Source organism: Setaria italica, chromosome III (genome assembly GCF_000263155.2).
Source record: "Setaria italica strain Yugu1 chromosome III, Setaria_italica_v2.0, whole genome shotgun sequence".
Lineage (NCBI taxonomy): Eukaryota > Viridiplantae > Streptophyta > Magnoliopsida > Poales > Poaceae > Setaria > Setaria italica.
Window position 1 is genome coordinate 44,874,323 of NC_028452.1, and position 70,823 is coordinate 44,945,145.

The 70,823-nt window shown below is 47.9% G+C and overlaps 4 protein-coding genes across 7 annotated transcripts; 2 read left to right on the forward strand and 2 right to left on the reverse strand.

Moving 5' to 3' along the window:
• Nucleotides 1-18,366: 18,366 nt before the first annotated feature.
• Nucleotides 18,367-21,114, reverse strand: LOC101781990. The gene has a single exon (XM_004962820.3). It carries the CDS (start codon nt 21,047-21,049, stop codon nt 18,542-18,544), a length of 2,508 nt encoding a protein of 835 aa, XP_004962877.1. The 5' UTR covers nt 21,050-21,114; the 3' UTR covers nt 18,367-18,541.
• Nucleotides 21,115-24,114: 3,000 nt separating this feature from the next.
• LOC101783488 lies at nt 24,115-28,021 on the forward strand. 3 transcript variants are annotated; one of them, XM_004962825.4, is made up of 5 exons: nt 24,115-24,549; nt 25,151-25,890; nt 25,963-26,006; nt 26,791-26,939; nt 27,545-28,021. In XM_004962825.4, exons 1-5 carry the CDS (start codon nt 24,293-24,295, stop codon nt 27,639-27,641), a joined length of 1,287 nt encoding a protein of 428 aa, XP_004962882.1. In that variant the 5' UTR covers nt 24,115-24,292; the 3' UTR covers nt 27,642-28,021. The 3 variants fall into 3 exon arrangements, with proteins under 3 accessions (XP_004962882.1, XP_022681287.1, XP_004962881.1); XM_022825552.1 differs by having other exon boundaries at nt 25,151-26,006; nt 26,791-27,024; XM_004962824.4 differs by having other exon boundaries at nt 24,116-24,549; nt 25,151-26,006.
• Nucleotides 28,022-28,166: 145 nt separating this feature from the next.
• On the reverse strand, nt 28,167-30,135 carry LOC101783086 (pentatricopeptide repeat-containing protein At4g02820, mitochondrial). Its single transcript, XM_004962823.3, has 2 exons — nt 29,834-30,135; nt 28,167-29,685 (listed from the first exon to the last, which is right to left on the reverse strand). Exons 1-2 carry the CDS (start codon nt 30,107-30,109, stop codon nt 28,429-28,431), a joined length of 1,533 nt encoding a protein of 510 aa, XP_004962880.1. The 5' UTR covers nt 30,110-30,135; the 3' UTR covers nt 28,167-28,428.
• Nucleotides 30,136-30,493: 358 nt separating this feature from the next.
• LOC101782396 lies at nt 30,494-37,494 on the forward strand. 2 transcript variants are annotated; one of them, XM_004962821.4, is made up of 12 exons: nt 30,494-30,731; nt 30,852-31,161; nt 32,541-32,727; nt 32,811-32,860; nt 33,054-33,146; nt 33,254-33,342; nt 33,440-33,518; nt 33,861-33,943; nt 34,092-34,170; nt 34,242-34,968; nt 36,008-36,620; nt 36,933-37,494. In XM_004962821.4, the coding sequence occupies exons 1-12, from the start codon at nt 30,700-30,702 to the stop codon at nt 37,063-37,065; spliced, it is 2,475 nt and encodes an 824-aa protein (XP_004962878.1). In that variant the 5' UTR covers nt 30,494-30,699; the 3' UTR covers nt 37,066-37,494. The 2 variants fall into 2 exon arrangements, with proteins under 2 accessions (XP_004962878.1, XP_004962879.1); XM_004962822.4 differs by having other exon boundaries at nt 30,855-31,161.
• Nucleotides 37,495-70,823: the final 33,329 nt, after the last annotated feature.

Here is a 70,823-nt window from a genome sequence, read left to right on the forward strand (position 1 = left end):
GTTGTTAAGGGCAATAAGTTTGGGTCATTCCAAAGTCTCAGGAATCAATTAGAAATTGATCAAATAAGAACAATTCCTCATGCTTCAGCTGTTGGAAGCATAATGTATGCACAAGTGTGTACACGCTCTGACTTGGCCTTTATTAGCGGTATGCTTGGAAGATGTCAATCTAATCCAAGAATGGACCGCTGGAAAAGAGTTAAGAAAGTTTTGCGTTACATGCAAGGCACTAAGAATTACATTCTTATGTATAAGAGAACTAATAAATTAGAGATAATTAGCTATTCAGATGATGATTTTGCGGGTTGTCTTGACACAAGAAGATCCACATTAGGTTATTTCTTCACACTTACAAATGGGGCTATATCATGGAAAAGCTCCAAACAAACACTAACAGCTACATCGACAATGCAAGCTAAGTTTGTGGCATGTTATGAAGTTGTGGGGCAAGCTGTATGGCTTAAGAGTTTCATCCTAGGATTAAGAGTGGTAGATAGCATAAGTAGGCCACTAAAATTATACTGCAATAATAAGTCAGTAGTTTTATATTCAAATAACAACAAGTCAAGTGATGCTGCAAAGCACATTGACATTAAGTACCTTGTTGTGAAAGATAGAATCCAAGATCACACCATTGAGTTAAAGCATATAAGTACTAAGAAGATGCTTGCGGATCCATTAACCAAAGGCTTACCTCCCATTATATTTAGCGAACATGTTGCCGACATGGGATTATCGAATAGCCTATGATCTTGGAGGGTCATAAGACAATCGCCTCCCATTATGATAGGTAGTTTTATACATTGTGGACAACTGTGTCACAGTGGGATTTTAATCACCATTGTAACACATTGTCTCCCTGCACAATTCTACTTTAAGAATGGCATAAGTTATAGGCCTTTAAACCAAAGGAGAGAATGTTGGAAAATTTAGAGATGGTCAAAAGGAAGGGGAGGATAAGGAAACATGCCCAAGACTCAGACTCGCGACCGCTACCTCATGCCTTGATTGGAGGCGCAACCAACTCGTGGTTGTGGCCCTAGGTCGCCCAGCGCCACAATAGAAAGGGGGGCTCGACTGTTTTTGAGGCTAACCTAATGAAGGCCAAACCCACGCACGCCCCCTAACATTGCCATCCCAATCTCCGGCAACGTTGGAGCCATCTGAAGGTCGTCGCCGTCCTACTATTGCCGTCTTTGGCCAAACAAGGTAGAGGCTAGAGGGTCGAGGCGATCTCCTATGATCTAGTACAACAATGGCAATGGCATCCCCAGCTTCATCCCCGACTCTCATGGCTGGGTCATCACACAACGTTGCTGCCAGTTGTGCTTCTAATCTTTACTAAGATGTGTTCATGTTCTAGGTGTTAAGGTCCTAGTTTTTGTTAAACTAAGCAATGTAGATTCCTACACTCCCGCTCCATGCAGGTACACACCATGTTCTGAGATGCTCCACTGGAACCCAAGTGACACGAACGACGCGTCCAACTTGGTGTACTAGGCCCACGGTGCTTGACAAAGTCCGTAGAGCGCCTTGGTTAGGCGCATGACCTTGTGTTGCTGCCCCTTGACCTCAAACCCAGACGGCTAGACCATGTACGCCTCCTCCTGCAGCTCACCATTGAGAAAGGCGGACTTGACGTCCATATGATGGACAGCCCACCCTTCGCTCACCGCGTGTGCCAGTAGCAAGCGCATTGACTCAGTCTCACCATCGGAGCAAACGCGTCATCAAAGTTGATGCCCTACTGTTGCATGTACCCTTTTACCACGATGCCACGAGCCACGCTTTGTGCTTGATGATGTTCCCTGCGGCGTCCTTCTTCATCTTGAAGACCCATTTGAGTCCAATCAGGCGCTGGCGAAGAGGAGGATCAATGAGCTACCATGTTCCATTGGATTCAAATGATTTCAGCTCCTCAGCCATCACTTCCCACTAGCAGTGCTCCTGCTGCACCTCTGCCAGCGTTGCCAGCTCCTCAGCGCTCACTAACAGCAGGTCTTCCTCAAGCTCCTATGCCGCAAGCCCCACCAGAGAAGTCGGGCCCAGCACGTTGTCGACATGGCGGAACCGTAGGGGCGCATCATCGTGGTCGTCGTCAAGGTCCTCCTCTGCTCAAAGAGGTGGGGACATGAACTGGACCGGCGAGAAGTCAGTTCTGGTCGAGGCCATCGGTACTGCAGGTGTACGCGGACTTGGTGCCGCTGTTGGTGCAGGCTGCTCCATGGTGTCCATCTCAATGATGATGCGCGACTAGAACACGGTGTTGTACTCGATGACGAAGTTGTTGTATTTGCCGCTTATGATCTTGTCTCCGCTCCACCACCACTGAGCCAGCTCATTGAAGATCACGTCTCTGCTGATGTGGACGCGTCCGGTGGTCGGGTTGTAGACTCGGTACGCCTTTGAGCCTAGTTGATAGCCGACGAAGATCATCAGCTTGCTCCTGTCGTCGAGCTTCTTGACACTGGGCGCCGTGATCTTCACATGTGCCACACATCCGAATGTGCAGAGGTGATGTACTGCTGGCGTGCTCCAATGCTAGAGTTCATAGGGGGTCTTGCCTCCGATGCTCTTGGACGACAATCTATTCAGGAGATAGACAACGGTAGTGATCGCCTCCCCCTAAAACATACTTGGCAACCCTTTGGCCTTTAGCATCCTCCTCATCGTGCCTACCACCGACTGGTTGTGGTGCTCGACGACGCCATTCTGTTGTGGCGTGTATGGTGCTGTGAGCTCGCGTCGCATGCCAAGCTCTGCGCAGTAGTCATTGAAGTCGGTGGTGTTGAACTCTCCTCCACGGTCTGAGCGCAGAGCAAGGAGCTTCATGCCACTCTTGCACTCCACCACTGCCTAGATGCACTAGATCACCACCGGAGCACCATCTTTACTTGGAAGCAGAGCGATCCACATGAAACACCTAAAGTCATCGATGAGGAGGAGGAAGTAGCGGTTCCCGCTCGGTGTTGCCGGCATAATTGGCCCACAAAGGTCACCGTGCATGAGCTCCAGGGGCTTCCTCGCACAGCTCTGTGCCTGGTGTGGGAACGCCACGCGACGGTGCTTGCCCACAAGGCAGGCCTCGCACACCTGCTCCACTTGTGAGAGCACGAGTAGTCCCCGCACGAGTCCCTTACGGTCCATCTTGCGCAGCGCGGTGAAGTTGATGTGCCCAAACCAAGCATGCCACCTCCAAGCATCCTCGCCGCCACACACCGGCCGTGCAATGTTGAGGTCGAGCACATAGAGCTAGCTTAGACTCCTATGAACCTTGGCAAGGAGGCGACGATTCTCATCATGGATCCGCATCACACCGTCTTCGATCAGCACCCGATACCCATGCTCATTCAGCTGCCCAACACTAATGATGTTAGCAGCCAGACGCGGGATGTAGTAGACATTGGTGAGGCAGCGGTGTTCCCCATTCTTGCAAGTGTAGAGGATGGTGCCACACCCTTCGATTTGGATGACGGACCCATCGTCGAACCGCACTGTGTCGATGGTGTCGTTGTCGATGTCGAAGAACGCAGCCCGGGACCCTGTCATGTGGTTTGTGGCCCTGGCGTCTAGCACCCATCGATGTGGATCCCGCTGCTCCAAGCCTCCAAACGTGGCGAAGACCTTCGCCTCCACTAGCTCCACACCGCCTCGCGAGCGCTGGGAGTAGACATCCTCAGCCTGGGCCACTAGCACCCGGGGCTCAGGTGCGCTGGGCGCAAGCGGGCGACACTCGGCCGCCCTGGAGCCGGCTATGGCCCTAGCCTGTGTGGTGAGAGGTGGCGGCGGCAAGGGGATGGCTGCTGTGGCGGGGATCGATGGAGTGTAAATGTGGCGTTGACTTTAGCTTGGAGAAGAATAAGCATGGGCTCATCATCTTGCACCACATGGGCCTGCTCTTGCTTCGACCGACTCCGATAGTCTTTGGCCCAGTGGCCTTTCTTGCCGCAGCTCTTGCAGACGTCGTTGGGAGCGGCCCGGCCTGAGCTCCCACTTGACCGCGAGTCCGCGTTGCCTCCCTCATGACCGCGCAGCTTGCCGTGGTGCTTGCCGCGCCCGTCGGAGCCAAAACTGCTGTGTCCGGCCTCCTTGTAGCATTTGAGCCACTCCTCCTCCGAGAGGTAGAGTTTGCCAGCGGCGCCGGTAGCCAGCGCTGGCTCTTGCCGGTCCTCCACCGCCTTCAATCTGCCTGTCACTTCCTCCATTGAGAGCTTTAATAGATCAAGCATCGTTTCAATGGAAATAGCGACCTGAGAGAACCTGGGAGGGATGACGTGGAGGTACTTCTCGATGACCTTCTGCTCTTCGATTGGCAAAATCTTCAACGGCCTCGCCATCCTTGAACGCGAGGGTCTCGAACTGTCAGCGCGCCTTCTATGCCGAAGACTTGCGGATCCGTTCGTCGCCGATCCGCATCATCGTGAAGCAGTCCCATGCCATCTTGGCGGTCTTCTTGTTCCCCACGATGGTGTACATCTCCGGGAGGATGCCGCTACACATGGCCTCCAGCGCCATGCGGTCTTCGACGTAGTCGACGGTGCCGTGCTTGATGGCATCCCAGAGTCCGCGCGCCTGGAGCTTGATCCTCATCATCACGGCCCATTGCTCGTAGTTGTTGATGGGGTAGTTTGACGATCCTCCTGCCTCCTTGACCACACGGTGAATCACCAGCCCGTGGTTCTGGTTCCCGCCACTGCTTGAGGCGCGGTCGCCGGAAGGCGATGGAGGGAGGCGTTGTGTCTGCGAGACATGAAGATGCCCTCGAGAGCGCGATCACGGACCCACAGCCTGTATCTGGCTCTGATACCAATTGTCAGAGATCACACAACTATGAACGCCGACGAGCTCCCGAAACACACAAATACGAGTAGACGCAAGAGGATTTTGTGCTGCGATGAAGCTACAGCTTTTCTGTTGTTGTATTCTTCCTTTTATTGACCGATTACAACTGAAAAGAAAACGAGCGCACGAGCGCTTCTCTCGCCACGACAATGCCGCGTCCATCCCCACGAGGCACGACGCGAGAGCGTATCCCGTAGCCCAAAGACTCGATCTGCTGCGAGCTATTCTCGCCACAACCTGAACTGACATGCAAGGCCGTCACACAACTCGTGGGCTCATGCATGTGACAGACACAACACAAAATAAAGTAACTAAGACACGCACAAGTTTTGGTTAACAGTGGTCGTCTCACTCCTCGTGCACGGCCCTCAGGAAAGCCTGCGTCATCTCGAGATCTTATCTGGCTGTAAGCTGGCACATCTCGATCGAGGACATTGTGAAGACAGATTAATACAGGAGTAGGTCTGGAGCCAGTGTTCACGATGACCCTGCGCAGCTCGATGACTTTGTGAAGATAGGTTAATTAAAGCAAGAGTACGTTAAGGGCCAATGGACGGCCATGTGACCCGGAAGAACCACCACCCAATCGACCCAGATCATTATGAAGCCAGAAATGATTAAGGTTAATGCTCTGTTTACTTCAGGCATTTTTGTAAACGGATGCCTAAAAAAAGCTAGAAATGATTAAGGTTAATGCTCTGTTTGCCTTTTAGGATGTCTAAAAAACGGATGCCTTCATTCATCAAAAGAAAAAAGCCCAGAAGCACAAGACGTACAAAAATCCCAGAAGCACAGAAGCTGGAACAAATACTAGATCCTAATACTTGTAAGAGAGATCATATAAAAAAAATGAAGGTTCTAAAATAATATATGAAAACATGACTTGCATTGTATTGGGTAAACGGAGAGGATCGGAGGGCACATGGACCCCGGAGAACCTGCACCAGATCATATCATTATGAAGCCAGAAACAATTAAGATTAAGACTTATTGTGCGAGAGAGCAACTAATTAAAAACACGACTTGCGTTTGGTAAACGGAGAGGAAGGACGACTTGGCACTTGTTTTAAGAGTGCATCGAGATCGGAGTTGCGAGCAGAACCAACCACAAACACCGCATCCTCATCCAACTTGAAAGTTGAAACCACAAAGCACTGGTAGATGGCAAGCATCAATGAGGAAGAAGCTCCTAGTTCTCCAAATGCTCCGACAGTAGCCATGGACGCCAAGCTGATGGTGGCCACAGACCGTGGTGATGTCAAGAAGTTGAAGGGTCTGCTGAACAAGGAGGATGCTATGGCGATGGTTGTGGTGACGGCGGCGACGAGCAAGAAGCCTTCCAAGGAGGACCAGTTCCCTGCTGGCCGCATCAATCCCCTCCTGCTGGTATCTGCGTGCGTTGGCTCCTGGAAGGCACTGAACTTCCTTCTCGAGAGGGAAGACGCAAAGAAGGCACCAATGGTGGCTCCTACTCAAGAATTCCTTGAGTTGCTAGCAGGAGGCAGCGCCACCAAGGGAAGAATTGCGGTGTCAGCTGCTGGTGACGTAGAAGAGGGCGTTGACCACGAGCCTGCTCCGCCTGCAGCAGGAGCACTTCTCAAGGGCGTCACTCCAGATGGGGACACCGCACTACATGCAGTTGCCAGCAACGGATACAACGGCGATGATTCCTTGAAGTATGCTGGCATCATCTGTGATCGGGACAGGGACCTCTTGTTTGCGAAGAATCACATGGGCAACACACCCTTGCATTGTGCTGTCCGTGCTGGGAGCTCCAAAATGGTTTCTCGTCTCATTGCTCTAGCTGAACATGAGGGTGCCGAAGGGAAGCTCAAGCTCTTGAGAATGGAGAACGAGCGTCACGAGACGGCACTGCATGAGGCTGTCCGGATTGAAGATAGTAGAATTCTGCCTGATCTGGAGACACTTTATGCTGTCCTAACTGATGAAGACATTAGAAGCCCGGGTCACAAGGGTGATGCTGACGGCGGCGGTGCACCAGAAGAGAAGAATATGGTCAGGCTGCTAATGGGTTCTGATCCCGAATTGGCTAATTATCCTGCCAAAGGCATTTCGCCTTTGTGCCTAGCCATCTTGCTGAAAAAGGATACCATTGCAGTCACTCTTTATAAAAAGAGTGGAGGCAATCTCTCCTACTCTGGACCAGATGGACAAAATGCATTGCATGTTGCGGTTCTCCGAGCTACTACAAACACAGGTACCAAATGTGTCAATTCTGTTATATATACATACTGCTTGCATACCATTTTTGCTTGTCATAGGGCCAATACAATACAAATAATGGTTTAGAATCAACATGCTTAAACAGTAATTCTGCCCAAGAGTTCATTTATCTGAAAAAGAACTATCATGGTCGTGTTTTCATTTCCACAGATAAAAAAGATGATCTTGAGTCGTTGCACTTTAATATTATGTTTTGGGATTTTTAATGTACATACATCCCTATTTTATCCATTGTTTGCTCTGTGACACTTACCTATGTCTTTTTTCACATGTTTTGACCAATGCCGTTTATTCATTAACACCCAGTATGAAAGTTAATGTCTCATCTGTAATCATCTCTACATATCACATTGTTGATTTCCTCTATATAAGGGAAAAGTCCATTCTTGAGCATCCCACTCTTGTCAAAGTTCGATTTTGGCCATCCGATTCAGAAAACAAAATCCATTGACCAACGAAGGAGCAAAACCGGACAAATTTGGTCATCTTGCTGGTTTAGAAGGTGTTTATTTGGATCTTATTTGTTCCTGTTCCTAATGTATTATTGCTCATAATCATGCCTATTATTTATTGAATTTATAGTTTTGTGTTACATTAGACCTAGAGATCAACCAAGAGGATCTAGCGACTGAGTATACAAAAGATCTGGAAGATGACATGAACCTCTCCGGTGCCATGCTCTACCACATACAAAACATATTTAGGTATCGCAACTAGCATGCCTTCGCTAGCCCTCCAAATAAGATTTAGTTAATTTGACTCCAACAGATTTGGTTCCCTACATGGAGTATGGATCCTTTTAGTTGATCTTCAGGTCTAATATAGTGTGAAATTATAATTCAAATGAATAAAAAGGTGTGACTAGGAGCAATATAACACCAGAAATTTGAAGAAATAAGATCAAAATAGCTCCAAATTGATCACCAACAGATAGATTGTAACTTTATAAGAAAACAATTTGGTGCTACATATTTATCTGATTTGAATAAGTTAGTTATAAATTTTCAGAGATTAGCCCAACTTTTAAATTTTAGAAAATATGTGTAGGGAGAACAACATTCGAAACAAGATAGATGGCCAAATTTGTCTTATTTTGGTAGCCTAGATGCTCAATGATTTCAGGTTTTTTGAGTTGGATGGTCAAAATCAGACTCCAGCAAAAGTTGGATGGTCAAAAGTGGACTTCTCCCATTAAATAATTCCCGTTATTTGGAGATCTATTGAGATTTAGATACTATATATGATAGGCACACTCAAGCTTATTTTTTTTCATTAACATAAAAATCATATTCGCAGTGATGGTAGAAGTACTATTTAGATGGAACAAGAGCCTTCCTACACAAGGGGACAAACATGGGAGTACGCCTCTTCACTTCGCTTCGTCTCTGCACTGTCCATTTGATTTCTTCTGGTGCCCTCCTCGGATTCGTAATTATTGGCGTACCAGGATTTCCAACATAGTCGCAAAAGTATTTAAAGCTAACCCAGCAGCTCTGTATCAAGCAGACAACAGCGGACTGTTCCCCATACATGTCGCTGCCTCCATAGGTACCACAAGTACCGTAGAATTTTTTCTTCAGAAGTCTCCCAGTAGTGCTGGATTGCGCAATGCTAAAGGAAGGACGTTTCTTCATGTTGCCGTTGAGAAAAGAAGACGGGAGATAGTCTCATTTGTTTGTCAGACTCCATCTGCAGAATGGATTTTGAATATGCAGGACATGGACGGAAACACGGCACTGCACTTAGCTACCAAAAGTAGGATGCTTAAGACGTGCAGTACTCTACTTGGGAATAAGAAAGTGCATCTAAATTTATCAAATGTCAAAGGGCATACTCCCCTTGATCTTTCCAGAAGCAATCTTCCTCGGGGCATATACTGTTATCAGGTAATATATTTTGACGTTAACATTCAGAATTTTCTCCTTCTGTGGGCCCATTCTGAATTTGTCGCTCATGCTTCTGTGGCTGTTTTTTTTTCAGACCGCTGAAAGCCGGATACATACGGCTCTCAAATTATTTGGTGCAAAGCACAGTGGTCTTCGCTGTGATCACATTGAGCAAAAATATAGACGTCCTCTGAACCAAAAGGAGAAGAAGAAACAATCAGATTTGATTAAAGATACAACGCAGATGCTTATTGTCGGTGCAGTCCTGATAGCAACTGTGGCTTTCGGTGCAACTTTCGCCATTCCTGGAGGTTACAAAGCCGATGATCATTTGAATGGAGGCACACCAACACTTGCTGGGAGGTATATTTTCGACGCATACATGATGGCCAACACGTTGGCTTTTGTTTGCTCCACCGCTGCTACTATTGCCCTCGTAGTATCTGGAACTGCTATGATTGACTTGGGCACCCGGCAACGGAACTTGAATGCAGCTGTTTTTATGTTGTATAGTTCAGTCACAAGCATGACGGTTGCTTTTGCACTTGCCGCGTATATGGTGCTAGCTCCGGTTGCTCGTAGCACTGCTATTGCGATCTTTATGATTAGCCCTCTCCCTGTGCTATTTATCAGTGTGGAGGGAATGTTTAAATGGGGTCTTCTTGCACGGGCGCGACTTGTTAGGATGGGACCAATCCCAGCAATGCGATCTTTCGCAATGGCGGTCATTGGCCTGATAGTGTTTGTACTTTGGCCCCTTATTTTTACCTTTGCTTGGGCTGCATTTGCAAGGATCCTCCACTGATTGGGGAGAACCGCGGAATATATGAGAAGGGATGAGGCATTAATCATGATTGTAACCTTAAATGTTGAGATGTTATGTTACCGTAGTTTTGGTGTGCGTTGTACTGCCTTGTGTGACTTAATTTGTTTCGTTAGACTGCTTTGTGTGCTTTTAAGTTATCAATAAATTAAGTGATGTTACTTCTACATGTCTTGTACAGCTGCATTGAGTTCATAGATGAGTGCTCCCCAAACTATTCATTGTTTTCCTTTTCGTAACGTTGGTCCGATCACAGTTTCTAAATATGACAATTCTCCATGGAATTCAGATAGATGAGTGCTCCCCAGCTTTGGACAGGGTCGAATTGTCATATTTTACCACAATCAAGCAGATGCATCCATGTAACCTCCGATGGCAAGAGAATTTCAATGGAGATTATTTGCTGAATATCAGAGAGTTGTCAGATCACAAATTTCAGTTCCAAAAACAGAAAATTTACCCAGCCGGCAAACACATATCAAGCCAGAAAGATTTTATTCTTACTTTCTGAAATAGAGATGGACTACGAGGCGTGAGGGCTTGACCGACAAGATGGGAGAATGAACAAATAAGAACGACGGGCAAAAGCAAGAACAGCGAGAATGCTAGAAATTTAGGTAAAGAAGTAAATACATAGACCAAATCGGAGATGAGGAGCCGACAATGAGACATTGACTGCACAGCTACTACTCTACCCTAGTGTTCTAGGTCGAGCTCCATGTTCTTCGATAACCCTTACAAGTCCAGACCTCACCCTAATATGCAGTGGCTTGGTCATTAACGAAAGAACACATTAACTGAACACTAGGCACTGTTTACCATCCGGCAAGCGCCTGCTCAGAGCTAATTGAAGCGGAGCTTGCTGTAGGCCGTCAGATGTTGCAACGTACGAAGATGGTGAAGTCGCTCAGTCGTTCTGTTTGTGGCCGACTTGCTCTGCATCGCTAAGACTGACGAAACTGAATGAATAAAAGGCCAAGTATGCATTTGTCTTCCTGACACGAGAGGGAACAGATGGGGTCAAATTTGTTAGGCAAACGCCTCAGCTCTGGCCAACGCCCTGGCGCAACGGCCGCGCCCAGTGCGCGCACGCGCGCCGACCACGGCGTCCGCTCCCTCCGCTCCGGATTGGGCTCCGGCGGCGGCTCCAACCGCTCCAGAAAGCCACCAAGAAGCGATCGAAGGGCTCCACCAACCCCGGCTCGGGCGGACCACCTCCGACGGGCGCCGGCTTCGGCGCCGCCACTCCACCGTAGCGGACGACCGCACCGTCGACCCCTACCTGGACGGCCGGCTATAATCCGTGGACCGGGCTGGTCCAAGCATGGCCCATGCCTTCCCGGGCCCCCGGTGCAGGCGTTCTGGGGCCTCGTCCGCCGTTCCAGCCCAACACCGCGATGACGACCAAGCACCAGCAACCAGGCTCATCGGCCTGGGACCAGAGCGCGCTCCTCACCGCGCTCTCCTCCGCCGGCGTCGTGACGCGCCGCCGCCCAGCTCGTCAGACTGGTTCTTCGACACCGGCGCGTCTACACACATTCCCTCCGCCCCTTACAGCTTCCTACTTCTATCATTGTCGGAAACGGCGCGCAGCTGCCAGTCTCTCACTCGGCGACCGCCACCATTCCCAAATTCAGCTCAAAAATATTCTTGTTTCTCCATCAATTGTTAAGAATCTCGTCTCTGTTCGTAAGCTCACTCGTGACAATAACATTTCGGTTGAATTTGACCCCACTGGCTTCTCCATAAAGGATCTTCCAACGGGCACGGTGATGCTCCGATGTGAGAGCTCCGGCGAGCTCTACCCTCTGCGCCCGCCGAAGCATCTCGCCTTCACCGCGTCTACACCGACCGTCGATCTTTGGCATGAACGCCTAGGTCATCCAGGGAATAAAACTTTGTCTCAGATCTTGCGAACTTTTGATTTTAGTTGTAATAAATCTGCAGCTCATGTTTGTCATTCTTGCCAGTTGGGCAAACATGTTCGGCAGCCATTTAGCTCCTCTCAAACAGCTACATATTTCCCTTTCCAACTTGTTCATTCGGATGTCTGGACATCACCAGTTTATAGCAATTCAGGTTACAAGTATTATCTCGTGCTCCTGGATGATTTCACGCATTATGTTTGGACATTTCTGATTCGTAACAAATCCGACGTTCTCCCTCTTCTACAATCGTTTCGTGCCTATGTCAGTACGCAGTTTGGGCTCCAGTGGCTAGCACTGCAGACAGACAACGGACGTGAATTTGACAACGTCGCACTGCGCTCCTTCTTCCTCGCTCACGGCGTCGCCCTCCCCCTTTCTTGTCCACATACATCACAACAAAATGGCAAGGCTGAGCGAATCCTCCGCACCATTAACGATTGCATGCGCACTCTACTTCTACATAGTGCAGCTACTGCGCGATTTTGGGCGGAGGCCCTCTCCACGGCGACCTTCCTCGTCAACCGCCGCCCGTGTCGCGCCACTGGCACGGTCACCCCGCACGAGCTCCTCCTCGGCATCGCCCCCGACTACAACACCCTCCGCGTCTTCGGCTCGCTGTGCTACCCCAACTTGACGACCACATCTCCGAACAAGCTCAGCCCACGTTCAGTGGCCTGCGTCTTCCTCGGCTACCCAGCTGATCACCGTGGCTACCGCTGCTACGAGCCAACGTCGCGGCGTGTGTTCACGTCCCGGCACGTCACCTTCGACGAGACACGCTTCCCCTTCAGATGGCTGACGGCTTCAGGTCCTCCTACGGCTCCTCCACCACTGTTACCCATCAACGATGTCGCCGACGACATCGCTCCTCCAAGCAGGACCGCCGTCGCGCGCGCGCCGGCGCCGCCCTCCGCGTCGAGCACGCCACCGGCACGTACTGCACCGGCGTCCGAACCTGCTGCACCGACGTCAACACCCACACAACACGCGTCGTCCACGTCTCCCTCGACTACGGCGCCCGCCCCGGCTGCAACATCTCTACCATCGTCGCCCGCACACGACGTGTCGCCCACGCCGGCATCATCAGCGATGCCAGCGACACCGTCGCCCGCAATGGACGACGCCGCTCATGTACCCGCCACTGTATCGTCCACGACGTCTCCACCACACCATCCGATGGTCACTCGGGCCCGCGCCGGCGTGTTCAAGCCTAATCCTAGGTACACTCTACTGAGCACGCCGTCGTCGGTCTCCCCCATCCCAACCTCCGTTCGCGGCGCCCTCAAGGATCCAAACTGGCTCGCGGCGATGCAACTCGAGTACGACGCCCTGCAAGCAAATCGAACCTGGCGTCTTGTTCGTCGTCCGCGCGTCGCACGTGTCATCACCGGCAAATGGGTGTTCAAATACAAGCACAACTTTGACGGCAGTCTCGAACGCTACAAAGCTAGATGGGTGGTGCGTGGCTTCAATCAACGCCCGAGCATCGACTTTGGGGAGACGTTCTCGCCGGTCGTCAAGCCGGCGACGATCCGCACCGTCCTCTCCATTGTAGCCTCCATGCAGTAGCCGGCTCATCAACTCGATGTGTCAAATGCGTTCCTCCATGGGCATCTTGATGAACAGGTGTACTGCCAACAACCAACGGGCTTCGTCGATCCACAACAGCCAGACGCTGTCTGCCTTTTGTCCCGCTCGCTCTACAGTCTACGTCAGGCCCCACGCGCTGGGTTCCAGAGCTTCCTCTCCTTCGTCACCTCCATTGGATTCAAGCAGACTCGCTCGGACTCCTCTCTCTTCGTGTACCGCGCCGGCGACCAAATGGCGTACCTACTGCTCTACGTCGACGACATGGTACTGACGGCATCCACGACATCGCTTCTCCGGCACTTCGTCAAGCGCCTCCGCTCCGCGTTCACCGTGAAGGACATGGGGCCGGTCCACTACTTCCTCGGCATCGACGTCAAGCGCAACAAGGACGGGTTCTTCCTCTCGCAGTCCCAGTACGCCGTCGAGCTCCTGGAACGTGCAGGGATGAGCAACTCCAAGCCCGCCGACACGCCTGCAGACACCAAGCCCAAGACGTCCAGCACCGACGGCAAGCCGCTCACCGACGAGTCCTCGTACCGGAGCATGGCCGGCGCTCTACAGTACTTGACGATCACGCGGCCCGATCTTGCATATGCAGTGCAACAAATTTTCCTGCACATGCACTCGCCCCGTGACTGTCACTCGACGATGCTCAAGCGTGTGCTTCGCTACGTCAAGGGAACTACGTCGTTCGGCATCCAGCTTCACGCCTCTTCCTCGCCGACGATCACAGCGTACACGGACGCGAAATGGGCAGGCTGCCCGGACACTCGCCGTTCCACGTCAGGCTTCTGCGTCTTCATCGGTGACGCGCTCGTATCTTGGTCCTCCAAGCGCCAGCCGACGGTGTCACGGTCCAGCGCCGAAGCGGAGTACCGCGGCATCACCAATGCCGTCGCGGAGGGCTCCTGGCTGCGACATCTCCTTGGTGAGCTCCACTGCGCCGTCCCCAAAGCGACGATCACGTATTGAGACATCGTCACCTCCGTCTACATGTCGAAGAACCCAGTTCATCATCGACGGCAAGCATATCGAGCTCGACGTGCACTTCATTCGTGAGAAGGTTGCGTTGGGCGAGCTCGGCGTTCTACAGGTTCCAAGCTTGCGTCAACTCGCTGACATCTTCACAAAGGGTCTATCTCGGATACTATTCACTGAGGGTATGTTTGGTTGGTTGTATCATTTGATTCATGTATGAAATGATGCAAAATACTAATGATCCTTTTGTTTGGTTGGGTGAATTGGACCAACTCATCCAGGATGAGGCCATCCCACTTAATACATTATTCTACTAATTAGAGTGAACCATATGGTATAAGCAAATTGGTTGAACCACCCCATCCATGATCATCCATGCATGCATCATGTGATGCATGCAACCAAACACACTCTGAGTTTCGTGACAGTCTCGCCGTCGGTTCACCGGACGTCGCGACTGCGGGGGAGGGGGGGGGTTAGTCAAACGCCTCAGCTCTGGCCAACGGCCGCGCCCAGTGCGCACTCTCCGCGCACGCGCGTCCACCACGGCGTCCCGCTCGCTCCCGCGGGACTCGTTCTCATCTGCTCATAGCCGATAGACTCAATGTACATGTATGAATATGTAATCTCATGATCAATACAAGCTGTGCAGTTTGATCTCTCTCGAGTATTCACTCTCTTCAAAATTGAAGAGGTTTCAGAGATGAAACAACAAGCAACAGAAATACTGCTTACTGAGCAGAGACGGGTTTTGCACAAATATAAGCATTTGACACCTCTCCTATTTAAATGCATGTTCTTACGATGGGGGGCAGAGCAACGAGCGCCCCGGAGTGGAGGACGAAGAGGGGAGAGGAGAGGCGGCGGGGCGGCTTCTTCTTTTTTTTTTTAACGGGAGGAGGGGGAGGATGGTGAACCGTGGCTCTACTCAGTTCTCACCACGTGTGCAAGTAGAACTACGTTCGATCTTAAAAAGGGATTAAGTTATAAATAAGTTTAATGATGCAGCATTGGATTGTCATCATGTCATGTGAATCTTATATATCACAGGACCATGCCACTTGCATTCCTTCCTGTTCCTTGCACGTCTTGCAATTGTGCGTGATGGCCGGCCACTTGATGCCCACACAGAGCAGAATTAACGCAAAAGAAACATGACATTTGCACACGTACAAAAACACAAGCAAGAACTCGTCTCATCCGTTCTCGTCCAACCATTAGTCGCATAATTACATGCAAACTCCAAAGAATCCTGTAACATTTACATTTTGTTGATGTAAAATCTGGACCTCAGACTTCTACGTTGAACAACACGGAGGATCTAGGAGATCTGCTTAACTACAGTATAGACTCTAAATCGGCTCGCGAGTGGCGCAAGGCGTGCTAGTCAATTTGACCTGAAAATTGACAAGGTAAACATTAAATTCCTGAGCCTTTCGAACTCAGGGGTAGATGTTCTTAGAATAAATACCACGATAGATAGATAGATATTTAATGGAAGCATGCGGTGTAAATAAATAAACATTAATGGTATGTATCATCGGCTATGTCAGCCGACGGGCTAAGATAAAGTATTGTAACTGTTGACACCAAAATTTAGAAATGTGCTCTGAAAGGAAGGTATCGGCCGATGATGCAAAAAAAATAATGAAATCTCCTAAATAAGGTTGAAGAAAGAAAAAGCAAGAAAAGGAAATCAACGCACGCGGCAAGAATTGAATAAAATATTCTGGAGATAGAGTTGGTTAGGATAAGCTTGATTAGAGATAGAGTTGGATTAGTTAGAGATAGAGTTTTGATTAGAAAAGATTGTGTACATGACTTGCCTTGTACGTGGTGCGTCAGAGCCCATCCGCCCGGGGTCGTGGCCATTGTAATTTTTATCACACGATCAATAATACAACATATTTACCTTTACCTTTCGGCTTCACACCATTGCCCTAGGAGTAGGAGTAATGTAACTTCTCGACGAGTTCCTTCTAGCAAGCTGAGCTGCATCGACTTCGATCTCCGGCGAGCTGCAAGTTCCGTCACCATGTGTTCTAGGCTTTAACCACCGGGCGTGTCGCTGTGGTTTCGTCTAGTTTCATCTGCCAGTTATCGAGTATCTTGGATCTTTGACTTACAACGCATCGCTTCTATCTCGATCTATGGTATTCACCAGTTATCCTGCCTTGATTAAGCTTGCATCGGCTAATATTTATCTGTTCTTTCATCTTGCCGTTCAATTTGCTTTAGATCGGTTCATCATAGATGATATATCATTTAATAGCCTGTTGCATCATAATCTTGGCCAACCTTCGAGTGTTGTTGGGAGTAAGTTCCGTTGTGATTGGATTCGCCGGCTAGCGGGGTTCGGATTGACGTCCTGCTAAATATTTCTAGACTACAACTATTGGGCGCATCGCTGTGGTTTCACCTAGAAATATTGGTGGTGACGTTAGTTTAGATCTTATCGGCTCGTGGCTCTAGATATGGTGGAGCAACAACTCAACAACATCATATTTTCTATCGACCGTCTGGCTGATGGTTATTGTAAATTATATTAAATCAGCTGGATGGCTAATGAATCACTCACATTCATCAAGGTACTGGAATCGGCTTCACAGTTGATATATTTGTCATGATTTATTTTGTTGCATCATTATCCCTACCGTGCCAAGATTATATCGGCATGATCGGCCGGTTGCCTCGGACTTCACAACGACTATCATCTTCTTGTCAGTTGAATGGTCAAACTGACTGGTACGCCCGCGCACACCACGCACGCCGATTTGGATTCTGCACTGGAGTTAAGCAGATTTCCCAGGTCCTCATGTGCTGATGCAGGGTCCACCACCGCCAGGATTTTGCATTCAACAGTAACATAACAGCCATAAAAGGGAGCCCAGGTTAACCACGCTCTTATTCTTATTAGATAAGCTAACAAATCTAGCCAATGTCCTTGATAAGTGTATTGAACTCAGACAAGATAACACGAATGAGAGGACATTAGCATCAATATACTACCTTAAAAGATTAGAACGTAGCAACAAGGACCAGCTGATGCTGACTGTACACAAGCCAGATGAATTAACAGATCTTAATTAATGTCTTGATAAGTGTATTGAACTTAGAAAAGGTGAATGAGAGGGCATTAACCTTGATCTGACAATATAAAAGACTATAGCATAATCACCAAAGATCTCTTGCCTACCACTTACAAGTCTATTAAGGTAACAAAGTCTAATCAATGTCATAACAGTGTATTAAACTTAGAGATATTGATAAGACCCGACCAAAGTATCAACTCTCAACAGTAGCGTGTTGACGTCACAGGCCCGACAGTTAGCAATACGAGGGGTAGGAGTAAAGATCTATCGGACCTAGCATATGTAAAACAATAAAAGTATGCAAGATCTACCAGCCGACACGATTTGATAATTGTGAACGTTTAAACAGGGAAGAGAGCTAATAAAGACAACCCAACCAGATCTAAACCGTTTGATAACTGTGAGCACTTAGGAACAACCAAGGAGTCGATAAAGACAACCCAGATAGATCTAAGCAAACTCGATAACTACGAGTAACCGTCAAAGACAAGCAGAATATTGGTCAAAGTCTAGGAACTTCTACTTGCAACCTAAGATAACTCGATAACTAGCCACACAACAATATTATAATATAAGACTTAACTTAGAAAGTTCTGACAGAGGTCGTAATGATTGGATGACGGTACTTACAAGCTCGCCTGAGATCGAAGCTTATGCAGCCGCGCTACAAGGAACTCGTCGAATCTATTCTACTCCTACTCCTAGAATTTTGGTGGCGTAGCGCCGAAAGGTTGTATTGATTGATTATTACAAGACTCACGAGTTTATATTTATACCCTAGAGTAAGCTAAAATCCTAGTCGATTACTACATAACTATTTCTAAAAACTACTAAAGATAAATCTTCATACTTTCCTTTATTTGGTAGAGTCGATTTCGTTTCGGACTGAGCCCGCCTAGTCTTCCATCAACTTCTAAAACCGTGGTCAACAACGATAAGTCTTGATCAATACGGCTTCATCGGTGACCCTTCTCTCTCCTTCGTCAACTGCTAGAACCTTATCCACAGTAGTTGATTTTGGTCAAACCGGTGTCAACACATTTACGTACAAAGAATCGTGTACACTACACACTCAGCACCTCTCTCGGCTTCTCTCGCCTGCACACAACGGCAACACGCGCGCCCTTGTCACGGTCACGCGCTCTCGCTCAGTCACACTCACACGTGCGCAGGCTCCGCTTTGGCGGCGGTGGCGGCGGCGGCCATGAGCTCCAGCGCCGCGTCGACGAGCGCGGCGAGTCCGACGGCGTGCCGGCTCAGCCCCGCGCTGCCGGAGAACACATGGAAGCACTCCAGTTCAGACGTCGTCTCCGCCACGCGCCGAAGCTCCTCCCGCATCCCCGCCGCGGCCATTAGCTCCGCCATCGTTGCCGTCGCCGTCGGCGCCGGTGCCGTCCGCAGCAGCGCGATCACGAGCTCCACCGCGAACCGCCGGATCCGCGGCGCCCTGATCGACGGGCACGCGTACGCCGCCAGCACGGCGACCAGCCGGCCCACCAGGCCGGCCTCGCTGAAGCCCGCGCCGGCCAGGTGGTGGCCCAGCTCGCGCGGGCCCATCAGCCTCACCAGCTGCGCCGCGAGGCCCAGCGACACCTCCAGCGGCTTCGACTCGTTCACCTCCACGACGCCGCGGAGCGCCGCCCCCGCACCGCGCGTCGCGCGACGGAGATGCGGGAACCACTCGCCGCGGCCGCCGGCGTACGCGCAGAGGTTGGTAAGGATCCTCCCCGCGCCCACACCGATGGCGGCGTCGCCGAGCGCGTCCACGAGGCGGTCGACGGCACCGTCAACGCCTCCAGCCCTGAGTATGCGCTCGCAGTTGCGCGGGCTCTCGAGGGCCAGCATGGCGAGCACCTTGCCGGCCTCAACCCGCGCGGCGTCGGCGGCGGCAGCCTCGTCGGAGCACCCGGGCCGGAGGAACATGTCCAGGAGGATGGCCACGACGCCGCCGGTGCTGCCGATCCGCTCACGCGCGTCCGCGTCCATGGCGAGGCGCGTGAGCACCTCGGCGCCGAGCCGCCGCAGCCCAGCGGGCGCGTGCTGGAGCACGGCACGGATGTTGCTCACCGTGAACACGATCTCGGCCACCTCCCGGCGGAGCTGCATCCCCGTGCTTCCCGTCGTCTCGGCCAGCATCTTGATCACCTGCAACGACCGCTGCACGGCCTTGGCGCGCGAGGCGGTGAGGAGCGCCGCGGCCGGGGATGACGGCGGCGACGACGCGCCGCCGCCGATGGCGGAGAAATCGATGATCTTGTCGAGCAGGCCGCGCGCATTGCCGATCTTGCTGCAGTTGTCGTGGTCCCGCGCGAGCTTCTTGATGATGAGGAGGCCGAGGAGGTTGCACTCCTCGTCGGCGGCGTAGAGCAGCGACGACACGGACTCGATGGCGCCGGGCACCCCGGCGACGCGGAGCGCGTTCCGCTTCTTGCTGGCGAGCTTGGACACGACGAGCGCGGCCGACGCCCGGGCCCCGCGCTCGTCGGCACCGTTCCAGCCGAGCATCTCCACGAGCCGCTCCACGACGGCGGCCGAAGTGCCGACCCGGCGCAGCGCGTCCTCGCCCAGCTGCGGGCTCGCTGCGACGTTGACGAGGATGCCGACGCCGATGCGCTGCTCGTCGTGGGACCCGCCGACGATGAGCTCCTCGGCGAATGAGACGAGGTCCATGCGGAGGCCGTCGAAGATGCTCCCCTCGACACACCGCGAGTAGGCGTCGTAGAAGAAGCGGCGGACGGCGGCGAGCCCCGTCGCGCCGGCGAGGCGGCACTCGGCTGCGACGTGCTCCAGGAGGCGGCCGTGGCTGACCTCCCACTCCCACACCGCCTTCTCCGCCAGGAACAGCAACGCCTCGGCGAGCGCCAGCCCATAGAAGATGTCGAGCGCCGACCGCCGGTTCGTCCGCGCGTCCACGGCGTCCCCGAAGTCCTGCCGGGCGAGCCGCACCGCCGACAGCGCGACGCACGCCGTCGCCGACGCCAGCTGCAGCCAGTAGAACACCCGCCCGACGTGGCACGACAGGAAGCTCCAGCTCCAGCTCGACGGCCAGGCCCACGTGCACGCCCACCCGCCCCGCCGCCGCCCGCCGCAGGACGCCGCGGCTCCTCCTCTGGCCGCCTTATTGGCGCTCCCGCAGCCGCCGGCGCGGAAGACGAAGCGGAAGGACCGCGCGACGAGGCGAGCGCTGGAGCGGCCAGCGGCGGCTAGGGACCACGTGGCCTGGTGCTGCCACTCCAGCTCGTGGCTGCGGCTGAAGATGCGGGCGCCCTCGACGAGGAGGATAGCCGTGACGGACCAGAAGTCCACCCGCTCCAGCGTGATGGCGAACCCGCCGAGGAGGACGACGGTGGCCCAGATGAACCCGAGCGCGCCCAGCCCGCTAGCCGCCTTCTCTAGCACGGCCAGCCGCAGCGCCAGCAGCGTCAGCCGCCGCTCCGGCCCGACCGCGGCCACCACGCCGCCGGCCGACATGTCGTCCGTCCACTCCCGCCGCGCGCTGCACGACGCCTCGTTGTTGTTGTTGCCATCGTCGGCGGCGCCCGCCACGCTCGGGCGCGGGGGCGAGTCCGAGAGCTGCGGCTCGAACGGAGTCCCCGCCAGGAACCCCGGCGTGTCGCTCGGCTGCGCCTCGATGGTCAGCCGCACCGACCGGTCGGAGACGTCCATATCGATCTGCCGGCGATCCCTCGGTCCTCACAAGATCCAAGCTTCGTTTGATCGATGGAGATGGAAATGTAGATGCAATATGATTGATAGGGCCGCGTCAGTGAAGTGGATATATACGCGAGTGCATGCGCCTGGCGTGGAGCAAGGGGGCGGTTGCGTGAGCGCGGGAGACGAGGTTGTCCGGAAGGCAAGAGAAGAAAGGGGGTGGCGGTTCGAGTGTGCGCCAGCCAGCCGGCGGTGTGAAGGGGTGGAGGTCCAGGGAGGATGCGGTGGGGTGGACGCAAGAACAAAGGTCCATCCACCATGGAATGGTTGATTTGGAGGCCACGGGAGCAGGCACACGCGCATGGATGACGCAGTTAGATGCAGTCTGCTTGCAGAGGTGGCGTGATTAGATGAGTAGCGTACGAGGATCCGTTCGTGCGTCTTGCTGATGCAATCTCGCTGTGTAGGTCAATCCATCGTCGGCTTTACTATTTTTGTCTGCTTGGTTAGACGACATTTCAGGATCCAGGATCGAGAAGAAAAATGTCCGTGAATTTTGTTTACATGATTATTATATTGCATGATTTGCATCATTAGAGCGAGTTGCTAGCACCCCACTGGCCTTGACGCCTCTCATCGCCCACATGTCATGGGATCGTTGAATTGATCTGGAGAGTTGAAGTCGGCTCGTATTTTTACTTCAAGTCGTTTTGTAGCTATGCATAGTTCGTACGTACGATCACTCGGCGTCACAGTCTATCCAACCGAACCGTACAGTCCAATTCTGGAAAGCTGTAGCTTTTGGGCCACGAAAATGATCGCGTACTGTGTCCATACTTTTTAGAGCTACTCCCTCCTTTTCAAAATTGTAGCGGAGGGAGTAACTGTTAACGTTTTGTTGTTAATATAAAACTTTCTCTAGTGCGACAATTAAACATTTTATACTATGAACCTTGGTTTCTTTTTTTTTTTGGGCGAAGGTATGAACCTTAGTTTCTATATACGCATAAAAAACTTGTGTCTTTTTTCTAGCAAGGAGAGTTTTAGCTTATTGATCCACACGAAGATTGCCGAGAAACATCAATCATGTGAACGGTTTGCGCCTGATGGGCCAGACCGCCAGAGACAATCTAGAACATGCATGGCTTTACGTACACCGGCCAAACCAAAATCTAGCCATCGCCAAGCCTTACCCTTTTGGATTCGTTGAGTCCCTTAATTTGCTTTGTTGCATTGCTTGTTTCATTAGTTGCTTACCCTTTTGGAGCAAGATATGCACGGATCATCGCTGCATATGCCTGGTCTTAGAAGCGACCGGTTAGTGAGCTAGCCAAGCATCCTGTGTGTGCGTACATGCAGAAGGCAGAGGCCACACATGTGGCCAGAGTCAGGCCGACAGTAGGCAACCACGCGTGACGCGTATGTATTGCTAGCTTTAGGTCAACAAGCGATGTGCTTTTTCTGAGTCTGCTCTGGAGCATGCTCGAACTTTCGACACCTGCGCTGGCACTGATTATATTCCTTTTTAAACTTGTACTCAGAACTTCATTTCTTTTAAGATTAATCGAAACAAATCCGCAATGTTCACATTTGTTCATATATAATTCACCCATTTCCAACCATTTTGCGCACTTCTCTGTTGGACAGTTTGTCACATGGAGCTTGATTGGTTTGCCAAAATTTTGGCAAGCCAATCTTTTGGCCACTACTTGGTTTGCTGCCAAAATTTGCCCACATCTCACACCTATTTTACCAAAGTATTAGCAATATTGTTGCCCAATTTTTGGCTTGCCAAAACTTTAGCATCAAACCAATCAGTAACCTCCTGTATATAGCAAAAGAAATAGGAGATCAGCCAATGCATTGATTTACTATACATTGCATTTTTTTTTACTTTGCCGGCATGGCCTCGCTGTGCGTCTGTTTCACGTAGTGTGAATTGGGCGCCGGCTATGGGTCTTGATCTTGTGTCACAAAGAAATTGAGCCCACTTCAACGACTAAATGCCTTACGCCTTAGCGTCTTGCTCAGTTCATCATCTCCTAGGCAAGTATGCTTAAAAAAAACCTATCCTTGTATGAGACCAATCTTAAATGCGACAATATTCCTTTTTTGCAAAATAATGTGATAATAGTCTTGATGCTCCATTCGATTCGAATTTTCTTTATTGTATCATGCATTCTTTTTGAGACACGGATTCCACGTATTCACTTTAGCACGTTTTTTTTCTTCACATGTTTATGGAACTCTTGCATTTAGTTTTTTGCTAACAAAAGTTGGGTAGGATACCAGGATTTCCTGCCTTTTCTTTTCCTTTTTTTTTGTTCAGGTTAGATTTTTGTTATTCTCATAATAAAGGTAACAAAAGTTGGATTTTATGATGAGTTATCAATACATTTACGTCCCCTGCAAATGTGAATTTGGTAGGCCAATTTGGATGCGGCAATAAGGCAAGTATACCCTTTTAACTTCAAATAGATACTCCTATTTAAAATCAACCAACAATTATTTTATTAGTAAATAGCTTTATATTCTTATTAAAATTACTTTAGTTTTTACTCATTATTACAGTTTTGTATCATATAAATGGCATACTAATGGAGTAATTGTGGGCCAAAACATAGACATAATGAAATAAAAAAACCCTTGTAATTTCAGTCCAAGGGAGTAACAAATTTGGGAATTTTTATGGAATTAGGTTAGTATTAGAAGATTCGATGAGTACATGTACTTTAGTTCCTAAAACGCTGTACTACCTAGTGTAATATTCTTGGATAAATCGTTACATGGTCTTTGGCAGCTAGAACATAAAACAAGTTTTTTTATATGAAAGTAACAGCTGAAATAAAATTATCAAGAGGGAAAAAGACATTTTTTGGGAAAATAACAACAGAAAATTATTGAAATTAGGAAAAAGGGAAAAAGTGCGAAGATTTTGCGCCGGAGAAAACCTAGGAGGGAAGCCATTGCCGACCGCGACGGGCGACCGCTTTGAAAGCGGCAGCCGTCCCCGGCGACCCGGCCCGGCCCCACCACCAAAGCCCCCAATCTTGTCGCTTTTTCCGCGGCGTCTCCTCGACTCCTCCCCTTCTCCCCACAAAAATTACCCATCTCTCCTCCGCCAACCCAATCGCCTCCAAAACCCCCCGGCGGCAAAACCCTCCATTTCCGCCGCCTGCCCCGCCCTCTCGTCTCGTCTCTCCTCGTGGGGCCGCCTCGCTCTCCCCCTCGATTCCTGGGGCCTGGGAGGAGGGGAGGATGCAGGCCGCGGCCGGGAGCGTCTCCTGGGTCGCCGCGCAGCCGTCCGTCCTCGGCAGGTGCGGCGGCGGCGGCGGCGCGCAGTCCGCTTCGGTCAAGGGGAGGGCTGGTGGAGGAGGAGGAGGAGGAGGAGGAGGCGCGAGCGTCCGCGGGGTCGGCGTGGTGCGGTGCTCCACGCGCGCGCAGGAGAAGCGGCCGCCGCGGGTGCGCAAGTCCAAGGAGGAGAGGAGGGAGATGGTCGAGTCCTTCATCAACAGGTACCGGACCCCGTCTCTCCTGCGCTGTTGTTTCCGTTTCATGCCAGATTGCCACTCCCCCCTACATGTATTCCTATGCGAGTGTCGCGTGTTGTTGCATCATGGTCCCACTTGTTGTGCTTGGAATCACGCCTTATCTGCAGTGGAACTGATTGTGTAGGTTTTCAGCATCCAGTTTATATGCTCCCTATGGTTGGCACTGAAATTAAGTAGCTGCCTAGATGGCGTCTCTTAGCGGTATCAGGTAAAAGTCAACATTTCTAGGAGTTCCAAATCCGGTCTTGCCTTGAGCCATTATCCACTAAGACCAAAAACGTTGGTTCGTTTTTAGTCTATATAGAAGCCACTGATTTGTGGCATGAAGAATAAAAAAATCTATTTTGTTACCTGTGTGACCTTGTGCATATACTCCAACTTCCAGGATTGCTAAATGACCGGAATTTTCTTACCTTCCAGTTTATGTGTATAGCCGTAGGATTTACTTCTGAAACAATTCATGATCTTCGTTTCGTTTGTATGTCTGTTGGATGAACATCCTATGGGCTGTAATGGAGACTGAAAATTATGTAATCTAATTGGCACTCTTGTTGTCCTGTTTCAGCTACCGGGTTGCAAATGATGGGAAATTTCCGTCAGTCAACCTTACACACAAGGAAGTTGGAGGGTCCTATTATATAGTTCGTGAGATCGTGAGGGATGTCATCCAAGAGAACAGAGTCCTTGGTCCTGGTGGCTTGGATTCTATGGCTCTGAGTTTTGAAGATTGCCCTGATTCCTCAGAGGTATCCATGAAGCATGAATTGGGTCAAGACAATATAGAGAGCTTGGCAATGTCTGATGATGGCCAAGCCGGTCAGGGTTCTGTGTCAGAGTCATCCAGCAGCGAGGAATCATTTTCATTGCAAAACAACTCCATCAACACTGATATACTGCTGGGGTCATCTAATATTTTAGAGGCTGGTGTTCTGAAAAGTATAGTCCAAAATGGGACTGCATCAGGTACAGCATTCTTGGAGACAAACCTTGAGAAGCAAGATGAAGTTCCATCTGGGGGATCAATTGAGGTTGGCCTGAATAGTTCTGAAGAGCTAAACAGTCAGGAGGATGCACATGAGGGGATGGGAAGTGTTGCTACTGATATTCTTCCCTCAGAAGCTACTGATGTTTATGAAACAAATGGTGCACTTTTAAGAGAGCATGAGATGTTACCTAATGATAGTCATGGTGGCTCAAATGATAGTGTTGTTGATGATGGAAATCTCCTTGCGGCAGCCAATGGTGCTCTTCAAGAAAAGCAAGCATCTTTTCAGGAGCATGATCCATCAAATGAAAGTGTGCAAGGTGATGTTCAGAGCTTAGATTGCCAGATTAGTACTACATTATCTGCTAATCCCATAAATGGTTTTGACTCAGAGGCTGAAGTCACAACCAAGACTATCGAAGCATCGGATACAAAGGTTAGCCAAGTTTTCTGTGAACATTGTGTAATATGCAGCATCTCCTCTTTCTCTTTTTGGATTTTATCTGTTGTAGTATTCTATAACACCAGACAACAAAAAGTGATTAAATAATATGCTTGTTGGTACATCATATATCCACAACTGATTTTGTGCATCCATTCATATTCCGATAGCTTCTTCTAATTGTAACCATTGTATCTGATGTCGAATGCAATTCACACTACACATCATCTATAGTGTTGGGCACTTGAGCGCAGATGCAGTCCACATTACATGGCATCTTAGGGTGGGCATATGGGCTTTGATTTTGGTAAATCTATTTGTCACATGCAGCATAGTTATGTTGACAACTGGATTTATTTTTTCTTATTACCATCTTTTAGAAATTGTTGTAGAGCAAAAGAGAACATTAAATTATCTTTTGGTTCTAAAGTTTGCCAGAAATGATAAAGCTATTCAAAGGACAACTGGAATGTGTGCCCTACTCACCAAACCCCAGCCCCTCCGTGACAACAGGAATGTGTTGGCTAGCTAAACTCTTCCAGTTGGTTTGTTGCCAAATTGTTTTGGTTGGGACCAAATTTTGTTGTTAGCAAACTGGGTACTCTCAAAACACAACCTTTTCTGCCTCTTATTGTCATACTTCTTGTATGACAAGGAGCTATTAAGCTTTTAAGTTCTGGTATGGTGTTCATTTGTGCGTAAAATAACATTGCCTGGGGTATGCTCAATCTATCTATTGTTCAACATATCTGATTCAATCTGCTCTGCTTCTTTATAGGGGCTATTGCACACAGAAGACCAGCACAGTGTAGTACAGGTAGATGGTAGTGAATTTAAGAAATCAACATCCGGTTTCACAAAGGAAGTGGTTGAGGCAACCGACGCCAGGCATGAACAAGGAATGAGCACCACAACTGTGATCAGCAGGCATGCACTTTGCCTTCTAACTTTGCGTTGCATGCTTACTGTTTATAATTTCCTTCATACGTCGCAAAAGGCGACAGTATATTAGGTGAGTCAATGTTTCCATTGGTTCTTCCTAGCGCTATTATTAGAGTTGGATAGCTATCAATTACACCCTGTAAAAGTATTGTTCTAACTATTGCACTGAATCAGAACAAATTTCTAGTTCCATGGTCATTGTGAGTGCCTGCAACATCGTAGTGCAGTCCATCCTGAAACTCTTGATTTAGTCAGATTGGTTGCTGCGGAACATAATAGTCATACTGTGAATTTGGCCGTAAGTGTCTTGTACTAAATAACATGCTAGTTGGTAGTTTCCTGTAATCCACTATTAACTGAATCATGCCTAGGTAGTTTTGCTTTTTCAGTAAGATCAGGTCTTTTAGTTCATGCATTATTGGAGGTATTCTATACCTGTTTTTATGGATAATATTGCATTTCATATTTATGCTTAGGTGGTTGAATGGAACCATTCATGATACCACGAACCTAGTTCTTTTTTCCCCAGTTGAGCACTCATGATACTTTTCTAATGAATTGAACATTCTGTTCCATGTTGTGGCCTGCAGGAGAACTTCGAAAGCGCAGCAGAAGAAAGATGACAACCTATTCTGGCTTGTCCTTAGGGCATTTGTTGTTGCTATATCAAAAATCTGGGCAAAGTGAACAATGCAGTGAAGGCAGCTTATGTGGAACTGAAGATTGAGATGCATCCTTCCTACAGGAAAAATGAGAATCGGTCCACAGAGTTCCATTTCTATCGTACGAATACATATGCTTCTTTTTTGCTGCAGTGTTAGGTTATTGATTAGAGACAGTTGATTTAGTTCGTAGTAGCTTCCCACTGTAGGTGTAATGTTTGGTGGTCTTGGTCAGCTCTGTAAAATATCTGCAACTACAATGGATGGCATGCGCTTTTATGGTGAAAGGTGCAACACCTCTGTTATTATATTATCAGAAATTTGCAGAGCTATTTGGTTGGATTGCCAACTGAATGGGTACTGGCTTATTTCTAATCTGGTGAAATTTAGCTTGGATTTACCTCTGATCTAGCTTGTAGCAGTATTTTGTAACATCTTAGTCAGATCCTGTGCCAACACTTTTTGAGTCATGGGGCCATGATATTGCAAATTGAAAATTGTTTCCACTTCAGTTGGCCTTCAGTTTTGTATGTATTAAGAGAAAGTGGTGTAACGCCTAACTGGTTAAATTGGAGAGAAGTGTTACAGGCTTTACAACATTTGATTGTGGATTTGTGGTAATATAATGTTAGGTTTGGATCATCTAAAGGCATGAATGATCCACAGCTAACACGGAATCAACACACCCATTTGTATTCTGCTTCAAAACTAAATGCTTGCTCTATGTATTGTACTTCGAACTTTTAAGTGTGCAAAAACATAAGGGCAAATACACATTGCATCCCGAGACATCCCTTCAACTAGCAGCACACCTAAGACATCAATGTTGAGACCTCGCCGATTGGGTATTTGCTCGTCAACCTCAACAATCTCCTGGTCTCCTCATCCATCGCCACCTTATCCTGCTCCATGCGCTCCTCAACTATCAGAGGCATCAGCTCGGCCTTTGCATAAGTGCGCAGGACTGAGTTGTACATCTCAGTGGTGACGTACCCTGCATCCCGGAACATGACCAGGAGCTTCTCTGCAGTTTCAATGTCGCCCATCTTTTCAACCTGAGAAAAGATCGCCGTGGCGAGCTTATGGTTTGGTTCCCATTTCTCCAAGCTTGACAGGGCCTTCTTCAGGCATTCAAGGACCTTGTCGGTCCTGTTGTTGCCAAGATATCCCCACACGAATAACTCCCAGGTGCTGTAGCTGGGCTTAACTCGTTTCTCCACAATGTGACTGAGAAAGCTCTCGGCCTTTTCGATCATGCCATTCTTGATGTAATGAGAAAGGATCGTGTTCGGGATCCTGGAATCGCGGGTTCCTGAAGCCAATTCCCATTCCCTGTAAATGTTCATTGCTTCTGCGATGTCATCAAACCTCGTAAGCGATGTGAGCATGCACTTGTATTCGGTGTCGCTGAACTTCCTGAAGGTTTGTTTCATTTTGTTCCATACCCTGTCCAAGTTACCTCTATCTGACAAATTCGCATACTGAGTGAGGAGCGATGAGTAGGCAGCTCGCTCCTTCCTGGAGGCCCTCTTCTCCATTTCAACCAGTGCATCTCGTCCTTTGACATGAAGGCCGGCATTGATGTAAATGCTTGCCAGCAAGCTGAAGGTCATCCAATCAGGAACAACTCTGTCATCCTTCATCAGATCAAACACCTTCTCTGCACTCTTCACGCTATTCTTCTTCGAGCAGTACGTCAGCCAAATGTTGTAGGTGACGAGGTCCGGGACGGTGTACCTCCTGAGCTCCTTGATCATCTCTGGCACCCGCTCCAGCTCCCCGCTCGCCATGTACAGCGACATCATGTGGTTGAAGGGCAGCGCGCAGGTGAGGTACCCTGCCCGGGCCATCTCCGCCAACATGGCCTCGGCCTTCTCCCTCGCGCCGTTCTGCACGTACGCGTGCAGCAGCGCGTTGCAGGTGGATGGCGCCTTGGCGCGCTCGGGCATGTCCTCGAAGAACTTCTCAGCGCTGGGCAGGCCCCGGACCTTGGCGACGAGGTCCAGGTGCACGGCGTGGTCCCCCGGCAGCAGGCGCATCTCCGTCTGGGTCCGCATCCATTCCATGATCTGCATTTCCGGCGCGGGGCGAGCCGTGTCAGGTCAGGAATCAGGCTGGCAATACGTCGAGCAGGTGGCGGGCGGGAGCCCAGAGCCACCGTGGCGAGCTGCGTCGGCGGCGGAGAGACGGTGTGATGGCGGGAGCCGCGCGGCGTACCTCGAGGGCGTGCTTGTAGCGGCCGTACTTGCGGAGCTCCCGGACGACGCGGTTGAGCTGGTACTTCTGCACGGTGCGGCCCTCCTCCGCCCACCGCCGCAGCACCACCACCGCGCTCCGCTTCGGGTAGATGAGCTGCAGCAGCCGCTTCCCGAGCGTGTCCCCCCTCCCCGCGCCTCGGCCCCCGCCGCCGCCGGAGGAGGCCGCCGGCGCGGCCGTGGAGAGCAGCCTCGCCGCGGCGGCGGCGAACGGGGACGCTAGCCGGCGCGCGAGCATGGCTTGGTCGGCAAGCCGAGGCCGAATCCTCGCCCGTCGGAGTGTTGTTTCATCAGGACGTGACGTGGCCCATTTGTCAGAAAGACCGTTGACAGGCTGAGGCCCACGAAAGCCCAAACTAAAACGGCCCATCTGCGCGTACAAGCCCAGCACGTTCTCGGGCCCGAAACCTAGTCGGCGAAGCCCCTCCCATGGCTCTCCTCCACAGAAAAAAGAAAACAAGACTCGGCGAAACTGATACCCGTAATTCCGTAACTTTGTGAGGGTCTCCACGCGAAAACGCCCAGACCTACACGCGACGGAGTCCAGCCGTCCTTGCATAAGAGTCCTAGTCTACATAATCCCATCATTCCGGGGGCCCATCCGCAAAACCACCCCCACCCTCCTCCTCGCCGTGCTCCTCACCTCCGCCGCCCGCCTCGCCCGCGCCTCCAAATCCAAAACCCAAATCCCACCAAATCCCCCCCGAATTTCCCCAAACCGCGTCCAAACCCCACCCCGCCCTCTCACCGAATTCGTTTGGATTCGAATCAGACCGACGCGACCACCCATCCGGGGCTCTGGCCGCCTCCCCCCCGCCTTCGCCTCCCATGGCGTTTCACGTCGCGTGCCCCATCACTTGGTAAGCGCCCTCTCTCTCTATCTCTCACTCTCTCTCTCCCTCCCCTCCTCTCTCTATAACTCTCGCGGTCTCTGACGGGCGGGGTGGTTTCCCTCGCCCCATCTCTCTGTGCGTCTGCAGCAGGAGGGTGTGCGACTGCGAGCTAGGGTTCGGCGCGGCGGCGGCGAGGAAGGGAGGAGGCGGCGGTGCCGCGGCGGAGGTATGGGCGGGCGCGGCGGCGGCGCTCGAGGGCTTCCTCGCGGATCCGTGGCTGCTGCGGCCGCCCGGGGCCGGGGAGGCGGATGGGGCGACCGTGCAGGTGGAGGTGCCGCCCCTGGAGCCGGCCCCGGAGGACGAGGAGGACGAGGCGCGCCGGGCGGCCGCGCAGCGCGGCGCCGCCGCGGCCGAGGACCTCGCCAGGCGCTTCGAGAGCGGCGCCTACGGATCGCCGGTCAGCGGATCTCTCCATCCCTGCCTCCTCTCGCTCTCTCGCTCTCCCGTGGATGATTTGCTGCGTTCCCTGGCTAGGGTTCGCGCTTATGGATTTCTAGCGGGTTCTGTGAATAGCTTGGTGCAGGAGTGTGTGTAGGTGTGAGGAGCTCGTGGTGCTTTGCTGTGGATTTGTAGGAATTCTGCAGAGAGAAAGTACCCTGATTTGCAGATTCTGTGGAAGTCTTTGTAGGTCCATGTAGTCGATGTAGTAATGTTCCTTTTGGGAATATTGGGCAGGTTTTAGGGCAGGGATTGTGTTCGTGTGCGCAAATAGCACCATCAATGGGTGTAGGTGCGCTCGTGCACAGCTGAGTTTGCTATTTGCTGCCAGGGGATTTTGAATGCTTGATTCCGCGATGACTTCATTTGCGCTGGCTATTCCAGATGGAACCGATGGCGCTGTTTGCTTTGTTGTTTGGGGTTTTGGGCTGTCCATGAGTTGGTTCAACTATATTATCTAGTTCAGGGTTTTGGATCTAACAGTCGAATTTAATGAGGTACGGCTCTTTGAGGATAATATGACGATGGTTTTTTTTTTCCGCCCGTTGTGCTTTTGTGTTATCTGGACGATTTTAAGCTTCCTACATATTAAATGCGAAACGAGTGGTTACATGCATGGTGTATGTGGAATGGGGAAAAAAGAGCTGTGCTTGGATATTGTGATCGTGTGCGTACACGTGTTTGTCCTGTTGTGCATGGTGCTGCTCTTAGATGTTACCTAGGCCTTAATGGGAGAAATGGGGTGGAAGTTCTTCGGAAGAGCCATGGAGTAATACAGACATGTAGGTTTTGTACTAGAAATAACTGTACATGCTATAAATGAACCTAAGCTCTAGAAACAGACACGTGTTGCGGAGCAAATGAACCTAAGCTTTTTAGGAACAGACCCGTTTCTCGTGAAGCTTCTCATGAACTCTACTCTTGTTGATCGTGCTGTATGCCTGTATGACTTACCTTACAGAAACACTTATATCTGCCCCTGTTAGATACATGAGTAACACACAAGTAGTTGCTATGTTCTAGCTTTGCTGTTTAGTGTCAATGGTAACTTTAATTAAGTCTAAACAATATCTTGTAAATTTTCCACAATAGACTCTCATTTTTAATTTTTTTGTTTTTGACTCACCACATGATCCAGTAATGCTTAGTACTTGGATATAGCTTCTGATCATCTTGGCAAGTTCCAGTTGTGCACAATGTTACTAGCCAATAGGATATCTTAGGTTTTTGTTTGTTGCTTCTTTTGTTGACTAACAAATAATAATGAATGCTAACTTTCCATATTAATGTATTTTCTTTTTGTCTCCTAATATAAGAAGCTCCCTTCTGTTTTTTCAGGAGGCAGAAGGAGATCAAGATGAATGGGACCGAGAGGATCAAGGAAATGCTTCTGTCAAGGTTATGTGCCGTTTATGCTATACAGGAGAAAACGAAGGCAGCACAAAAGCTGCCAAAATGCTTCCATGTAAGCTCTGCAGCAAAAGATACCATAGACACTGTTTAAAAAGCTGGGGGGAGAATAGAGGTAACACAACCTTTTCCGTTGTATTGTCTCTTCAGCACCTATTCATTCTTGTACATCATCTGATTAATCAACATTCCTTCTAGATCTTTTCCACTGGAACTCATGGGTCTGTTCGTCCTGCCGCAATTGTGAGGTCGGTTTTCTCTCTATTTGCATTATATTATACTTATACCTCCCCCTCCCAGTCAAGAACAATTGTTCCCTTTTCTTCCTTGTTCTTGTGATATGTTTAAACATCTTGAGAGCATGTAGCGCTTCTGTTGCATGATAAGTACCACTAGCTTCTGACCTTCTGTACTTGATTTGGTGTCATGCCATCTATATAGGTATGCCGGCGACCTGGTGATCCCAATAAGTTGATGTTCTGTAAAAGGTGTGATGGTGCTTATCACTGTTACTGTCAGCAACCATCACACAAGGTGAATTTTATGTGTACTTGTCCCTCCACCACAACCTATTATATATTAGATATAGCTTTGTATCTACATCCGTTTGTCATCATTGAACACTGAATGTGGCATTGCAGAATGTTACCAATGGACCTTATTTATGTCCAAAACATACAAGGTGCCACAGCTGTGGATCTGGTGTGCCAGGTAGTGGCCATAGCACAAGGTACTTGTTCAAAACTTCATCTTTTTAACTGGTATTGACTACCTGATGTCTCATGTAGTTTTTTTTTCGGTGTAACAATATGAATTTTGGTCTATAGGTGGTTTTTGGGGTACACATGTTGTGATGCTTGTGGACGATTGTTTGTGAAAGGAAACTACTGCCCGATTTGCTTGAAGGTAACCTCCTTTCCTATTACCTTTTTGCTGGTTTAAGTACTATTTTCTCAACAACGAAAAATTTATTTTAGCTTTTGGAATTTATCATCCACTGTTCATTGGATTTAATTTTTTCTTGTTTCTGCTCCACTGCCTTACGAGATAGTGGTTATGTGCATGAGATATTGAAGTGATGGAATTTATTTGTTTGTAGTGAAGTCTCTTTGATTGAGACTTGATTTCTGTTTTAGATCGAAGTATATATGAAGTAATCTTGGTTCATAAATATCATAATGTTCTGATTTCATTTTTGTGACCTATGCTTATATGATATCATCTGTTTTGGTTTCCCTCCCTTCTCAGGTTTATAGAGACTCTGAAGTGATACCTATGGTTTGCTGCGATGTTTGTGAAAAGTGGGTGCATATTGAGTGTGATGGCATCAGGTCTGCATGAGTGTGAATCATATATGTTTGTTTGAATAGTTATACTCATGTGTGGCCTTCTCTGTTTCAACTATGCATTGCCACCCTTTTTCCAACCCTTTTCTTCTTGTTGGGTTTATGTTTTACCATTGGTCCATATGTTATGCAGCGAGGAAAAGTACCAGCAGTTCCAAGCTGACCAAAACCTTCAGTACACATGTGCAGCATGTCGTGGCGAATGCTCCCAGGTGATAATTACTTCTATAATCATGCCTCACTGCTATAGTGTGTCATCTAACACCCATTTTGCTACGTTCAGATCAGGGACACTGAAGATGCAATTCGGGAGCTTTGGAAGAGGAGGGATGTTGTCGATCATGAACTTATGGTTAGTTTGCGGGCTGCTGCTGCACTACCTTCTCTTGAAGATGTCTCACCATCTTATCCAAACTCGGATGATGAGAAACCTGGTGCATATGTATTGAAAAATGATGGTAGAAATACTCTAAAGTTTTCATTGAAAAGCAACAGTAGTAAGCCTCCACCAGATACACCTGAGCAAGAGAAGATTGTTTTGAAGAGCTCTGGGTCGAATAAGAAGGCATCCAAAAAGAAAGGTGGTCAGGGTAATAAAACAGACGACAGGCATGATGACATATTTTTGGAGAGAAGGCATGATGCCAAATCATCAAATAGCCGTTTGGGAGATCAAAGTATGGATGGTAATCATGATAGGAGTCCTTTTAAGAATGATAGCAATTCATATATTTCGTCTTCAACTCGAAGTTCAGAAAAGAATTTGAAATCTCCATCTATGAAAGCTGTGGCAAACAATGCTGATATGATACCCAAAGTCAAGATTAAAGGCAGTAAGGTTTCAAGTTTGCATTTTAAAGATTCTGGTGAAGAAAATACTCCCAAGAATGATACTGGGAAAGGTACGAAGTTGGTTATCCATCTTGGTTCACGGCACAAAACTAGGAGTGGCTCTCCTAAGTCTGAACTGTCCAATTCTCAAAGAGAGCAAGATCTGGGTTCAATACATGGTATGTGCTCCTTTTGTGGAAGCTCACCATTTACCAGTTCAATTTCCCTGATATATAATAAATGTGTGAGCATGTACAATCTTGCATTTAAGGGGTTAGTAATTTTAGGCATGTAAAAAAACTAGAACGACTTCATGCCTTTTCCTTGCATATCTGCACACCTAGAAGTTTAGCAGTTTTATATTTTGTGGGAGGTCCATAATATCCTGTGGAATGGTTTCCTTCTGTTGTTCTGATTGAACTTCAAGTGCATTTGAGATATTGATTTCTCAGTTTTGAAGAAGAAAAACCTAAGGAATCCAGAGTTAAACTTTTAAATCCTAGCAGTTTTGCCAAATACCTTCATATTTCTATCGGCGACATAAGATCTAAGGTTTTTCCTACGAATGAGACTTTCATTAGTCTCAGATCTTTCCTCTACTGACAGTCAAAATCGACATGTCCTTGAACCCTTGGGGTGGATGCAGTAGTGACCCTAAACTCTCATTGCATAAATTGCGATTTCATCTCATATGCGCTTAACTTAAGGTGGCATTGCAGTTTTCCTGTAATCCTACTTCCCATTCCTAGTTTCCAAATTAAATGCACCTGATATTATCTTCTGTTGATATCAGTGAAGTTATTTTTAATTATTTATTGAATATCAATTGCATTTTAAAGAAGTTACTTAAATCTTCGCTCTATGCTGCTCCCTCTATTCCACATTGTAAGGGGTTCTGTCTTTTCTAGATGCATAGCTTTTCACGGTTCTCATCTCTGCAACTTGTGATTTACACGAGAGAACCAAATCCAAGTTGGTGAAGATCATGATTTGTGCTGGCATAGTAGTTATTACCTTTGCAATTGCGGTTTGAATCTATCCAATCTTTATCTTTATGTCTAGATACATAGCAAAGGCTATGTATGTAGTAAAGCCAAAACCCCTTACAATTTTGAACTGAGGGAGTATGTGCTAAGAGTTATCTGAGTTACGTTCTAGCTTTTTACCTTGATGCTATGTTGAGAACTAACTGGGCTTCCCACTGATTGTATCTTTCAGGAGGGAAAATAGATGTCACAAGCCAGATGAAAAGCTCAAGGAGTGAGATAAAAGAGAAAAGTGTAATGAAGCTAGTTAGAGAGACTGAGACACAGCAAAGAAATAGCCTTTTGGGAGATCTTGGTACCTCAAAAAAGCATGCAACCGGAAAAAGGAGCAATGCTTTAATATCAGGAATGGAAAATGCAAACGAAACTGGTACAAGAAACAGATCATTTGGACTTAAACAATCTCATTCCAGTCAGGTGGATGAGAACCAGGGAACTACTGCTTTATTTTCATCTGACTCTTCTGACAACTTGAAGCCATCTTTGTTGAAACTTAAATTTAAGCGTCCCCATTTGGAGCAGCTAAACACCCAGGCATCTCAGCCAGAGGAGCTGGCCACCTGGACTTCTCAGCAAGAGGAGCAGTTAAATGTTGCTAAAGGCCAGAGATCAAAGAGGAAGAGACCTTCAATGGAGAAGGCTGATGATTTAGATGGAAAGACTGCAGCCAAGAGGCATCTGCAGAGCACTGATGAAGTTATGGATGCAAACTGGATACTGCGCAAGTTGGGCAAGGATGCAATTGGAAAGAGGATTGAGGTCCATCAAGCTTCTGATGGCCAATGGTTTGTTCTCCCTCTAACCTTCACATGTGTTGTTTATTGTATTATCCTGTTGAAGCCTTATCTCCATTTGATTCAGTAGCAGAACTTTATCTGGAGTCTATTAGCTGAAATGCCATGCCCTGGTCACCTGCACTCAGTGAAGCATATGAAATTGATTTTGGTCTGAGGTTCTCTATATCTCTAGGTTAAAAGATTAGCTATATCTGCTTATAGGTGTCCTAGCTAGTCAAAATAAATACCTCAGCTTATAGGTACCTCTGTTTTTTGTTGATGACTGACAGCTGACTCAAATACTATTGTTCGTCTTGGCAGGCATCAAGGTGTGGTGTCGAATGTCGTCAGTGGCATGCTGTGTATTCAATTAGATAATGGCAGATCTGAGAACGTGGAGCTGGGAAAACAGGCCATTCGCTTGATAGCTGGATCAAAGGGCAGGAAGCGATGAAGCCTTCCCTTACTGCAGCTTAGGCCATGTTCTCACTCAACACATTGCCATGAACGCAGCAGCAGAGTCTTGGCAGCCGCTGAAGACTCTGCGACCGCTGCTGTTCCTGGCGGATTCTCTGCATCACCACCTTTGCTGACTGGAGGAGACATGGAGCGCAACATTGCCTGTTGGGGCCCATGTTTCGCTAGCCTAGCATGTAACAGACTTTTTAGTTTTCGTGTTCGTGCTGTTCAAAGCCCATTGGCTTCCATTAGATTCTAGTAGGGTAGGGAAAACCGGAGAGGTTTTAGATCACCATGGTGCCCATGGTTGTAATAGCAGCGGGTAGCGCCGTGTCAGGATTGTCGTGTACATGTAACTGTCGGATGATTTTGCGAATAATTCGTTGGTGATTGGCGTTAATTGTTGACCGGTTTGTTTTGAGCTTTTGTTATCTAGTTGCATGGTGATTTGTTGATAACGAGTTCAAAAACATAGATTGAAGACTTCGTTCGAAGATCTAGCAAGGTAATTGGTGATCTTTTAACTACTGGGCGTAGGTAGGAAGGCTGTGCCAATGTCGCGACGGGAAGAGTTGCATATTTGTGGCTTCGTTCGTGAAGCTGGCCGCCAGAGACCACACCTACTTTGTGCTGTGGTAGTTCAACTCCGCAAAATGGAATTAGATTACAGGGGAGTCGGACAGTCGGACAGGGATCGCCGACTTTGTTTGGTTCGGCATTGTTGGGCACTTGGCCATACAATTGCAGCAGCTACAAGAAAACATGCCCTTGAGGCAAACATGAAAACATGCCCCTGAAGCTCTGGCAGCCGTCCTAGTGCTCCCCTTGTTGGAGGATGTTGGCCTTGCTGGTAACATCCCGTATTTTTATGAGATTTTAATATTTGAAAAAATGTGGATTTTAAAATTTTTATTGTAATGGTGTGAAAAAGTTCCAAATCATAAGAGTGTCTTCATTTAAATCTTTCATAAATTCCTGGAATAAAATTGAATTAAATTTGAAAACCTAGGTTGAATAAATGCTAGTGTACTATTTGAATTTTATTTGAACTTTATTTGGATTTCAATTTGAGTGGATTCAAATTTGAATTAAAACTAACTCTTCTAACTATCCTAACCGACCTTGGGCCGTAACCCGACTGCTGGCCCAACTCGCCTGCGAAGGCCACCAGGCTGCCGGCCTGCACCAGCCTGCCTCCGCACTGGCTCAGCCCGCCTAAGTCACCGCTCCACCCCGCATCTGGCCAGGCCGTAGGCCTGCTGGGCCAGCCCACGCCGCGCACCGGCCCACCTCCACCTGTGCTTCTTCCCTAAGCCACTTCACGCACGCCGCACACGAGCGCGGACAACGACGTGCGCGCGCCACCACTGCCGCTCCACCGTGCATCCCTTTTGCGCTAGCAAGCTTTGATGGCTGCCACGCCACCCTCGCTTTATCCCCGCCGTCCATGACCGTCCTATGCCCTAGCCGCCACCTATAAAACGCCCAACGCCCGGCCATCCATGCCCTAGCCGCAAAATCGGGGTTTTCCCCTGTCCGTCGCCAGAATCAGGGAAGAAGGGAGAGGGAGGGGGCTCCGAGGGTGAAGAAGAGGGGGGGGGGGAGGGAGGGAGAAGGGGCTGCTGCATACCGGAGGAGGATGCCATGCCTGGAGTGTCGCTGCCGCCTTCGCCGAGCCATCCGTGCCGCTCCGCCTCGCCACGCCGCCATGCCGTCTCTGCCACCGCCACACGCCGCCGGTGAGCCGCCCTGCCCATCTCCGCGCCTTCTATTCCGTAGCACCGTAGCCTAGGCCAACGAACGCCGCCGCTGAGGAGACGCGCGTCGCGGGCGCGACCACCGCGCACGCGTGCGCGACGTTGCCCGCGGGCACGCGCGCCACGCTGCAGCCGGGGCGTGACCCCGAGTCCGCGCGCCGCCTTGCGACGCATCTGTGCGCTGGCCATCGAGCCGTGCCCCTTTCCTGCAGGTGCCGCCACCGCTCCGCCGCCACGGCGGTGGCGGCCAAGGCTCGACCTTGGCCTGCGAGCAGGCCTCGCCGCCATTAGGGCCCAAAGGCCGAACCTTTAGGCCGTCCCAAGCCGCCGCACCGTCTCGAGTTGAGCCGTCACTACTTGCCGCCAGCTGCTAGAGAAAGCGCCGCTCGGCCGTGCGCCGCCGCCGTGAACTGCCACTACTGCCATCCGTCGAACACCTGGTGAGTGTCGTGTCCCAGCCAATAGGAGAAGAGTCGCACCAGGGGCCACACGAAGGTTACGCCGCACGAGCCGCAGAGGATCCCGCGGACCGAATCGGAGGGGCCAGCCACGTCAGTGCCACCTGGCTTGCCACGTGACCCTTAGCGCCAGCCTGTAGTCGCCTAAAGCTAGCTTATAGCCTCCACGTGGTTGCTTACTCAGCCCACTGTATAGCTAGCTACAGCTGCCACCTAGGACTAACAGCTAGCCTAGAGGTTGCATAAAGTTAACCTATAGCTACCCTATAGCTAGCAGAGTGCCACGTTGTGGCGGAACCGTCCAAATTAACCTGACTAAAATGCACTTAAGTCGCCTGACACGCGATCATGCATTTTAACCAAGCCAACTTGGTCCTCCGTCGGATTTCATCCTATAAACCACTTACTCAGGATCGAGAAGCATTGCTCACACGAAGGTGAGTGGCACAGAGATTACAACATTCCTATCACATTAACATAGTTCAACAATTTATTACATCAGAGTTTTCGAAATTCAAACAAGATTGCAAGGTTGTAAACCACGAAGGTGTAAAACAACGGAAGCTACACTACGATACATAATACCATGGCGAAGCTGACCATAATATCCATTTCAACGATCCAAGCTGTCTGAGGCGGGTGTCCACTCGACCGACCAACCTGGAGGAAGCTGGGTCGGCCAAGTCAAGCTGGCAACCTGTTCCTCGTGCTCAGCACTACCTGAAAACATAGCCACAAGTAAGGCTGAGCAACTAGTACTCAACAAGACTGACTCGACAGGTGATAACTACTTCACCAACTCCTAGACATGCAAGGCTTTTTGGATGTGGGTTTGTTTTTGCCAAAACACCTAAAGTTGATCCTTACTTTCAATGTTTTAGCTCAAGTTCTAGGTTCATTAACCAGTCTAGATTAGCGACTTATACTAAGCAAGCATTGTTTCCAAATAATTGAAGATCAAGCGTCAAGATTAATATCCTCATGTTCCATCTTTACTCAGTGCAGAATAGCGATCAAGCAGTCCTAAACTGTGAGAGGCAGACAAATCGATTCAAATTTATTAACCCTGCATGGTGAACCTAATCTCACGACATCCATGCACCACGAAAGGTCGCTTCACTTGTCAGCCGTCCCCATCGATCCCTAGGCACGTGTCAAGGCCAAACTTCCTTTGGCATGCAATGCTCCATAGTCCCAGCCTCTTGCCGTACTGTGACCGCACTTGCACCCACATGATGCACCATGGGAACGACGTTCCAAGGACAGCAGGAGTATAAGCCACGCCCCAGTTCAATCAGCTACTAGGCTTCCCTATCCCATACTAGGTATGAGATTAGTACTTTAAAAAATTTGATCACGAACGCTGACACATTTCGACCTTAGTAAATTCATTACTAGACAGACGGGGCAAACCACCACATTGAAACCATTCCTGGTCCCGTCCGTCATCCTTATAGTTGTAGAATGAGTAAACAAACAACTCCTATAACTTGTGAGTGACAGACAATCACTTGACTTTTACCGAGTCCTATTTAGCACAGCAACTACTCGACCTTAGCAACTAGTGTTCAAATCAAGGTACTAAGTTCATGCATCTACGGTTTCAATCAATTCCTACAACGTAAATGCACAATCATAATCATCAACATATTGCATAATTTAAAACAGGGAAGCATGCACTGGGGCTTGCCTTCAGGAAAAGTTAGCGGGTCTTCGGGGTCTTGATCTAGCTCGGGCTCAACTTCCGCGTGATGTAGCTCCGCGGCAGTTTCCTCTTCCAACGTAGGGTGGAGCTCGTAGGTTCCGTCGGCGATATTAATTTCTACACGACATGCACATGCAAAGAGTTCAGATTTTTTCCATGCCTTCGTACGAATGATGCAAGGCATGAATCATTGCTGGAAACAAAGTTGCATTTCGGCCACATTCACCTAAACAAGGTTCTAACCTTCATTAACTTCATGAAGTAAGGTGGGTTGTGGTTTAAACTCGAGGTTGACTTTGATGGTGATTGTGTACATATTTAAGATTCTTACAACTTAGAGTATCACAAGGAAGGTGGGGTCGCTTTTAGGGTTGTTCGGGGTTCATTTGGGGAGTTATTTACTTCTGAATGTTTTTTTGTATCTCTTCCAAAAATTACCCATTAGGCTTATTAGAACTTACATTTCTTTATTCACTTAAACCGATTCCTTATCCAAAATTTGGTTCCACAAGCAAACAGTAACATATGGCACTGAGAAAATCATAGCACCTTACTTATGTCATCAATGAGTTACTGTAAAAATTTGGGATCCATTGGATTATCACAAAAAGAATTAAAAGTATTTTACCACCAAGGGTAGCATGCACTTAACCATTTTTATCTCCAAACCTATAGTGATTCTGAGGGTGAAACTTTAATAATAGATTGAAGGCATGTTACATAGACTTTGGTGGATTTTTTATGATTTTAGAGAAGGACATCTATTTCCCATATTTTTCTCCTATTTATCTTGCTCTAAAAAGGAAGGTGGGTTTCTTCCTGTTTCTGACCAGGTTCCATATTTTTCCTACAAACTAAACTTCAAAACTAAGCTACTCCAAGTGGTTTCACATTTTTCTCAGCACTGGATTAAAACTTAGGCAAAAAGAAAGATTTAACCCTAGATTTCAAATATAAGGTTAAAACAGTGATTTAAAGTTCTACTCCAGAACCCTAAGTATTTTTCTAAGCTTCTACTCACTGAAACATACACCATAGAGTTGGATTTACCTTTTCAGCATTTTTCTTTGATTTACTATGATTTAAAATGCCTAGGCAAGAAATAAAAGTATAGCGTATTATTTCCAACAGTAAAATGGACAAGATTATTTTTGTATAAAACTAGACAGTTCAGTGAGTTCAACAAAAGTGGTTTGGCATTTTTCTGATTTTTCTACGATTTATGGTGCATTTACAAAGTTTATCCTATTTTCTGCCAATTTAAAAACAACTAACCGTGGCAGACTTGCAAGCTAACCCCCGTGTCTATGGTTTATTTGCATAGGGGTCCCTAGTTCTTGCGCTAAGGCCCCTGAAAGAAGGTAAACAACATAGGGAGGTCCCTGCGGTGGCCAGCGGCGATCTTCGCCTGATTCCAGTGATGCGAGGCTCGGGCCAGGGCAACAAGTTACCGAGGAGGAGCGCGGGCTCACCTAGGGTTGATTGGCGGCGGTTAGGGTGGCGGAGAGGGCTCGGCGGCGGTGGAACGGCTTGGGGATGGGAGGCGGCTTTGGCGTTGGGTCCCACGGAGTTCTGGCGACGGCGGGGCTCCGAGAGGGCAACAAGTCGCTCGGATAGGAGCGCGGGGTGGTGGCGGAGCTCTCAGTGGAGGTGTCGAGGTGCGGGGAGCGACGGAGACAGCGGCTCCATGGGAGGATGGTGCGGTGGCATAGAGAAATAGGGGAGTGGCGTGGTTTGGGTGAGCGGGGTGAGGTCGCGGCGAGGCGAGGGTGGCTTTTATAGGGCCAGGGAGGAGCGGGGGAGTGAGGCGGAGCTTCGAACGCGGGCGGATAGGACCAAAGGGCTCGGTGGGCTGCGGGCTAGAGCTCCATTGGCGGAGGCACCATTGGCCGGGGTGCGGAGACTGCGGGATAGGATCACCCGGTCATTGGCCTAGGGGGATTCGGGGCGTGCAAGCGCGGCTTTGCCGTGGCCGGGGGTTGGCGTAGCGAGGCGCTCGTGTGGTCGCTGTTCAGGCAATGATAGGCAGTCGGAGCTTGGCCGGTCCAAGGCGGTGGCGTGGCATCCTCTGGAGGGCGGAGCTTGCTCGGGATGGGGCGAAGGAGATGCGTGACGCCAGGGAGCGGGATAAGCGTGCTCGCCTACTGGGTAGCCGGGCGCACGAGTGGTCTTGTCGCGGCAGCCGGTTGGGCGACGGCGCGCTCGCCGGTGGATGGCGGCCACACGTCGGGCGGCGCACAGGCGAACGTGCGGGCGAGCTCTGGGCACACGCTGGGTGGGGTGCTCCTCAGGGCAGTCAAAAAGGGTCGGTTTTGGGGCCTTTTTCTCCAAACTTTCCAAAAGAACTCGTGAAACTCCAAAAGTAAAACTTGTAGACCTAACACCCAGCTCCAATCTTTACAAAAGGAGTTTGCTTGGAAATGAGATGAATTTGAAACTATGGAGTTGCAAAGTTCGGCAGAACACCGGCCTCCGGGGACTTAGACAGATCCCGGTTTTGCTGTTTTTCAACATTTTGGCCAACTTTGGCTCAGATTTTGAGTAGCTTTCCGTTTGAATCAGGCCAAGATGTAATTTAAGGAAAAGTTCTTCGATCTTAGGACTCCAACTTCTATTAGGGACTTTTCTTGAGTTCAGTTCAGCTTTTATGAGGAATAGGGTTGCCAAGATGCGCGCTCTGGATGGTTTCTAGACTTAGCGCTGGGATGTATGTAGGCTGAGTTGACTATTTTACATGATTTTGACCAAGTTTTTGAGCAGGTTCGGTTGTGATTTGGACCTGGGTCAGTGTAATAAAGTTGGAACACACTCAAGGAACTACAACTTCTATTAAAGGTCTTACTTGAGGTTAGATATAGAATGGTGAGATAATAGGTTGCAAAGTTGAGGAAAAACATGAATTCCACGACTTGGTCATTTGCAGGGTTTTGATGTACTCCTGATTTGATTCCTGTTTTTGACCTTCTCCCACTCCGAATTAGCTAAAGTGTTACAAATAAAAGTTATTTGAAATTAAAAGTTTAACAACTCTTATTTGGGAAAAAATTTAAGTTGGTAAACAGAAACTCAAGTTTTCTATTTAACTCCAAAAGAGCTTTTTATGAGTAATTTGGACATTTCACCTCCTCTACTTAAAGACTAATGACTTGCTTAAGTTTAACTATACCTAATTAACATAGAGTTGTTACACACGTGCATAGCTTAAGGATATTTCACCTCTTCGCATTATGATGATGAACTATGCATAGCTTATTTTGTGCCTTGAATCCTTGGGTGACCTACTACCATACTACTTATATATGCTATGTGCGATGCTTGCATGTGTATGGGATATCGTGATTAGGTTTCTTGGCTTGTGTGGGGTTAAAATTAGCAGGAGAAGCTATTTTTGGGATATTTGATGGGGGTAAGCTTTATACAACCCGATCCTTAGATTGGGGGCTTGGGGTTTGTTCTCGGACATTCCCTGTTTGGTACTTGTTGCGAGTACATGGTTGAGGAGCATAGGAGTTGGCGGTGATACCTTTTTTGGGTACCGTTGCGATCCAAGTGGTGGAGTTGCTTTGTGGAAGATGAGGAGCTCGACCCAGTTTGAATCCGAGTGGGTCGCCATGCTTCATGGGAATATGTTAAACGTTCATGCCACTTGCCGCATTATGGGTTTAGGCCCAGGTCGAGACTGGCAAGTGCAGTACCATACCTGCTGTAGGATAGAGTATCAGTGTAGGGGGGAGAGGTGTTGACCTATAGCCCTCTGATTTGCTTTTGCCCCCGATTGGCCTCGGTGGGAGTGCTTCACAGTACCGGGGTGTTCCACTTTAGGGGATCGCATCCAAGCCCGGTTGCAGGATGGTATCGTAACTCCTAGGTTTGTCACTTGGTAGGGTGTGGTTCAGTCGAGTTACCGGCTGGGCTCACCCCAAGATGGGTCCAGGTGTACACGCTCTGCAGAGTTAAAACTATACATATAGCCGCGTCCTTGGTCATTGACAACCCTGTGACTTCACGACTCTCCATTATTTTGGAATTCTCTACCTCCCCTTTTAGCTACTTGTGTGTGATGTGAGCCGCAACTGCAATCGGGAAGAGGAGAAGTTGCTCCCTTCTGCCTTTAGGATCTGGCTGTAGTTGTTGAGAGGTGAAGAGAGGGAGTCTTTGCCTCGACCCTAGTTTGGAGTTAGGATGTTGGTGATAGGGACCCTGTCGAGGCAGGTGTGCCCAATGTGCTGAGAGATTGGAATGATGGATATGGAGTTTATCTTTATGCTTGCTACTTGTTGACGCCAGATTTCGTCACCAGTAGAATCGGCGCCAAGAAGAAAGGAAATCGGAGAAGCACAGTTGGGAATCGGCCAAATGGTGCTATAGTGCGGAATCGGCCGGCGACTTGTGTCTCGCTTTAGGACGAATACACCAGAGTCCCAATTGGTAATCTTTTGCCGATGAGGAATCGGCCGATTAGGAGGATGGACTAATTGGGCCTGTATGGGCTTGGAAAGGGATGGAAGGATAAGGTGGAGGTCAGCCCACGAAGCGTGGAGTAACTAATCTAGCACGAATTGTGCTTGTAGATATTCGTTTTCTGTTTGAATTAGAGATAGGATTCTAGTCGGTTAAGAAGTTATCTGTACGGGGCTATAAATAGCTACCTTTGTAAATCTGTAATCATCAACCAATCAATACAACAAGCTACTTTTTCTTCGTACTTACTTTCGAGCAGGCGACTTCGCCATTACTTTTCTCTTCTCACGAGTTCGTGCGAGTTGGCAGGGCTGCATCATCCTGATCTCCGGCCGATTCTGTACGTTCCGTTTATCGAGTAATATCTAAGCTTTAACTTCTGGTGCATCGCTGTTGTTTCGTTTAGATTTATTCACTAGTTATCGATATTTGCTAGATTTATAGGTTTTTACCTATTTTTTTCTAGTCTTTATCACCAGTTATCCAGCTAGGAATCGGTAGTGTCGGCTTTTTCTATCTCCTATTGATAAATTCATCTATTGCCGATTAGATCTGTTCCTAGTGTTATTATCATCAGCTTTGTACTGATCACTTTAGTAATTTCCTGTCTACAAGGCTATTGGAGTCAGGCTGTCTTATAGCCGATCTCATTATCACGGTAAATCGGCCGATTCGCCGATAAACTCTCTCGATCGGAAACTTAGCCGATCGTAATTTCTGGACCTGACACGCGTTCTTCCTTGCCAATCAACAGGTCAGATTGGCTGGCACGCCGCGCGAACCGCACCAGGGCATTCACCCGAACAGGAGCTAAGCAGATTCTCCCGGGTCGTGTGTCGGTCGCTGGGATTCGGTTGACCGATTTCTAGCACCAACACACTTTTGGCACGCCCGGTGGGACCAATACAACCGCTGTCATGTCGAAAGCTGCTGAAGTCTCTGAAGATAACGTCATCGAGGTGACGGAAGCAGATCTAAAGGACGACCAAAAGGAAGATCTGAACAAGTATATGGAACAAGTCCGGAAGACTTGCTTGAAATCTTTCAGTCGTTCCAGGAGTGGGGAGACTGTTAAGAAGACTCCTTTCCCTACTCCCCGTCAGATCACGATTTCTGAAGATTCGGATAAAATGTCCGATATGATTCAACAATCTATTCACCACGCCTTCATCGACCAGTCCCCGGTGCTTTCAAACATGGTGCACAATGCCGTTGTCAACTCCTTCGCCGGAGGCATACCTCGAGGATACAGGGGACCGACGTATTTTTAGCCGATTCCACCAAATCAGGCTTATCCGGCTTCACAGCCGATCCGATCTTCTGTTGGAGGATCCGGTGCTTCTGCATCATCAACTCCTTTGGGATATGGCTCCATCCAACTGTCCTCTGCACCATTCCCTCCAGTCAGCCCTTCACCCTGGGGGGCACCTTTAAACACGGCCGGTCTGAATCAATCGGACAGTCAAGGAAACCCTCCGTTCCAGGCACCCTCCCAAGCGGCCATCCGGCCGACCATACCACCATACCAGCCTGTCGCTCCGGAGGTCAACAAGACGGCAGAGCTCATGCTATATGATGAAACGAGTGGTTCATTCAAACAGCCAACCTTTACTACACCGCCGGCTTATACTCAGATACCACCTTTTCATCAGTCTCCTTTTATTCAGCCTCCGAATTATCAGCACGTGCCGATACCGCAGCCAACTATTCCCCAGCAACAACCAGATTGGTCGGCGCAAATTGCGGAGGTGATGCAAGAACAATTCTGCTTGAAGCCGAAAATGCAAACTTATACCTATAGAACACCATACCCATCTACATATGACTTGTTGCCGTTCCCCCATCGGTACAAAGTTCCTGATTTTACCAAATTTTCGAGGATGGACGATACTTCGACCGTGGAGCACGTGAATAGATTCATCATCCAATGCGGAGAAGCAGCTACGCAAGATGCCCTACGGGTACGGTTGTTCTCGTCATCTCTGTCCGGATCGGCCTTCCAATGGTTCATGACTTTGCCACCAAACTCGATTATCACATGGGCCGATTTAGAAAGACAGTTCCACAAGTACTTCTATGCTGGGGTCCATGAGATGAAGCTGTCCGATTTGACTAGCCTCCGGCAAAGGAGTGATGAGCCGATACCCTCGTATATACAGAGGTTTCGGGAAATCAGAAACAAATGCTACTCCCTGGCTCTAACCGATGCGCAGTTGGCCGATATAGCTTTCCAAGGCCTTCTGCCACACATTAAAGAGAAATATGCTTCACAAGATTTCGAGAGCCTGAGCCAGATTGTTCACCGATTGTCCGGACAGGAGGTGCGTCCATTCGATCCGCGGAGGAATTTCCAGAAGAAAGTGGCATTCCTGGAAGAATTAGAGGATGAGGAAGATGTCGAAATCGGACTTGCGGAGTGGATCAAGGGAAAGAAGCCGATATCATGCCCATTCGGCAAAAAGGAGCCGGAAGCATTCGGTTTTGATACAACTAAGGCCGATAAAATCTTCGATCTTCTCCTCCAGGAAGGGCAGATTAAACTCTCGCCTTACCATATAATACCCTCTGCCGAACAATTAAAAAAGATGAAGTATTGCAAGTGGCACAATGCCACATCACATGATACCAACGAGTGCAAAATCTTCAGGCAACAGATACAGTCGGCCATTGAGCAAGGCAGACTCAAATTTGAAGTGCCGGCAAAATCGGCCAAACCAATGAAGATCGACCAGCACCCCTTTCCTACCAACATGGTTGATACGGGGAAGAATTCTCTCCAAACAAAAGTGCTGACGTCCGAATCGGCCAAAAAGAGTGGCTTTGTCGATCCCAGAAATCAAGCTACGCCTGAAGATGTCAAAGGGAAACGGCGAATGGAGGACGATGATGGTGAGTCAGATGGACCACGTATTACTTCCCAGTTCCTGCTCCAAAAGTACCAACGCCAACATGAACGCTCAAGGTCCCGAGAAGAAGCGATGCGTCGGCACGAGGAGCACTGGAGATGCCCGTTCTTCATTCATTGTTGGGAAAATAACCTCAGGCTACCTTCGGCCGATACTTGCCCAGAGTGCAACGGTCCCTATCGAGGCAATCGGCCGTTCACTAGGTCTCGCTCCAGAGACTGAAGGCCAGAACCGATCAGCAGGAATTGGCGCAACCACGGTGACCAGCGCCCTCCCGTGCGTGATCGGCTGGGGGGCAGAAGTGACCGATATAATCGGTCGGAAGATAAACGCCATGATAAGCAGGGGGAAGGACCGATCGGCGAAACCAGTCAGATAGTAAGGCCAGCGTTCACAGCCAGCTCAAAAAAATGGCCGATGCTCGGGTGACAGATGAAAACCCGTTAGGACGCGAACCGGAGTGGGAACGCGCCAGGACAAAAGGGAGGCCAATAAACCCCAGATGGTGCCCCGACGGTTTGACCAAGTCACAAAAACGAAGAATCCAACGTCTACGCCAATGGGAACAGTAAGAAGAAGAAAGCGCGACGGACAAGAAGGAAGGGAGGCCTCGGGTGTGGCGCCCCAAAAGAAACGATAAGGGAAACAACGAGTCGGCGGGTGATGAATCGGCAGCCGAGATCGGCATGGTTTTCATACTGCCGATGGAGTTCATGACCCCCGCCGATCAACAGGACGTATCGGCGATAGAGGAACAGGCGGCACGGTTGGCTTTAGATCCAATGATGGCCACGTTCGAAAAGCCCGAAGACGACGAACGACAACATATGAAGGCATTGTTCCTTAAAGGGCATGTTGACGGCCGCCCCCTCACTAGATTGATGGTCGACGGAGGAGCTGCTGTCAATATCATGCCGTACGCCGTACTCCGGAAGCTGGGGAAAAGCGATGATGACCTGACCAGGACGGACATGATGCTCAAGGATTTCGAAGGCAAGGTGTCAAACGCTCGCGGCGCTCTCTGCGTCGACCTCACCATCGGCAGTAAGACCCTCCCTACCACGTTTTTCGTTATTAATGGCAAGGGTTCCTACAATATGCTTCTTGGCCGAGACTGGATACACGCAAACTGCTGCATCCCGTCAACTATGCATCAGTGCCTCGTACAATGGGTCAGTGATAACATCGAGGTGGTCAAAGCCGACTCCGCGTACAGTATTGCGGCAGCCGACACGCAGCTGTGGAGCTGCGAAACCGTCAGGTGCATATCAGGTAGGGTATGGGAGACCGATTTCCTGAAGGTCACCGATTTTGGCCTACAGCCGATCCGAGCAGTCGGCTCCGAAGACTCATAATAGATGGATCAGTTCACCCGAGAAGATGGGAAGCTAGGGCACGGGTTCACGTCGGCTGATTCATTAGAAATGATAGACTTAGGTGATGGAACCAAACCAAGGCCGACTTTTATTAGTGCAAATTTAGATCCAGAGTACAAATGTAAATTGACAAATTTGTTAAGGGAATTCAAGGATTGTTTTGCTTGGGAGTATCACGAGATGCCTGGTTTAGACCGATCTATTGTTGAACATCGGCTACCCATAAAACCGGGGTATCGGCCGTACCAACAACCCGCACGGCGTTGCAATCCTAAAATTTTACCAGACATAAAAGCTGAAATAACTCGGCTAATCGAAGCAAAATTTATTCGGCAATGTCGTTATGCCGAGTGGATTTCCAATATCGTGCCGGTATACAAGAAAAATGGGAAGTTACGCGTTTGCGTTGATTTCAGGAATCTTAATCAGGCCACACCGATGGATGGCTACCCCATGCCTACGGCCGATGTACTGATCGACGCCGCCGCGGGACATAAAATTATTAGCTTCATGGACGGAAACGCCGGATACAATCAAATACTTATGGCCGAAGAGGACATACCCAAAACGGCCTTCAGATGTCCAGGCCATCTTGGTTTATTCGAGTGGGTGGTGATGACTTTCGGCTTGAAGAATGCTGGCGCTACATATCAGAGAGCTATGAACTACATTTTTCACAAACTCATTGGCCTCCTGGTAGAAATCTACATCGATGATGTTGTGGTCAAGTCCAAAAGTCACGAGGAACATCTAGCCGATTTGCGAAAGGTACTAGAGTGTACCAAAAAGCACGGCCTTAAGATGAATCCCAACAAATGTGCCTTCGGCGTATCCGCCGGACAGTTCTTAGGGTTCATGGTGCACAAACGAGGCATAGAAGTCAATCGGAAGACCATAGCAGCCATCAACAAGGTCGTGGCCCCACAGAACAAAACCGAGCTACAGTCTCTAATCGGAGGTAAACTTCATCAGAAGATTTATATCTAATCTATCTGGACGGATTCAAGCATTCATGCCACTTCTGAAGTTGAAGCCAGACCAGGAATTTATATGGGGAGAAGAGCAGCGCAAGGCGCTAGAAGATATCAAGCGATACTTGGTCTCACCGCCAGTCTTGGTTCCCCCTCAAACTGGTAAGCCGTTTAAACTGTATTTATCAGCCGATGAAAAAGCTATTGGGTCGGCTCTGGTCCAAGAGTTTGAAGGCAAAGAGCGGGTAATTTATTACGTCTGTAGAAGACTCCTAGATGCTGAAACAAGATATCCCCCGGTAGAGCGTTTGTGCTTGTGTCTTTACTTCTCATGCACCAAACTCAGGCACTATCTACTGTCGGCAGAATGTGTAGTCGTATGCAAAGATGACGTAGTAAAATACATGCTATCACTACCGATACTGAAAGGACGAATCGGTAAATGGATCTTAGCTTTGTCGGAATTTGACCTACGGTACGAATCGGCAAAAGCCGTCAAGGGTCAAGTCATGGCCGATTTCGTCGCCCAGCACTGTGGACCGGAGATCGCCCTCGTGGAGCTGGCGCCTTGGCAATTATTTTTCGACGGGACGTCATGCGGGGTCGGATCAGGAATCGGCATCGTTCTCATATCGCCTCGGGAGGCAAGCTATGATTTTTCTCTGCCGATAGAAACCGCCGCTACTAACAATCAAGCGGAGTACAGAGCTGTATTAAAAGGCGTACAACTGTTGAGAGAAGTCAAGGCCGATTCGGTTGAGATCTTCGGAGATTCTATGCTTATTGTGGATCAACTGACCAGAAGAGCTGAGTGCAAAGATGATGTATTAAGAATTTATCATGAAGATTGCTTACAGCTCTTAAAAGAGTTCAGATCGGCAGTAATCGAGCATGTTCCAAGGGACCGCAATGAAGAAGCAAACAAGCTCGCCCAGCACGCATCTGGATATCGGCCGATTCTGGGTGCTATGGCTTTAGAACTCGCAGCCGACGACTGGCGTAAAGAAATTGCCGATTACCTGAAGGATCAGTCTAAGAAGGTGGAGCGACGAGTACGCTTTCATACCACCAAATACATACTGCTCGAAGATGATCTGTTCTACCGAACGATCGACGGAGTCCTTCTTAAATGCCTTGGAACAGAAGAAGCCAAGACTCTAATGGGAGAAATCCATGAAGGGGTATGTGGAGCACACCAATCGGCACATAAGATGAAGTGGATGATCAGGAACAACGGGTACTATTGGCCTACAATCCTTGAAGACTGTTTCAAATATTATAAAGGTTGTCAGGAATGTCAAAAGTTCGGAAATGTCCAACGTGCGCCCGCATCGGCCATGAACCCCATCATCAAGCCATGGCCGTTCAGGGGATGGGGAATAGACCTTATCGGCCAAATTTACCCACCGTCAAGCAAAGGGCACAAGTTTATTCTGGTGGCTACTGATTACTTCACCAAATGGGTGGAGGCGATTCCGTTGAAAGCCGTGACATCGGCTATCATGGCCGACTTCGTAAGAGACCACATCGTCTACCGATTCGGCATCCCTCAAACTATAACAACCGATCAAGGAACAATGTTCACATCGGGGGAATTTGAGGAATTTACGACCGATATGGGCATCAAATTGTTAAATTCTTCTCCGTATTACGCCCAGGCCAATGGTCAAGCAGAATCCTCCAACAAAGGAATAATCAATTTGATCAAAAGGAAAATTGAAGAACATCCGAAGAAGTGGCACCTATGTTTGACTGAGGCCCTGTGGGCATACAGGATGGCTTGTCATGGGGCTACTAAGTTGTCTCCCTATCAGTTGGTGTACGGTCACGATGCAGTACTACCATGGGAGTCGAGGGCAGGATCGAGGCGTATTTCGCTCCAGGACCAGTTATCGGTCGATGATTACTCATCACTTATGAAAAGGGAACTTGACGATTTGGCTAGCCAACGATTGAGGGCCCTGATAAGCATTGAAGAAAATAAGAAGAGAGTAGCCAGGTGGTACGATAAGAAGGTCAAAGTCAAACAGTTCTCCCCCGGAGACTTGGTATGGAAGTTAGTACTGCCGATCGGGTCGAAAGATCCTAAATTCGGAAAATGGTCCCCTACCTGGGAAGGGCCGTATAAAATCGGCAGATGCGCTCCAGGAAATGCTTACATTTTGGAAACAATAGAAGGAGAAGAGTTTACTAGAGCTCTAAATGGAAGGTACTTAAAAAGATACTACCCTAGCATATGGGTCGGGGCGTAAGAAATTGACCGTAACGCAATCACACGTAGCCGATACAAATCGGTTCAGAACACGTAAGTCGACCGGATCGGCCGATTACATTCATTCGGTACGGGCGAGGGATTACATGGCCGACAAAACATTAGTCGCCCTTAGAACAAAAAATACGAAAAACAAATTAGTTGTTCTTCTTGGTCACCTTCCCGTTCCGCTCCAACTCATTCACGACACGGGTACGCGAAGCTCCGGCCGCCGCAAGGATGATTGGCCGAGGGATCAGACGGTTCCTATCGGTAGGAGTTCGCTGGCTGCCGTTCCTTTCCACGAAATCCAAGATCGTGCGGGCTGCCGAAGCGACGTCGTCTTCAAGAACGTCACGATAATGGCCCCTGACGGTTGGGGATCGGCGACTACTTTCGCTCACCACGGAGTCCAGAACCATACGGGCTTCCGCAGTGACATGATCTTTGAGTTCCTCTCGGTGGGCCAAGATCAGCGCCTTGTCCTCCGATGACAATGGGTCCTCGGAGTGGATGCACTCGATGGCGCGCACGAGCTCCGGGCTGAGACGTTGAGGCTGAAACAAAGAAGGGATAAGAAGGAACATTCTTTTCCTAAAATCTAAGGGAAGGTAAAGATCAAGGCTGCACCTGATTAACAGAAGAAGAAGATGATGAAGCCATGACGAAGCAGTCGCGCCGATGAGAAGAAGAAGAGAAGTAAGATGAGAGCCAGGTTAATGCTATCGGGAGTGGGCGCCGAGGTCGATATTTATGGGAAAAAATGCGTGGAAATCTGGTGAGGCCACGTCCCATCGGTAATAAGAAGGCAGTAAATAGAAAGGGCGTCGCAAGGGACGGTCAAAGAAGCTAGTAAATGTTCGTACAAACAGTCAGTGTTTTACAGATTACCCAGAAGGGTATCGATAGCCGTGATGGCACGACGCCGGATCTGATCGGCAGAGTCAAGAACCCGTTGGTCTTCTTTCGCCGATCCAGGGACCTCCGATGCGCTGCGATGAAGTCTCAAGGCCTCATGAGCAAGTCGTTGCCTCTCCCATGTCAAATCGGCAATAACAGAGGGTAGCTCTTGGAGTTTACTCTCTTCGGCACTGATTGCTTTAGTCACTTGCTCCATCTCCTTGGCAAGCTCCGCCCTTCGACGTTTGAGGCGGTCTATCTCACCGATGATCGCCGGGCGGGAGTCTTCTAGAACATGGATACGCCGATGCGCTTCTTGGGCCTGACGCTTGAAAGTGTTTTCATCTTCACGAGTTTTGGCCAGTTTTGCGCGATCGGCCATGTGACGAAGGGCCCTGAAGACTGGGATCCTCATGGATTCGATGAAGGCCGCCGGCGCCAAGGCCTCCTTCGCCTCCTCTGGTACTCGCCGCTGACGTCACCGAAGAGTTGCCGAATCGGCGAAGCATCTTCTACTAATCGGCCGATGTCCCCTTGGAGGAGGGATCGGATGGTGGAAAGTTTAGCTCGAACGTCATCAGGAACGGAGCTCAGGGCGACTTGGCGGGAAGCGACTTCTTCATCATCAGAAAGTGCAACCGCGAAGGAAAAGAGGCTGTTATCGGGAGAGTCTTGTTCCTGAAAAGAATGAAGAAAAAGGGTGAGTCGGCGGAGAATGAGAACAAATCGGCTAGTTGAAAGCCGAATTAGAAACTTACCATTTTGAAGTGAATTTCCTCATGCTGCACTTGTAAAGCCGTCGTGCCTTGCTCAGGAGCCTGCGCCGTGGGTTCATCAGATGAGGAAGATTCCACGATAATCGGCGCAGTGCTTGGACCAGCTCCCTGAGAAGAGATCGGTGGTCGAGGAGCACTCGGGATGCCGACGGCCTGTGTCAGAAGGTCGATTAAGTACATTACGCAAGTACCCGAAGGAAATCCGTAAGATAAGTACTATACCTCAATGGATGAGGGCGGGGGCACGTTGGTGTCCGGTTGAGTTGTCGCCGATTGTGGTATTTCCATAGGGGTGCTTTGAGAAGTACAAAGTTAAGAAGAGTTAATATCAAAATGACAATCGGAGATAGTAAAACTCGGGCTTACCTGTATAGCTTCCAACAATAATGATGCGGCAGCCACCCCGGCTTGTGTGATGGCTTGAGTATCGGCACTTTGAGTGACCTGGGAAGGCGGTGCGGTCAAAGTTTCTGCCGATACAAGCACAGGAGGATCCGCCGATTCCGTGCGAGCCCGGACTCGGCGACTGGTCTTTTTAGTGGTCCTCTTATGAACTTGCTTTGATCGGCCGGCAATCACGTCAACAGACGGAGCGTTATAGCCGATAAGAGGGTAGGTGGTATATGGATGGCTCTCTATCAACCGTCCGCTGCGGCTGTGCGTTGGAGGGATCCGGTTCTCGGCCTAAAGAAATAATAAAGTCATTAGTACTCAATCATGTTAAGAAAAATGAAATCGGCTATGTGAAATACCTCGGCGTTTGGGTCAATGTTGGCCGGGTCTAGAAGATTGCAGTATGCCGATGCTGAGTTGCAGAAGAGAAATTGCTTCCAATCGGCCCACCAGAGTTTGAACGGCTGGACGGCAAATGGAGCTAATAGCCAGTCGTTCAAATTAATTGTGCTGGAGTCCGGAATTCGGTCTCTCAACCGACCGTAATCCAGGCCAGATTTGAGCTCATCTCTAAACTTGATTCGGCCTGCAAAGTACACTTGAATCGGCAGCTGACCCATGCCGAATTGTCTTGCTGCAGCGGAAGGGTTGTAGAATTCGTACGTAGGGGCATCTTTCCCTGAAAAGAAGTTGGCCGGTAGGAGTCCTGGTTTGATCAGCCCTTCATAAAGGTCTTCATCAAATCGGCCAGAGGCCGAATCGAAACAGGTGGGGAGCTCGAAGACTGGGTCGTCTCTTTGATACGGAAACCAAATGGTCGCATCTTCATTAAATCCATTGTAAAAGCACCGAAAGTACTCGGCTACCTTTGTAGCAGAATACGTGCAACCTGGGAAAGCTGACGCCGCTTCGCCGAAGGACATGCATCGGCGGCGTTCGGTAGGGTCTTCTGCCGATTCAATATTGGGAAACGACATACGGTCCACTGGCTGCTGGGTGATTCTGCTCATATAAAGATTCAACCACAGATTGACGAACCACCAAGGCCCACCCTGATTGCCGATCGGCTCTCCTTTGGATAATCTTATGCCGATTTGATGAAGCATGTGGTACACAGCCCCTAATAGATGTTTCCCGAGGGGGACACGGTCTCCTCTGAACAGTGCTTCAGCTAAGGCTTGGGTGTTAGTTGTTGGGCTGGCGGCTCTTCCACAAAAGAAGTGCTTTTCTAACCACATCATTAGGAAAGCCGCGTGCTCCCTGTTCTCAACGGTCCCGGTCTTCTTATTACTTCTGATGAAGCCCTTCCAACCGCCGATTCCCCTTGTGTCCAGCCGATGTGACGTTGTGGTCAAAAGACGGAAGGGTGTGTCCGGGGAGGATATGTCAAGGATGGTCAACAGGATCACATCGGCCAGTGTGGGGGTCATAGGACCGTGCCCAAATAAGAACGCATTAAGTGCATCAGACCAAAAATAAGAAGCCGCCATCACTAACGGCTCATTTTTCTCCATTTGAGACAGGGAAAGGTTGATGCACTGGCCGATTTTGAGCTCGTCCCATGAGACGCTCCTGGACGCGGCCACCCGTTGGTACCATTCCCTCCAACCTGGGGTTTCATTCGGACAGGATCTAAAAGTACCCACCCAGTGATCTAAATTCATATCAGATCGTTTGAAGGGTATCCGGTCGGTTTCCAAATTTATAAGATCTATTGGATCTGTATCTCCCATAGGACCAAGGCAAACAAGGCCAGGACTTCCCGTGAGGTGAATAGTGATTCTATGTCTAACCGCCTAAAAAAGAAGGGGAGTATGGAAATGTAAGAAACAGATCTAAGGTAAATATATTGCCGATAGGGGAAGGATTCGGTATTTACCTCTGGGATGAAGTTCTGAGTGATCGGTGTGGTCGCCGATGCAGATGCGGACGACGGGGTCGCGATGGGGATTGCCATTGGGATCTCTGACGAAGCTCCTTCATCTGTGGAAGGAGTGATGGTCGTCGCCACCATCACCGGAGGCGCTATCTCTGGGGCATTGCGTGCGGGAGAGCTGCCGGAGGGAGCCGCCATTGGAAGGGAAGAGGGAAGAAGTAACAGAAGGTGGAGCTAGAAAGCTTCGGTGGCAAGGGAAAAGTGTTGAAAGAGGAAGGATGTGCGCGCGCTGAGGGAAGAGACGTGAGCTTGAAGATGAGGTGCGGTGAAGCGCTATTTAAAGGATGCCTGAAGAGGGGGTAAAGATGGAATTTTCACCGCGCCGGCTCTTCGAGTTTTTCGGGGGTAGTGGCTGTCGTGGGCGCCCGTTTCAAAAAAATTGCAATGATCAGCTGGGAGACCGCGAAACGGAAGGATATTTTCACTGCGGCCGTTTCAGAGGGGAGGTTATAAAGAATTTCGAAGTAAAAGACTGTGTTTTACTCCGAAACTGGGGGGCATGTGTTGACACCAGATTTTGTCACCAGTAGAATCGGCGCCAAGAAGAAAGGAAATCGGAGAAGCACAGTTGGGAATCGGCCAAATGGTGCTATAGTGCGGAATCGGCCGGCGACTTGTGTCTCGCTTTAGGACGAATACACCAGAGTCCCAATCGGTAATCTTTTGCCGATGAGGAATCGGCCGATTAGGAGGATGGACTAATTGGGCCTGTATGGGCTTGGAAAGGGATGGAAGGATAAGGTGGAGGTCAGCCCACGAAGCGTGGAGTAACTAACCTAGCACGAATTGTGCTTGTAGATATTCGTTTTCTGTTTGAATTAGAGATAGGATTCTAGTCGGTTAAGAAGTTATCTGTACGGGGCTATAAATAGCTACCTTTGTAAATCTGTAATCATCAACCAATCAATACAACAAGCTACTTTTTCTTCGTACTTACTTTCGAGCAGGCGACTTCGCCATTACTTTTCTCTTCTCACGAGTTCGTGCGAGTTGGCAGGACTGCATCATCCTGATCTCCGGCCGATTCTGTACGTTCCGTTTATCGAGTAATATCTAAGCTTTAACTTCCGGCGCATCGCTGTTGTTTCGTTTAGATTTATTCACTAGTTATCGATATTTGCTAGATTTATAGGTTTTTACCTGTATTTTTCTAGTCTTTATCACCAGTTATCCAGCTAGGAATCGGTAGTGTCGGCTTTTTCTATCTCCTATTGATAAATTCATCTATTGCCGATTAGATCTGTTCCTAGTGTTATTATCATCAGCTTTGTACCGATCACTTTAGTAATTTCCTGTCTACAAGGCTATTGGAGTCAGACTGTCTTATAGCCGATCTCATTATCACGGTAAATCGGCCGATTCGCCGATAAACTCTCTCGATCGGAAACTTAGCCGATCGTAATTTCTGGACCTGACATGCGTTCTTCCTTGCCAATCAACAGGTCAGATTGGCTGGCACGCCGCGCGAACCGCACCAGGGCATTCACCCGAACAGGAGCTAAGCAGATTCTTCCGGGTCGTGTGTCGGTCGTTGGGATTCGGTTGACCGATTTCTAGCACCAACACTACTGCTTAAGGAACCTGAGCCTATCCCTTGACTACTTTCTGACCCTTAGTAATAGGCTACTTAAAGCTTGCATACGGATGGTGATGTGGACCTGTCCTATTCCTTGGGGACAGCTCGTGAGTTTGCAGTTTATGAGTCTGACTTCAATAACAACTTCGATGGATGGTACGATTGAGGGTTGAGTGCTACGCTCAAGGATGCCTGTGGAGATGATTGTGAAGATGGAGGTGTTGCCAGAAGCTAGTTTCCGCTGCGTTGGTTTTATTTGTGTCGTTTAGCCCAAGGGGCATGTAGTAGATCGTACTCTCATATTATGGGATGTAATAAATAACTTGTAATGTTATCTTGATATGGTTATGATATTTATGCTGAAATAAGTTCTGTATGTGATAGCTACTGACCCAGGGACTATCAGGAGGATACAGGGAGTCAGATTTTCAGAAATGAAAATCCGGTTCATTTCGGTTGGTATCAGAGCCATACTTGACCGTTGCACGTGGTCCTAGACATGGTCGTTAGCAATAAGGAGTTCCTTACACTGGTAGCTTCAACCTGTACTAAATGGTGTTCACGCACGTGTGTACTAGTTGTTAGCTTCAGCCGGTACTAAATTGTGAGCCACCAACCGTTACTAACGTACAATTTATAAAATAAGCTCCTTCTTCCTCCCCGAGCCCGAGCTCAACCATTTGACTGAGGGCTCGGGCTTCTTCACTCCCATGGCGACCTAGGGGAGGTGCTACCCATTTTTCCCACAATTTGGGGGATTTCACTCTTCCAACTATCCTAAAGGTTAGGAACTTCATCCTCCCCCTCTCATAATTAATATTCTATGTTTTATGCTTGGTAGCTAGAGAAATTTATGCTTTTTTAGAGTGAGGATGAATGGAGAGTTTTTCAATTTATACATGCATGTAGAATGTATAATTTTATAAACAAACATGTGTTGTGTTAATTACTTTTGTTGCTTTACATAAATAACATAAGTACAATGTTGAAAAAAAAATAATCAACTAAGTTTGTTGCTTTACATAAATAACATAGTTGAGCTCAAGCTAACGAAGATTTGGGACAAAGGGAGTTGCTACCGAAATTCCCCACAAAATTTGTAGGGGATTAATTTGCTCATCAAAAGTGGTCCATATATAAAATTTTAGCAATATCTTTTAGAAAGTTTTTTTTACATTTGTTGCTTTACAAATGGAGAAGTAAGTTAAAAACTTTTTGCAGATCGACCGACAATAGATGTACAACGACCGGTGCTCCAATGCCTTTCATTAATGGCCTAAAGACTTTTCTCAAAGCGGCAGAGGCCAACAAGTCGCCAAAGGGTTTCATGTACTGTCCATGCAGAATGTGTAAAAATAACAGGATTACTCTAATAGAAAAACTCTACACTGCCACATATTTCATTGGAATTTCATGGATAACTATATTCTTTGGACCAATCATGGTGAAAGAGGAGTTGTAATGGAAGACGGTGAAGATGATGATGATAACAACATTCCAGCTGACTGGGCTGAAGGTGGTGCCTTTGCAGATTTTGAAATGGGCGAGGCTGAAGAAGATTTTGCAGAAGATGAACCAGCTAACAAACTAGGTCAGGTGTTGCTAGATGCAAAGAAAGACTCCAAAAATAGGAAGGAGACAATGAAATTTGAGAAGATGTTGGAGGATCACAAAAAGTTGTTGTACCCCAACTGCAAACAGGGCCACAAAAAGTTGGGTAGCACACTGTAATTGATGCAGTGGAAGGCAGCAAATGGTGTGACAGATAAGAGATTTGGCGAGCTATTGAGAATCGTAAAGAACATGCTTCCCGAGGGTAACGAAATGCCCTCAACCACGTATGAAGCAAAAAAGGTTGTTTTCCCTCTAGGATTGGTTGTACAGAAGATACACGCATGTCCTAATGATTGATCCTTTATCACGGCAAGCAATATGAGAAATTGGATGCTTGTCCTGTTTGCGAGGCATTGTGGTATAAGGGCACTGCGATATAAGATCAGACGAGATGACCCAGGTGATGTTGAGGGACAGCCTATCAAGAAGAGAGTTTCAGCAAAGGTGATGTGCTATTTCTCTATAATACCACGTTTGAAGTGCTTGTTCAAAAACAAGGCACATGCTAAGTTGATGTGATGGCACAAAGAAGAACGTAATCAAGATGAGAAGCTAAGACACCCCGCAGATGGTTCCCAGTGAAGAAACGTTGACAGAGAATTTCCAGATTTTGAGAAGGATGCAAGGAACATAAGGTTTAGTTTAAGCACTGATGGAATAAATCCATTTGGTGAGTTCGGTAGTGCTCATAGTACATGGCTTGTGACCCTATATATCTTCAACCTTCCTTCTTGGTTATGCATGAAACGTAAGTTCATCATGATGCCAGTCCTTATCCAAGAACTAAAACAACCTGGCTACGATATTGACGTGTACCTAAGACCGTTGGTTGATGAACTTTTACTACTTTGGAAGGAAAAAGGTGTACCTGTGTGGATGAGGACAAACAAGAGACTTTCATTCTCAGAGCATTGCTTTTTCTAACCATCATTGATTGGGCTACACTTAGTAACCTATCGTGACAGACAAACAAGGGATATCAGGCGTGCACCCACTGTCTAGATGAAACCGATAGCATGTATTTCAAACGTTGTCGGAAGATGGTGTATATGGGCCATCGTCGATTTCTTTCTGCGAATCACCCTTTAAGAAGGAAAGGAAAGCATTTTAAAGTGGAGCCCGACACTCGTGCTAAGCCTTTGCACCGTAATGGAAAGTGTGTATTTTCTATGATAAAGGATGTGAAGGTAGTCTTTGGTAAGGGTTTCGGTAGCCAACCTGTTCCGAACGACAATAATGGACATGCAACCATGTGGAAGAAGAAGTCTATATTCTAGGAGCTACCTTATTGGGAAGTGCTAGAGGTCCGCAATGCAATTGACGTGATGCACCTAACGAAGAATCTTTGCATGAACCTGCTAGGCTTCCTCAGTGTTTATGGGGTGCCAAAGGATACATTGGAAGTAAGGCAAGACTTGAAACATACGGAACAACGAGAGAACCTACATCTGGAAAAGAGAGAAAATGGACAACACTACTTACGTCCTGCCAGCTACACTCAGCAAAGAGGAGAAAGAAAGCATGTTTATTTTCTTGAATAGTATGAAGGTCCTGTCCGCGTACTCCTCTAATATACATGGAATAATAAATGTGAAAAAGAAGAAATTCACAAATCTAAAGTCACATGACTACCACGTCCTGATGACACAATTGCTTTCGGTTGCATTGAGGGGTATTCTACCAGAGAATGTGAGATTGGCAATCGTAAAGCTATGTGCGTTCCTTAATGAAATTTTGCAGAAGGCAATCAATCCAAACAATCTAATAAAGCTACAAAATGATGTGGTCTAATATCTTGTCAGCTTTGAGGTGGTCTTTCCACCTTCCTTCTTTAATATTATGACCGATCTCTTGGTTCACCTTGTTAAAGAGATAAGCATTCTAGGTCCAGTATACTTGTACAATATGTGTCCTTTCGAGAGATTCATGTCGGTCTTAAAGAAGTAGGTTTGCAATCGTGCCCGTTCAGAAGGAAGCATCGCCAAGGGATATGGAACAGAGGAGGTCATTGCGTTTTGTGTTGACTTTGTTGATGGACTTAGTCCGATAGGGGTCCCCGTGTCATGACATGAGGGCCACATGAAGGTAAAGGGCACACTCGGGAAGAAAGCTAATATGGACATACATGAGACTAAAATTCGCAAAGCAAACTTCACAGTGCTTTAGAATTTATCTTGGTGGCTCCGTATATGGAGGAGCGCAAGAATATTGTACAGTCCAAAAATCCTGGGAAGTCTGAGGCATGGATTACACGGCATCACATAGATACTTTTGCAACATGGATCCAATGACACCTCATGGGTAACGAGACAATTGATGAACAACTTCAATGGTTGGCTAGGGGACCATCTGTCTCGATATTGCAATACCAAGGGTACGAGATAAATAGGTATACATTTTATACGAGAGCCCAAGATCAAAAGAGTACCAATCAAAATAGTGGTGTCTGTATAGTTACAATAGACAATAATGGGAATAAGGATAGGTACTATGGTATTATAGAGGAGATTTGGGAACTTGATTATGGACCTTTGAAGGTCTCTCTGTTTCGCTGGGAGGAGGCTCAACAAAATACCGTTATGGGATGACAATAGTGGATCAAAACAAGATTGGATATAGAGACGAACCATTTGTCCTATCCAAGGATGTGAGTTAGGTTTTCTATGTGAAGGACATGTCAAGCAAATCCAAGATGAAGGCTGGTATAAAGTCAAAAGATGAGCCAAAACGCCACATAGTTCTGCCAGGGAAAAGAAAAATCATTGGAGTTGAAGATATTTCAGACAAGTCAGAAGATTTTGATCAGTTTGATGACCTTCCTCCATTCTCAGTTCAGGTTGACCCCAGCATCTTATTATCCAAAGAAGACGCTCCGTACTTACGCTGCGATCATAACCGAGGAACGTTCGTCAAGAACATTATCAATGTTCCATTGAATAACGATGAGTAGCTTTAGAACTTTAATATTTTGTGGTCATGTGATGAACTATGTAATGTATTTTGTAAAATTCAAACAATTATGTGGTATTTCTCTCGATTAACGATACTATTTTGGCTCATCAAAAGTCTAAAAACATTAAATTAGAGGCAATTATACAAGTACATTGTATACTGATGGCATAATTGTCAAATTTATTATAGCTAATATTTTTTAATATTTTTGCATGTTCAAAATAGTAGTTTTTCTTTTTTATGGATTATCAACAGTATGGAAATATTTCATATCCTATTAGTAATTAAAAACTTCTAATTTTACTATATAAATAAATTGTTGTATGGTGTAGAGATAATCAATAGTAAGGTATGACACGTTTTTAATTATTTTTCCTAAGTTTACTCCATTTATTAAGCATAAAACTAATATAACAATAATTTTAGAAATAAGAAAAGAAAATAGAGTACTGGCGGGAAACGAAACGCTGGGGGAAGATTAGTACCTTTACCCGGTACTAAATTTCACCAGTTTCACCTCCCGCCTTTTTGGTTAAATTAGTACTGAGCAGTGGGCAAGGCCTCCGCCAGGTACTAAAAGCTGTTTGTACCCAGCTAGGCCTCCATCAGGTACTAATCTGGCCTAACCTACAAAACCCCACCCCTCGTCTTCTCCAACACTTAGCCGCTCACTCATTCCTCTCCCAATCCCGCTGCCACTCTGCCGCCTTTGCCGTTGTTGTCCACCGTCGCCCGCCGCCCCAGCTCCTCCTCGATGTCTGGCCGCACCCGGAGCTCCACGACATCATGGCGCACTCCGCCCCGCCGCACGGGGCGCTCCTCCTCGATGTCCACCGCCCCGGCCAACCACCCCCTTCCTCGCTGGCCGTGGCCCCGGCTCCTTCTCGACATCCTTGACGTCCGATCGCACTTGGATCTCCCCGTCACCGCGGCGCACTTCGCCCCGTAGGATTTTGAGCTCCTCGATGCCGGCCGTGCTTCGCCTTGGTCACCAGGACCCCATGCTCGCCGTGCTCCAGCCTCCGCCCCCGCCGCCGCACCCTTGGCCATTCATCTGCGTATGTAAGCCTCCAACCCCCACCCCGATCGCTGATTTCAGCAAGCCCCATGATGATGTCAGCAACTAGAAATTAGAAAATAAATAATGAATTGGTAGAAATCATTGAAATTATTGGAAAATGGTATGGAAACTTACTTATATGATGCCTAGAATTATTTCGTTTATTGATTTAGTTTCATTCAATTTACATGTACTTTGTTAATTATTTCTTTTAGTAATGGTTAGAACTACTTGTTAATATGGAAGATAAAAATATAGGAAACCAACACAACATATAGGAAATTGGTAGAAATCATTGAGATTACTTACATGATGCCCATAATTAATGCATCTTTTTTGTACCCATCGGCATCCTCGTCGAGGCCTAAATGGAAACGAGGCAGGAAGAAAAAGTTTGAGGGGTGTACCATCATCTCCTGGTGTGTTAATGACATTTTTCAATATATGTGGGTATGTTGTTGGGGAAAACATCCCCATAAGCATTAAAAAATGGAGAGCAATCACAGTTACTGATGCACCTAAAGACCTCCTCTCTAAGCGAGAGAAGGAATTGTGTTGGCAATAGTTGATACTACACTTCATATATCCAGAAGGGAAAGCAAAAGAACTGAAGGAATTTGCTTGCCTTTAGGAAGATGGCAATTGCTTTCCAGACGTACAAGAAAAACTTGCACAAAAACTTTATGAAGAAGGGCATCGAACCAGATTTGGAGGACAAGTTCTAGAAGCTAGCACCTTATTGTTCAAGCAATACAAGTTGTCAGAAGATACCAAAAAGCGAGCTGTACAAGCTAAAGATAATGCGAGCAAAAAGAAACATCATCATCGTCTTGGCCAAGAAGGTTATAAGACGGCGATGCCAAAATGGAAAAGGATGGAAGGTGACCTAATGGCAAGAGGAATCATGCCGGCAACTCTCGATTGGCCATTGCAAGCAAAAAACTTTTTCTATGCTCATGGTGGCACACTAAATAGGGAAGATGGATCGTTTATTACTACCAATTCATTAATAGCAGAATTCACCAGGTTGCAAGTTGCGCTAAAGGCTAAACAACAAGGAAATTTCAAGCCTGACAGAGAGAAAGATGAGCTGACTTATGCACTTGGGAATCCGAAACACACTGGATGTGTCCAAGGCATGGGTGTAGTTCCATGGAAGAAAGGCTTCAGTGAAGATACTGAGTCTTATAGAAGTTGAAAAAGAAGCAAGGCCGCAACAGAAGAGAAGCTGTGTGCCTAGAAGAACAAGTAGTTTTGACTAACGAAAGAATGGATCAGCTTCAAGAGGCGTTAGCACTTAGCCAAGCAGGAGCTGCATCAGGTGCTAATGTGGACAGAATAAGCCCTACTTCCCAGTGTCGTAGCAGTGTCGCTTCCACGGAGTTCCTACTAGTAGAAGAATCATCTGACTTGGTTGCGGACAACAAGGAACACTACCACGTGGACGACATCATTGTGAGGATCCCATGTGGGCTTCTTACTCCAGTGAGGAAAACGATCAAAGTAGTGGCTCACGGTATTGCTGAAGTACCGGTACTGGGCGGGACAATTCATGGCGTGCATATTCCTTAAGGATATGCTAGACTCCAGGTTGACCGAGTGGAAATAGGATGGGAAGACTTGGACCTCGAGATCCCTGGAGGCAATGGTGAAATGGAACTGGGACACGCCATCCACACTTGGATTTATTGGGCTAAGCTCTACATAAGGTTTCCACATGCAGCCACAGTTCCCGCATCATCCCCTCAGAGCTCAAGGCACAGATCACCAATGCCACCATCTAGGGATGCACCTGCTCCAAGGGACCAAAGCATGAGTCCATCGTCCCCACCAGCTACAAGGGACCACAACATGAGTCCACCATTACCTCAGCCTGCACTTCGTAAGAAGAAAAACTCAAAGGCTTTGGTCCCGCCACCTCCGAAGCAGAAGAAGAACCCACCTCCTAAGAAAGCAAAGCCTACACCTCTGAAGCTTCCATATGAATGAACTATGGAGGAAAGTCATGCAATATCTATGGCTGAGGTTGCTGCTCACTTCGGGCCAAAGAAGAAGCTCGAGGAAGCACCAATTGATGAAGCAATGAAGAAATACTTTAAATCCCTGGTGAAAGAACACATCTTGGACTATGATCGCTCAATTACCAAGGCATTTGAGAAGAAAAAAGGATTACGGTCCACCATTCCCCAACTCAGAGAACAATCTCAACAAAGTGCTTTCAAAAGAAGATGAGATTCCAGTTCAATGGATTGGTGAGACCAATCTCACAAAAGAGCAACTTCTGGGGGGGAGGATGATATCGAAACTCACCCAGGTGCTGGTAAATGGGAATTAAGTTGGGGGAACCTCTTGTGCGGCCACAGTTGGTGCCTCACCTGGCAACAAAAATGTATGCATTTCATAAATGGTACATGGAGGCAACTGCAAATGGACGGATCATGTTTGCTACTCGGGTTCAAGATTGTGATTACTTTCAAGGGCCAGATGACATATGGATTGAGTTGGAATACTTGTACCATCAAGATGCCCTTGACAAGTCCCTCATTAGTGCATGCGTTCTACAAGTGTTTGATCTTATATCTACATCCTAGCTCCTACATTAATTGTGCGCCATCTCATCCCCTCTTTTATTTTGTATCATGCAGAATGGAGATTCAACATTCCTAGAGAAAACAATACTATCATGTCGGCTTTATGGACCCACATGTTATAAATGAGGAATGCTTAATGCAATGGCCAAAGCAGACTGTGAAGACTATTTTCAACTCTAGATAAACAACATCACATGCAATACATACTTTTGCCGTACAACTTTCAGTGAGTCATTCATCCCTATTTTCATCATCCATTCAAGTTAATAATAAGTATATCTAACATTGCGTGTGTATATGTATATGAACAGGTTCCACTGGATACTACTTGTTATAGAGATTGATCGAAGCCACGTCACAGTGCTGGACCTGAAGAGGAAACCAAAAGTAGAGTACCAAAACCTCGTAAACACGCTTAACAGGGTATGGGTTCGCTTCATAAAAAAACACCCAGGACTGTTCAAGGAACAACTTACTATCAGGGATAACTTTTCGGTATGATTTCAATTTGGACATCTAGTACATGCCATTTCTTAAAAACCACAACTGCTTGAATATTTCATAACTCCTTTTTCCATAAAACGTGGCACTTGGTCCCTCCTCAGAGAGGCAGGAATGTCATAGATTGCAAATGGGTTTACAAGACCAAACTCAAGTCTGATGGCAGCCTAGATAGATATAAAGCACGCCTTGTTGCAAATGGATTCAAGCAAATGTATGGCATAGACTATGAAGATACTTTTAGTCTAGTTGTTAAAATGGCTACAATTAGGACTGTTTTATCTATTGCCGTGTCAAAAGGATGGAACTTGAGGCAAAATGCTTTTCTCCGTGGTATTTTAGAAGAGGAAGTATATATGAAGCAACCACATGTTTATGAGGATAGAGACATACCAGATTAGGTGTGTAAACTTGACAAGGCACTTTATGGGCTCAAGCAAGCACTGTGAGCATGGTATGCACGTCTCAATTCCAAACTTTATGAACTTGCATTTGCTTCCTCAAAAGCAAATACATCTTTGTTTTACTTTAACAAAGGGGGAGTAATAGTATTTGTGTTGGTTAATGTTGATGACATAATTGTTGCAAGTTGAAGTGTGGAAGCTACAACAGGTCTTCTTGGCAATCTTAAGCAAGATTTTGCCTTAAAAGATTTGGGTGAACTACATTATTTCTTAGGCACGGAGGTAACCACTGTGCGTGATGGGAATGTGCTATCACAAGAAAGGTATGCTTCGGATTTATTAAAGAAGGTTAATATGTTTGATTGCAAGCCCGTTACTACTCCTCTATCAACAAGTGAGAAACTATCTGCCTTTGAGGGAACTCCTTTAGGTGCTAATGATGCTACTCAGTACAGAAGCATAATTGGTGCACTTCAGTATTTAAATCTCACAAGACCAGATATTACCTTTGCTGTTAACAAGGTTTGTTAGTTTCTTCATGCACCAACGATTGCTCATTGGGCTGCTGTCAAGCGCATCCTAAGATATGTGAAGCTCGGTACCAAAATTGGTTTGAAAATTGGCAAGTGTAATTCTATGTTAATAAGTGGGTTCTCTGATGCTGATTGGGTAGGGTCCTTGGATGATCGAATGTCGACGGGGTTTTTTGCCATATTCTTTGGATCAAATCTGATATCATGCAGTGCACGGAAACAAGCAACCGTGTCAAGGTCAAGTACTGAGGCAGAATATAAGGCTGTTGCTGATGCTACTGCAGAAATAATGTGGATTCAAACTTCGCTGAAGGAAATTGGTATACAATATCCACCGAAGGCAAAGCTGTGGTGTGATAATATTGGTGCCAAATATTTATTAGCTAATCCTGTTTTCCATGCTAGAACTAAGCATATTGAAGTGGATTATCATTTTGTCAGAGAACGTGTAACCAGGAATCTTTTGGAAATTGATTTTGTCCCCTCAGGAGATCAAATAGCAGATGGGTTCACAAAGGCGCTCACTATAAGGCTTCTGCAAAATTTTAAGCACAATCTAACCTTGTGCGGTTATGATTGAGGGGGGGTGCTGTTAGATAGAATAACAGATATATGTAAACTGTGTGTGCGCGTGGGTTAGTTGAGGGTTGGAGATATTCTGTTGTATGTCAAAGCTTAGAGATATATGTTGTTGTAAATCTTTTATCTCCAGCTATGCATCTTGCCACACACGTCATCTCTGTAACAACCACGTGAGGGGTTTTTTCTCACCATATAAACACGTACCCGTCGGACAGGAAGAGGTCACGTTGTTCCACCAATTCCTTTGCACCTCTGGTTTATCACAGCTTCAGGATGGTGGATAACGATGCCACGTCGAGGATCTCAGTGCCAAGGCTCGAGGTGCTGGCATGGACCGAGACGTGCCACCCGGACCGCCTGCAATTCGACGGCGCAGCGGCTGTCCGGCGTCTGGAGAAGATCTCCCTCTGGTCGCACGGGCACCGTGACGACCACAGCAACGACGGAGCCGTGTGTCTTTTGCAGCACTGCACCGGTGTGACAGCCTAGGCGTGGACCTAGCGACGCCATGGGTATGGTGCAATTGAAAGTTCAAAACTCTTGGTGTTTCAATAGCTAACTAGTTTTATTCAATTCCGATTCTCTAATCCATCTTATCGTAAGCATTTACATTTGTATCGCTTAACAAAGTCTTTCAATTGTTGTTCTTACGCATTGAATCAGGACCAGACGATGAAGCAATGGGACGATATTCAGGATATGAAGAGTCATGCTCCACAACTTCCCAACATTACAAACTTGACCATCGAAATTAGTCCAGGGCACTGGCACAATCTTAAAGCCATCATTGCCGGGCTGATCACAAAATGTAGCAGGCTTGAATGCCTCTCCATTAACATCCAATGCGCGGTAAGACCAAGATAGGGATTCCAACAAACTTTTTTTTCTGAGAAAAATGTAGATTTTCTGAAAGAAGCTACTCCATCCGTTCCAGGTTGTTTTAGTTTTTTTACATTCATAGATATTATTATGCATGTAGATATAGTATATATCTAGGTGCATAATAGTATCTATGAATCTAGAAAAGTCAAAACGACCTACGATTTGGAACGGAGGGATAAATAGATTTCCATGGATCAAACTCTTAACACTTTGGATTATTTATATTTGCAGAACGACGCATGCTCAAAGCCCCAGTGCTTCTGCAACGGGAAAGATGACCAGAAGATCTCTATGGAGCACCTTCGAGAAGTGAAGTTCACCGGCTTTCACCCATCGAAGTACCACATGAGTTTTGTGCAGCTTACGATGGAAGGTGCACCTGCACTCGAGAGGATGACCGTGCAGTTGTACATCGGCAAGGATCTAGACTGCAGCGGCATCCCTTGTGACAGAGGGTATTGGGCTCCTTGTCTAATGGACTCTTCGAAAAGGGTTCATACCAAAGCCTATGAGTGGACACTGGATAATAAAAGGGAAGAAGATGAAGAAGTCAAGGGTTGACATATGGTCATATTTTTTCAAGGTTTTAGGGTTTTGTGGGGTTGCTAGCTAATTAGTATCATGGATTTATTTTTAGCTGCTAGAATATTTTTAGTGTTTTCTATAGGCCTTTTCTTATATGCAATGAGTACTGGTAATGAAAAATGTGCCAATAATCCATAACTGTTGGCGTATGATTTTCTTATGATCATTGGAAGCTCAATTGGTGCAACATCTTGGCAAATTGGTGTGTCTGCAGTCCAAATGTAGATAGCGTGGCAAAATACATGCTGACATGTCAGGTCATAGGGTTAATGGCTAGTTTGCGGCATGTGCATTATTGCAGGCGGTCCTGGTAGTGGACAGTTTAATGCTACAAATTTGCACATAACCCTGTGGTTCTTCTCACTAAGACGATGCAACCAATCAACTACAAGGAGGACATCACAGCGAGGCTGCTCCAAGCTGGTGATTGCCTGAGCTGCTGGTGATTATTGAACCTCGTTGTCGAGAATCCGGCCGACGCCGCTCGTCCTGAATATACAGTTAGTATCCGCTGTTCTTGACCTTAATCCTCTATTCATGCCCTCAGGTCTAATCACGCCAAGGTGGGTTTTGACGGGAGGAT

Excerpts from the sequence above, each read along its gene's own strand:
- LOC101781990 (XM_004962820.3), bottom strand. The coding sequence starts at position 21,049 with ATGGACGTCTCCGACCGGTCGGTGCGGCTGACCATCGAGGCGCAGCCG.
- LOC101783488 (XM_004962824.4), top strand. The coding sequence starts at position 24,293 with ATGCAGGCCGCGGCCGGGAGCGTCTCCTGGGTCGCCGCGCAGCCGTCC. Across the intron at positions 26,007-26,790 it reads TCGAAGCATCGGATACAAAG|GGGCTATTGCACACAGAAGA; the intron begins GTTAGCCAAGTT and ends GCTTCTTTATAG. Across the intron at positions 26,940-27,544 it reads ACCACAACTGTGATCAGCAG|GAGAACTTCGAAAGCGCAGC; the intron begins GCATGCACTTTG and ends TGTGGCCTGCAG.
- LOC101783086 (XM_004962823.3), bottom strand. The coding sequence starts at position 30,109 with ATGCTCGCGCGCCGGCTAGCGTCCCCGTTCGCCGCCGCCGCGGCGAGG. Across the intron at positions 29,686-29,833 it reads GCTACAAGCACGCCCTCGAG|ATCATGGAATGGATGCGGAC; the intron begins GTACGCCGCGCG and ends CCGGAAATGCAG.
- LOC101782396 (XM_004962821.4), top strand. The coding sequence starts at position 30,700 with ATGGCGTTTCACGTCGCGTGCCCCATCACTTG. Across the intron at positions 33,147-33,253 it reads GTCAGCAACCATCACACAAG|AATGTTACCAATGGACCTTA; the intron begins GTGAATTTTATG and ends GTGGCATTGCAG. Across the intron at positions 34,171-34,241 it reads GTCGTGGCGAATGCTCCCAG|ATCAGGGACACTGAAGATGC; the intron begins GTGATAATTACT and ends TGCTACGTTCAG.